We start from the raw sequence: 72,089 nt of genomic DNA, 5'->3' as shown, positions 1-72,089 counted from the left end.
ACTTCGTCCTTGAATTTTCCAGACCATTTATCCTCTATATGCTTCATGTCCATTGAATCTGTTGGGATTCACATAACTCCCAACTCACTTTTGTGTGAGGCATGCCATCCATGCAACATAGCTAATTCTTTGAAATGAAAGAGTCTTTGAATCCTTGGGATTATATGCATGTGCCTCGATATCTTATGAGGAGGACCATGTGATTTACCCACGTTTTTTGAATTACGGTACCTGTCATGCCCACATTTCAGACATATTTGTTTGTCTGCATATTCTCCTCTATATAGAATATAATTATTCAGACATGCATGATATGATATGTACTCAACACCCAACATTTTCAACAATTGATTTGCCTCTTTGCAACTACCCAACAAAACATTATCACTCGAAAGAACCTTATCTTTTAATATCTTGCGGTTGGTGGGGAATATAATTGTACAATGTCAATATTTAACATTCATAAAATCGACCAATATTTTTAAATTTGATTATGTGATAAAATATAAAGAACTTTATCAATCATGCAAGGCAATTACCTCAATATTGTTGAGAAACATGCATTTGACATGCCAAGCTTTGATTTCACGTTGTATAACAACATCATTATCCCCAACTGAGTAGACTTTGACTTGCCGCTAGGTTTAAAGAGGGGTGGTGGAAGCAGATTTCAAGATTTCGAATTAGGTATCAGTGATATGAGCATCATCCCCTAGGTCATCATTATGGAATGCATCTAACAACATTGCCTCCATGGTAGTCGTATCCTGTAAGCAATATCACCCATACCAACCTCAATTTGATTGCCTCCATTGCCAACTTGTGATGAAGAATTAGTATTGTTGTAGTCATTCCTAATTAGTGAATCTATACGTAGTGGGAATTGAATAGTTGGCCGATTCAGCCATTATTTGTATGCTTCCTCTCTGATTATTGCTCTTAATGCAGCCTTCTTTTGAGTTAACATTGTAGTGGGGTGATCTGAAAGATGATATGCGGGTTGCTCATTATCACTAGAATCCTAATTTCAAACAATATTGAACGCCATTAGTGCAATATTAGTGATATTAATAAGCACATTAATGCAATTAGCTTGTTGAAATTACATTATACCAAACAATTATTACCATCATTGATCTAGGATTGTGGCTCGAAGATGCCATGTTCCAATTGGAAGGGTGAAGAGGTTCTCCATTTTCATCTACCAATTGCTTGCGACGTGCTACTCCTAATAAGAGCTTCCGACATTTTTGGAAATATGGAGTAATATTTTCTGCATCTAAACTCGATTCTAAATCAGGTTCCCGCAAATTTGGATACATTTTTATTCAAATTTACATGGATTAAAAAAAATCAATTAGATAATCGAAATATAAATAAAATTTGAACTTACTAGAGATGGAAAGGGAGAACTTCATGAAGGAATTTGATCAGCAATATGGAACAAGATGGAATTTGAAGAATTGGCCATTTGCATATATTATTGAGATTTTGTCCCTACATTTGAGAAAAATCAGAAATGAAATTTTGTGTGCATATCCAAAATTAATCTCGACAACCATATAACCATAATCTGAATTTCAATATAATTTTTAAACCATTTTTCAAGAATAAGACAACTTTCAGCGGGAAATGTATACTACGAACTACTGTAATTCATGTGGATGCATTCTAAAGGATAATTTGAGATTAATATGCCATTTTATGTGAAATTAAAATTTCGTATAACTTTTAAACAAAATCAGTGTGCTTATTAGAACAAAGCACACGGTGTGTTTAAAATATTGACAGCATCGGGGCGTTCAAATAATACTCGCACCATTTCCGACATTCTAATAAAAAATGTTATCATATTGGTGATCATCTACAAAAATGCATTGATGGTTTCAAAAAAAAATCACCGCTGCACACTTGTTTCTCGATTTTAAAAAATAAAAACGAATTCAACCAACTCGGTGCTCTTATAACAATTAGAGCAACGATGCTTTAAATAGGAGTCACACCGTTGCTTTAAAAAAAATAATCGAACCGTTTCGGGATTTCGAAAAATAAAATAAAATTGTATCATGTCGGTGCATTGAGAAACTTTCTCGTCCCAAAAATGTCAATGTGCTTTGTTGATCAAAGTACCGGTGCGCTTTGTTGCTCAAAGCACTGGTGCACTATTGATCACATAGATAAGCCAAAAAAAAATCAATTAAAAAACGGCTGGTAATTTATTTTTTGAAATCCAATTTCATAAAGTCTTTCAAATAGTAAAAATTTATTCACCATTTCATTATTTTACCCAATATTTCAAGTGAGTGATCTATAAGAGAGACATACCTGGAACACTGTGCAGGAGCATAATACTTTGGAGCAGCGGAACTATTCAGAAGATCAAACGCTGAAAGGTATGGTGATTCAGTCAAAAACCTGCATAGTAAAATTTTTAAATTTTATTATTTATTTTACTAATAAAACATTTACAATTTTTATTAAGGTTTAATTAAAAGAGATATCATTTGCAAGAGAGACCTTCTGAGAGCACAATGGAATTGCAAAGTATTTTGAATCTGCCGAAAGATCAAAAGTTGAAAGGTATGTTGATTCACTCAAAACCCTAGAGAGCAAAAATCTTAAATTTTACTATTAAAATAATTTACAATTTCTGTTAGATTTATTCGAAATTCAGAGAAAAAAAAAAAAAAAGAAGAAGAAGAAAAAAGAAAAGAAAAGAAAAAGAAAAAAGAATAATATATATATATATATATATATATATATATATATATATATAGATATATATAATAATAATAATACTAGTAATAATAATAATAAATAAAATTAAAATTAAAAATTAAATAATAATAATAATAAATAAAGAAATTAAAAATACTATATAATAAAAAAAATTACTATAGATTTTACTAGTAATTTTTTTACGATGTGCTTTCCTATTTAAATTTAATTAAAACTCAGACAAAAAACAAAAAAAAATCCAATACTTACCTTAAACCCTTACTTCTTCATGCAAAATTTCACCTTAGGGTTTAACTTCCTTTACCACTTCACAACTAGAGTTTTTCAATTTGGAGATTTTAGATTTAGTGGGTTGGTGTACTTACTATATATAGGGCATTTGACATGTGAAGTAGGGGAATCGATTACTGAATTAGATCCAAACCCTATCGGTCATCTCCGCTTTTTAAAAAAATGGTTATATGTTTTGTGGTGCACCTTCTGTAATATAACACATTGATGCTCCGTGTGTAATACAACACACCGACATATTTGAACACTCTTTATTATGTCTATTCTGTTAATTGTTACACCCGATGTAACATAACACACCAACACGCCTCTTCCAAATAACTTCGTTAAATAATTTCGGTGTGTTTATTCTTACAAAACACATTTAAAATAATTTTAAAAATTTAATTTTCCATGACGGTGCACCTGAATAATTAAACGCCTGGTGCGTTTAATGTTTGGAACACACAAGTGCTTTTATTTAGATAAACGCATGGGTTATCAGAGCTTTTTTGGTTGAAAATTATTTGATTTATTTCTAAAATATATTTAATGACTTCTATAGTGAATGCTATGGGTTGTATATTGATAAAAAAATGTTTTAGCAGGTCACAAGTAACAAAAATACTGATCGACACAATGATAGCACATAAAAAAAATAAATAGAGAAGACAAGTTCTTTATAAATTCTTTACAAAATTAATATGTTTGAGTTATATGTAAGTTTAACTTATATGTATTGGTTGGTGCGTGTCATGCAGAACCACAAAATGAACAAGGTCGATAAGATTATTTTTAATATAAGTGCATAAAAACGTAAAAGTCTGATAGAAAAATTGCAGAATGATGAATCAAGTAAATGAAAAATTACTATTCAATATGAGTTTTTTTTTTAATTTTCATTAATAATATACTTTAAGACACAATCGCTCCCACTTATCAGCCCTAGCCGAATATGCGGAGAAATCGAAACACCATGTCTAAATTGAAGACTCAAATCGAAACACCATGTCTAAATTGAAGACTCCAAAGTCATCGCTAGGGTTGATCACTTCCACCATAGGAAGCTTAGGGAAGCAATTGAGATTGAGAGGCATGCCAGAAATCTTAATAGGGATGATGGTTGGAAATTGAGTAAGAGCTGGATTCTTGCTCTCTCTTCATGATTCCACCTCCCTTCCTTCTCCTTTTTCCCTGTTTATTTCTATCTTAATTTTATATTTTCACTATTATTTTATTTTGCTTTCATCATTTATAGACCCCTATTATTCTAATTAAGATTCTTTAACTTCGTTTGTTTATCATAGTAATTAATTTTCTAGCAACCTCTTTTTAAATTATATATATATATATATATATATATATATATATATTTATAACCCTCTAGAAATTAGTTATTATTTTGTTTCCGCTCTTGACCATTCATCTTTCTGAATATATATAAATGTTGAGTCCTCCACTACCATTTATTTTTTGAAATATTATTATTATTAAGTTAGTTAATATAACTAAAATATGTATACACCTAATAACTTTACATAATAATATGTAACCTCTTTTTAATCATCTTATATATTATGATAAATTATTAATATATTTCTAGAGCCAAATCTTAACCTATAACTCTAGTTTTATATAATTCAACATTGCTATATTTTTATTTAATTGGAATAAGTTAACCCCTAACAAATAATATTATATAAATTGATAATATCAATTCCCTCCCACTACATTAATAATTATTAAAATAAAATATTTTTTATTTATTTATTCCTAACAGCTATTTTTAAACTAAATATATAATATTTTAATAGATAACTCTTTACCACTGATTTTTAAATAATATTTTACTTACCTTATGAACTAATTTACCAACAACTAATTTTCAACAGCGAATTCTAGGGAATGATGCATCCATGCTATTTATTCCTAAAGATCGATTGATTTTTTCACCCTGTCCTAAGGACGGACCACATTAGTTAGTTCGAAATGTCGACCAAATCCTAATAATGTGATTAATCCGAAAGACTTTCATCTACATTATGGATCACAAAAGTCTTAAATCTAACTTACTTAAGAATATTAGATAACATGTTTCAAACAATCATTAATTCATATATGTTTAATATTCTACACGGAGCAACAACAAAGAAAAAGATCAATGTCCTTCTAAGAAAAGAAAAATTATAGAACATGTAAATGACAATGAATTGGTTCTTAGCTCATATGGAGTGGTGTTGGAGGTTAATGAAAGGGGAGGTTGGGATGGGGAGCGGGATTTTTTACAAAACTATGAGGGATCTAGGGGAACTAACGTATATTAGACTTTCTTTGCACTTACAATACAAAAAACAATCCAATGATTCTAAGAACCAAATTATATCTAAACTACAGGAAGCGCTTCTAGAGCAATGATCAATGAGACATGTAAGACTTGTAATAGCAAAAACATACAACAACAAAAAATAATCATTCAAATGGTAATATTCATAACTATATAAAATGATTTTCTAGAATTATATGTATATATTACTACAAACCATTCATTTATTAATATCGATTTTGTTATATTTATTTTTCATATATCATTATAAAAATAGTTTATTACTTTTTTAAGGAAGATTATCAAAATCCCAAATGATCAACGCGCTAATATGCGAAACATGTCAATATGAATGTCCAAAAAAGTGTATAAGGATATGGTCAAATAACTTGACATATTTGCATCACAGTAGGAGCCATCTCAACAACAACGTGCTTCAAATGTATGTAATCATGATTGACTTTGTACATATAAAAAAAATAGCATTAAATATTAATTTTCAAGTATCTTCTTGCAGAAAATAAAACAAGATGTAACTCATTCAACACATAAAATAGGACGACAAGGAAGAAAAAGGTTGGCTTCAAAGTTTGTGAATAATTGTTATTATTTCCGTATAACAACTCAATGTTTCATTTTTGTATATTTTAAGTTGTTTAATTTACAACGACCATCCCTGAATGTCTTGAAATAGGTGCTAACATACAAAGAAGAGTCATAGAAAGAATTGATTGACATTGGGTTAAATAAGGGTTGTGAGTATATGTTGGCATATCAAAAATTAATTGCGGAATTTGTAAGTATCTATGTTGTTTTACTTCTTTGAGTTTATAATTAATAAACACAAAAATCCTTTATATTAAATCTATGATTTATAATGGGGTTGAAAACATGCAGGAAACGAAGTATGGAACTACACTAATAGAAGACTTGTTGCAACAAGGCATGAGACTTGGTTTTGAAACCATATGTAAAATTTATGAGTCACTTCTTGCTCTCGTACATTGTTATTCGATATACATTGATGTATATTGTTTATTTCATTTTTCATTATTCTCACCAATGTAGATACACTCTTTACACTTTATTTTTATGCTTGTAGATGGAACAAGATCAAGAAGATTAAAACAATCGATGCAATCAACAAAACATTCCTCAAAATAACCCAACTCATGGAAGTAGCTCGAGCAGTGACAACAATTCCAAAGAAGAATGATGATCGATTTGGATATCAATGCAACCTGTTGTATTTTTTGAAATATTTGTTTGTGAAAATCAGACATTTTGTTTAATGTAATGGACATAGTGTCCCAATTGAAAGACAATGGGATACCAATAACAATCCCATTTTGTATGACAAAGAGTCTCTTATTGATATATGATAAAATACATTTTAATTTATTCTATTGTGTTATCCAATGTCACTATGAAATGTTACACCACTGATTAAATACATGGATGATTAAATATTATAATGAAAAGATGCAAAATCTAGTAATATAACAAATTAATCCAAACATCATATACAAATATGCTAGTCAAATTTTAATTTATATGAATATTGTTATAAGACATATGTTTATTTTTCAATGAATAACGGATTTTAAAAATTACAATAATTGCACTGTCATAGGTCGATCTTTCCAAAAAAGAGAAAATCTCATTAAAAAACGGGTGCGTCTATAACATAAAAAAACATCAGCGTGTTGTGTTATATAAAAGCACCCTAACGACATATTTTTGCATGTCAGGTGCCTTTTAAGAAAATGAGAGCATCGACACGTTTACCACTTCAAGCACTGACCCTGTATGAGATTATCGCGCTGGTGCATTGTAATTCTTAACGCATAGTGCTTTCATATAACTAAACCCTCGGTCTTACAAAATATTATTTCCAGCCCGTTGCTTGATGAAAACTAACAACATTGAGCCTTTCGTATAACCAACGCATTGAGGCCTTTGTACTAACGATATACATCGACGCTGCAAGTTTAATAAAAGCGCCGACACAACAATTATTTTTTGTGTGCCTCGGTGTCATTCCTTAGAAGAACGACCCGATGATTTTTTATCTCTTAGCATCAGTGTAGTTTATATTACGCATGAGTATTCTTTGCATTCAACATGTCAGTGCTTTTAGTTATGTATAAAACCCGATGCTTTTATGTATGTAGTGCATTAGTGTTATTAGTTCCATTAAGCGCACCAAAAAAAAAAAAAAAAACTGGTAGAGCCTCCGACCGCCCATATTTTTTCAGTTGTAATTAATTTCCATTAAAACCTACGTTATCCCAAATAGATGTTTTAGCGGATGTTTTTTTTTACAATTTTTTCCAATTTTATAACACTAAAAACCTCTGTTATAACCTTTGCTAGAAGGTATTTTCCTTGTAGTGCACGGGGAAAGATAATTGACGTGGACTGTTGCCAACCACCATCTCACGCTACAAGCACCATACAAAGACCGACTACAGGGGGTGACACAACTATAAGTAGCCAAACATAAAATAATGGCTATACCCTTGTAGAATTAGGTTGAAGGAGGAGTTCTAAACACATAAAAGACCCAAGGAACTTGAGAAGACCCAAAAAGTAGAGCAAAGGAGCTAACAGGAATGCTGACGAAACAACTTAATTGTGTCAGCTTGGACTTTCTGAGCACAAGAGGGAAACAATGAGCTTGGCATTCACGACAAGGAAATAACAAGAGAAATGACAAGACTAAAAATCATTCACCATCTAGAAAATTATTGAAAAGAAAAAAAATCTGGAAGAACCTCTAACCACCCAAATTTTTTTAGTTGTAATGAAGTTCCATTAAAACCTACACTTTCCTAAACAAATGTTTTAGCAGATGTTTTTTTGACATTTTTTGCCAATTTTATAACACTAAAAACCTCCGTTATAACCTCTGCTAGAAGGTATTTTCATTGTAGTGCATGGGGAAATCTAATTGACGTGGACTCTTACTAACCACCATCTCACGCTACAAGCACCAAGCAAAGACCAACTAGAGGGGGTGACACAACTATAAGTAGCTAAACATAAAATAATGGCTATGCCATTGTAGAATTAGGTTGAAGGAGGATTTGTGAACACATAAAAGACCCAAGGAACTTGAGAAAACCCAAAAAGTAGAGCAAAGGAGCTAACATGAAGGTTGGCGAAACAACTTAATTGTGTGAGCTTGAAGTTTGCGAGCACAAGAGGGAAACATCGAGCTTGGCATTCAAGACAACGAAATAATAGGAGAAATGACAAGACCAAAAATCATTCACCATCTAGAAAATTATTGCAAGTTAAAATTGGGTTGATGGATAAAGAGTTTCCTCCGACCCAAATTTAAAATGTCAAAGCAAATCCACTTGTAGAGCCTTATCATAATTTATCATGCATTGGGTGATAACTCTGATCGGATTCCTAAATAACCACCACTAAAAAATCCTAGTATAATGAGAAAATTCGTATTGGATTATTCATACCATGGTCGAGGATGATTCACCATGATTTCTGAATATTTGTTTGTTATGCCTCTAAAGTCTAGTATTAACTAAACGCTGCAAGAATTAACTATCGCCATCAAGTGTTGGTAAATTCCCATGCTCGGTTGTGTATGGACAAAGGCATTTTAATGACTTGGGGGGATGTGTTGCCACATCCCCTTGTTATATTAACTAGTGGGATAGCGACATCACACCTCCCACCAATTCCTTTACAAACACCCCATTCAAAAAAATTGTCATAGTAAATGTTGATTAACAAACATATATAAGATTTTCTTATAAATATATCTTTTGATATGTTGATTTTTATTAAGTGATAAATGATTTTAAAAAACATTGACTTGTCATTTATTAACACTAATTTTCCTATCACACTAGGGAAATTGGAGGCATCTCTAAAAAGTTTTGGCAAAGATAAGAGCCCAGGGCCGGATGGCTAGCCCATAGAATTTTATATCACCTTCGTTGAGCTAATCGGATAGGATCTCCTACTGACCATTGAAGACTGCAGAACAACGGGAAGAATGTCGGAGGCTTTCAACTCCACCTTCATTGCCCTCATTCCCAAGGTGGACAAGCCTCAATCTTTTGACGATTTCAGGCCCATCTCCCTCTGCAACTGTATTTACAAGATCATCTCAAAGATTATTGCACTCCGCATAAAGCCAATCCTCTCCAGGATGATCTCAAAGGAAATATTTTCCTTTCTTAGTCACCGCCATATTCATGAGGCCATAGGCACCACTCAAGAAATGCTTCACTCCATCAAAACCCACTCTAAAAAAGCAGCCATTCTCAAGATTGACTTATCCAAGGCTTTTGATAGAGTAAACTAGACGTTTCTACAGCTCATGCTCACCCAGATTAGGTTTCCTCACCAATTCATCAACTTGGTGGGAAGTTGTTTCACCACTGTTTCAATGGGGCAGCATCTAATTTCTTCCACGCCGAGAGAGGACTCAGACAGGGCTGCCCTCTCTCCCCAATGTTATTCCTACTGATTATGGAAGGACTCAGTAGACTTCTAAAATCAGCAAGAATAAATGGCACCCTGGGAGGAGTGGAAATCAATGACAGGACCATTATTTCTCACCTTTTATTTGTTGATGATGTTCTAATTTTCCTAAATGGCTCATATAGAGATACCTCTTGTTTCAAGTCAATTTTATCTCTGTTTTGTAAAGCAACAGGAATGGAGCCGAACTTCGACAAATCAACAATCATTTTCAGCTCCTGTCTCCCAAATGAACAAAGATATGCCTCCCAGCACTTCGGGTTCGTAAGGCAGGAGCTGGAAGCTGGACTGAAATATCTGGGTTTCAAGCTAAAGCCAAATGGGTACCGAATTGCAGATTGGTCGTGGATGCTTGCAAAAATTGAAGCCCGAATAAATATTTGGCAGCAGAAGTGGCTCTCTTGGGCTGGCAGGCTCACCCTCATAAAATCAGTCCTTGAGGCAATTCCAGTCTACTGGATGTCTCTGGCTTGGATCCCTAAAGGCATTCATCGTAGAATCAAGCAGATCTGCTGCAGATTCCTCTGGCGAGGCAAAATTCAAGCACACCATTCGCTTGGGTCAAATGAGAGAGGATAGCGAAACCTAAGAAATGGGGAGGTTGGGGCCTTAAGGAACCTCAGGACTTCACAAAGGCCCTAGGAGCAAAAATGGGTTGGCAAATCATCACCTTGAGCAGCCTTTGGAAGGAAGTAGTTTACAACAAGTATATACATCCCCTATCAATTTCAGAATGGATACGTAACCCCAGCCACAATCCCATGGGGGTCACAAACATCTGGAAGGCCATCACACACTCCATTGATATCATAAAACAAGGCCTAGCATGGAAAGTGGGGGATGGCTCCCAAATCAGAATTGGCTCTGATGCCTGGGCAAGAAGTGGAAATGCTCATATTATGCTAAGAGAGATGAGATAGGAACTCATGGCAGCGGGGATCTCATAATTGGCACACATATCGGTAGAAGGGCAGAGGGAGTGGCCAAACATGCAATGGCGAGATTTTGAGCATGTGGGAATAAACAAAAGATGGGGCAGGGAGTGGATGAGGTTCGTGGGGGCACTGGAGGAAGCAAACATCTGGATCTTAGCAAAAGAGGACAAGCTTATATGGGCCAAGGATCCCACCGACATCTACTCTCCAGAGGCTGGGTTCACTACAATAATGGAAACTCAAACAATGGGAGTTATCAAATGGTGGTGGAGGTTCATTTGGAAGCTGAAAGCCCCATAAAGCTAGCATACTCATATGGACTATCCTTTCAAAGAAAATTCCCACAGACCAAAACCTGAAAAAATGAAACATCCATGGCCCTTCTAGATGCAACCTATGCAAAGCTGCCATAGAAGATACAGATCACCTCTTTCTCCATTGCTCAGTATCGGCTGATATCTGGAATATTATCACCTCAGCACTCTCAATTCAACTTCGATGGTCAAGTCAAAATGTAAATGAGGCATGGCAGACTTGGTGGTCAAGTACTGCCAATCAGAAATTAGAAAACTTACGTCTCATTATATGCTGGGGAATATGGATTATCGAAACCATAGAATTTTCCAGGATAAAGATATTTTGGGAGCGGCAATCTGCAACCATATGATGGCCATTTTTAACTCAATCCCTGAGGTACCGATCTAGTGCCCATCTCGGGTAATAGTCCCAGAAGTAATTGACAGAAATCAGCCATGGGTGTATTTCGATGGTTCAGCCCAGCGAGAGGGCTATGGGGGAGGGGCAGTACTACATCTAAATGACTCGATGAGCTCCAAAATAAAAATGGGATTAGGGAAAGGCACAAACAACTATGCGGAGCTAAACAACCTTAGACATCTCCTCCTCTTTGCCAGGGAAAAACATTGCCATAACCTTCAGATTTTCGGAGACTCTTGGCTCATCATTAACTGGATAAATGGGAACTCTATCTGTCACTTACACACACTCAGAGACTTGGTGGAGGATGCTATTGTCTTAAAATCTCAGTTTGAGTCATTTGCATGCTCTCATATCTACAGGGAAAGGAATGAAGTCGCTGATCTTCTTTCCAAAGAGGCCGCGCAGCTGACCAGAGGGCAGTGGTTGATTAAGGAGATGGGGACTTTTTCCAGATCTACCATAGGCCTTTCATCGAAGGGGTAGTTCAGTCTCAGGACTGACCCTTGTGATCATCCTAGTTTTTTGCTTTTTGTTTATTTCTACTACATAGTTTCTACAATGCAATTACGGTTTAAATACAGACCTGGTTTTTTTGACCCTTCAAGTTTAATGAAGGAAGATATGTAAATATAATGCTCATAACATTTGGACTGACACTCTGCTGATAGTAGTGAAAGCATTTCTCACATGCTGGCTTATAACATGTAATTTTCTTAAATTTCTTAATGAAAATTACGCTTTTTCCTTTGGAAAAAAAAAAACACAAATTTATACATTACGGTGATAATGAATTAAATTTAAATCTAAACCTCATTTAAATAACTTTAAAGGTTATTTATTATTTTAAATTAAAAAGAAGAAGTTACATTGTTTAAATAATAATAATAATAAAATATATATTACTTTGATATTGATTTTGCTAAGTTTTGATCATGAATATTTATCTATTTGTTAATGCAGTTTTCTTGGTTATTTTGTTAAGTTTTGATCATAAATATTTATCTATTTGTTAACGGAGTTTTCTTGGTTAATGAATTTGCATCAACTATGCTTTGATTATAAATGTTTATTTTTTTATAAATGTAAAATATTACAAATTTTTATTTTTGTGATACATTAAAAGTTTGTTTTTTATCATTATATTGGTGAAGAGAATTGAAGTCTATGTTTTTATTTGTAAATTTAAATTTATTGATTTCAAAAAAACGTTTTACATCAGGATACTAGAGTTATAGCACAAAGACTCATTACGCTTATGGAGTTACATACCATATTGACTCATGGGTTTTTCCTTTTTACCCTTTCTCTTTCTTATATCAGTCCAACCTCCAGAGCTATCAATCATAACTGAAGGTGGAGCTATATCCTCGATATTTTGAAGGGACTCTATAGCTGATGGATCTACTCTAAATTGTTTGAGTGATTGAACTCATGCACACGCTTTTGTCCATTAATTGGCGGCACTATCATTATTGAATCCTTATCATTAACCTTTTTCGTTAGAGAACCCTCTACAGAGGGATGAGACGATGCGATTGGATGTTGAACTAGATCCATGGATGATGTGTTATCAGGGGATGGCTTCTGTTGCTGGTCATCAACCTTCCTATGCTCTGCAAAATTCCTGGGGCCTGAAGTAGCCTTCAGGCTCCTCCATCCTTTACCATATTTCTTTGGCCTTAGGTTCCATACACCCCTTTTTCTAAAGGACACAAACTCTAAAGGTGCCTAGGTTGTTGATAGGTTCTACACCTGAAAGCAACATTTTCGTAGTCTAATGGTTCGTAAAATTCTTTACTCTCACATATGAGGATAATTTTGTCTGGCAAACCTTCACTGAGATCCACTTCTATGCATATTTGGAAAAAAGTGATGATCCCTTGAGCCAATATATCACTATCCAGTTTAATGAAGCAACCAATCGAATATACGATATCTGCTAGGGTCTCTGACTAAATCTAGTGAAGAGGTAAGTTTGGGAGCCTTACCCGAACTAGAGTGGCCAAAGATTTCATAGTTTTTGGATTAAATTCTAGAAACCATGGCTAAACTGAAAGACTAGCTTAGCCTAAGAATCAGGGCCCTTGGTCAAAAACCTTATGTCGATCTTTAATATTTTTAAAGACAACCACGAATAATCCTTTCAAATAAAAAAATAACTCAACATTCTAGGACCAATTTTGGTGAACCCAATTTCAGAGAGCAGATGACCAGGGCCAAAACCCATTAGAACGACATATAATCGCTCTATGTTTATAGTTTTCTACCTTGATTTTCGAGAGAATAACGTTCATTGAAAGCTTTGGAATGTCCTTAGATTGCTCCACCACAAAATCTTGACCTGAGAGTTCTTTTGGAATCTGAGAACTGGAACCGGGGTTAAGGCCCTCCTTAAAGGATTTGGTCTTTGAATTTGAGGCTTCCTCCCTGCCCCTCACATCGCCATTTAGACATGCGACGAGAGATATGGAAGCATCTCTCTTGATGCCATAGTTTTTGTGACAATTCACCATTTTGAGTTGCCTCCCTTCGAAAAGGAGCCTCACGCCTCTATGGGAATTCTTGTTTGCTTCTAGATGTTAGCAACATGCATAATTACCAAACCCTCTTCTTCAACCATTATGCAAAGGGATTCCCTGGACAAGGATCTGACAAAAATTGGGAATTTCTGAGAAACCGGGTTCCCAAGACCTTTATTTGTCAGGATTAAACCTTGCATGAACTCCACAGGCAGAGGAGCAACCTCAACTGGCTGGGAGGTTTTGTCAAACATTTTACAAGTACTCTCATAACCCTGGTGGAGTTCTCATTTAGGAACACGAAATCTCTTGGAAGGATTCCAAACCATCCTTCCAAGAGAGGCTCTTATAAGGATTCCAAACTCCCCACCCTCGACTTCATCACTTACTAAGGACTTAAAAAATGCGTAGGTCTCTAGAGCAGCCAGGCTCTCCACAACCAACTTGGATAGGTCGACCACTTATGAGATCTCCTGTGCATCATTCATTATGGAAATTATTCTGAAACCATCCCTCTCGTGCAACCACTGTGCCAACACACGTGAGAAAGTCCATGGAAAAAACCATAGGGCGTCTACATAAATTCGAGAGAGTCCACATCCTTTGTAAATCTCTTGGCCTGCAACGACGCATTTCTAGGTGCTACAAAAGCTTTAAACCCTAACTTGTTGCGTGGTCTCCATTGTTACCAATAATTGAAGTTTGTACTTAGACAATAAAGCTCACAACCATTATCATAAATAGTCATTATGAGTTTAACACATCACATGTAAAATAACCACATTTTTCACAACCATTACCATAAATAGTCATTATGAGTTTAAAACATCACGTAAAATAACCACATTTCACCCAACCATTGGAGCTAAATACTACCTTCTTTCCGTTTCACTTCAAGGCTATTCAAAGTCAAGACATATCCATGGGTAATGATAAGAAGATTGTTGAGGACCAATCCCAATTATATATATATATATATATATATATATGAGAGATGGTATTAAAATATTTTGTTACTATGGTGTTAATATCTAATTTACAATTGATTTGTGGTCATATGAACTTTAAAAAGAAGAAGATTTAATTGTCTTTTTACTTTTAAGATAATTGGTTTAATCTTCCTTTACAAATTTTATGAATAAATAATGTTTTTCTCATTTTAGTTATATTCTCAGAAAACACAATGGATACTTCTATACGTAGTCCTGTTAAATTTAATTATTCATTTTATCTTTTATAAAATCTATAATAGTAATAGTAATAATAATAATAATAATAATCATATGATATATATTTACTTTAGGGATATTTTTATACTTAGTCATATTAAATTTAACTATTCATTATATCTTTTATAATAATAGTAATAATAAATGAGAAGCTAAATAGAGAAGAAAGGCTCTGTAATCTGGAACTTGGCAAGTGCCAACAGGGAGCATAGCTTCTGGGAAGTAAAAGGAGGGGATAAAGCAAATTTATGGGAAGAGGCGCGGCAATAGAGAGAGAAACTCAGCAACTAGCCTCTACTCCAAGAGATTCACCAGTTCACCAGCCACAAGGAAGGTGAAACAGTACGAAAATACTGGAGCTCGGAATCTGACGGATATTGGAGAAAGTGGAAACAAAATGAAAACTGGCTAGAAGCACCTGAAACAGCCCCCTGGGAAATATATGAAAAAGAAATGGCAACAAAGAAAGTAGCGATCAAAGAAGGGACAGACACTCTAAGATGGGGACATAGAATCAAAGGCATCTTCACAATAGCAGAAGGATATAATCTAAAAGCAGGATACAACAGACACCACACCTAAAAACAAAAAAATGGGAAAACATATGGAAAACAAAAACATGGCCGAAAGTAGCTTTCTTTACCTGGACCTTGAGCCACGGAAGAGCATTAACATGGGATTAGCGGAGGAAAAAAGGAACGCAAGGCCCTTCGAGATGTGCCCTTTGTAGAGAACAGGAAGAGACTATGGAGCATTTAACCAACGCTTGCAAAATCAGTGGCAACCTGTGGAGACAACATCAACAACTTTTTGAAATCAGTGACAGAGACATAAACAACATGACAACAACGATCGAGAACTGCAGGAAGAAACCTTACCAGAATACGATTCAGTAAAGGGCTTGGAGACTATCGATAGGATTTGTTTTATTGAACATCTGGAAAGAGCGGAATCACCTGATTTTCAAGGAGGCTGGTAGAGAAAATACATAGATATGGAACCAAATCATACAGAATATCAGAGAGACTATTCTCATAGAGAGGTGGTACGAGGAGGACTGGAAAACTAACCCAACAGAAACAAGAATAATGACACGCCTTCAACTAAAGCCAAGTATGACACACAAGACAGCTAGGAAACACCAAACTAATGAGATGGAGGAGGCCAATCACTACAGAAATCCTCAACAAGGGTTTATCAAGTTGAATTTTGACCGGGCTGCGAAAGGAAACCTAGGTGAGGCAGGCACTGGCTGAGTATTCAGAGACGACAGGGGAAGGACGATCAGAATATACGTGATGGACTGTGGCAATGCCACAAACAGCGAAGCAGAGCTTCATGCTCTGAAAAAAGGGCTGGAAATTGCCACAAGGGAGGAATACCAAAATCTACAGGTGGAAGGAGATGCGAAAATGGTAGTGGACATAGTCAAACAGCTACAACAAGGAACATAAGCGGAGAAAATCAGCCGTAGCTGGAGAACCGCCTAGTTGGTGAAAGAGATAAGAAAACTCATAAGACAGGTAGCCTACATCCTCCCCATCCATGTAAAAAGGAAGGGTAACGAACCAATAGACAACCTGGCAAACTGGGGTTGCAGAAATGGTGGAATAACTTTGGATGCAAGCGAGGCCGAGCTAGTTCAGATGGAGGAGATGGAAAACTTAGTGCAACTCCTCGAAAAAGACAAAGGAGGCGATAGGAGATCCAGAACCAGGAACATCATAGAAAATCTAGAGAGATCGGGGGAGACACGGCTGGGAGCAGGAAGGAAGAGGACAAATGGGGGAAAGGACAGACGCGGAGAATGAAGTGAGTAGACAGGTACTTTGGCAGGTGACGAAGTAGGGCAAAGAAGGTATTACCGAGAGTACGAGGGCGATGACGGAAGAGAATGACAGAGAGGAGGGTAGGACAAAGAGTAGGAGGGCGGGCAGAAGAATGACAACTAGTGGCAGGAAAAGGACAGCAGGAACACGGCAAGAGCAGCCAGGAGGAAGTGCAGATTAATGAGAGGAGATGGTAGAAAGGACAGAAGGGCAACATACTGAGAGGAGGGTGTAGGGATTAGTGAAAGTAATAAAGTTAGACAGGTGGCAGCAAAGGCCAGGGATTGGAGGGAGAAAGGAATCAAATGTAACGAAAATAAGTATATAGCAAAATGCATGCAGGGGAAGATAAGAAAAACTTGCGGGAGGGAAGGAGGCTGAAGAAAGAAGACGTAGGCAGTAGACGGAAGAGACAACAAATCAACAAGTTGGTATGTAGTCCTTTCGCTCCAAACCCCTACTAGGCTCAGAATTGTTTTCAGTAGGAAAATAGGAAGTTTGACAGGGAACATGCACATGACTGTAAAAAAGGATAACAAAACCTCCAGAGACAAGGGTCAAACCAATTTCGAAGGTCACTTGAATTTCCTGAGCAAGGAGACTGGGAGGGAGGGTGTCGAACCCAGGAAAGAAGAAAGCCATCGTAAGAGAGAAGGCTGTAGTACTCCCCGAAAGAACTTGACCCTAGCCAACCCGGTAGGAACTGATGGGAGCGAACGAGTAGGCAAAAAGGAAGGAACTTGGGGGGAAAAACCCTAAGGATCATAGTGAACCAGGAAATCATGCCACCCTGGGGGGAGAGAAGGAGATTCGGATCCAGGAGGAAACCTGTTAACAAGACAGGGAGACCCTGGTAAATGGGGAACAAAAATCCGACCTCATCCGGGGAGGAACCCAAGATGACCATAAGGAAAAGGCCTGGCGCAGCCTGCAGCCACGGGAGGAAAATGGGAAGAAGCCCAAGAAAACTCCAATACTCCAATCCCCCACCAAAAACAGGATCGGCTCGAAACCCATTCTGACTAAAACCTTGAAGGGAGCAAACAATGGAAAGGGAAAGAAAATGAGCAATTGGGAAATTGTTTTGGTTTATTATTATAAAGCCGATAAATGCAATGATTTTGTGATAGGTATATTAACATGTCAGGGAAAGTACAGTGAACAGAATAGAGAACACCAGGAAGAAGATGATTGCAGACAGGCAAGGAGAAGAATGGCCCCCAGGAAAGGCAAGAGAGTAGCCGAGACGGAAGAAGGAACAAGCCTCAATCTTTTGACGATTTCAGGCCCATCTCCCTCTGCAACTGTATTTACAAGATCATCTCAAAGATTATTGCACTCCGCATAAAGCTAATCCTCTCCAGGATGATCTCAAAGGAACAATTTTCCTTTCTTAGTCACCGCCATATTCATGAGGCCATAGGCACCACTCAAGAAATGCTTCACTCCATCAAAACCCACTCTAAAAAAGCAGCCATTCTCAAGATTGACTTATCCAAGGCTTTTGATAGAGTAAACTAGACGTTTCTACAACTCATGCTCACCCAGATTAGGTTTCCTCACCAATTCATCAACTTGGTGGGAAGTTGTTTCACCACTGTTTCAATGGGGCAACATCTAATTTCTTCCACGCCGAGAGAGGACTCAGACAGGGTTGCCCTCTCTCCCCAATGTTATTCCTACTGATTATGGAAGGACTCAGTAGTCTTCTAAAATCAGCAAGAATAAATGGCACCCTGGGAGGAGTGGAAATCAATGACAGGACCATTATTTCTCACCTTTTATTTTTTGATGATGTTCTAATTTTCCTAAATGGCTCATATATGGATACCTCTTGTTTCAAGTCAATTTTATCTCTGTTTTGTAAAGAAACAAGAATGGAGCTGAACTTCGACAAATCAACAATCATTTTCAGCTCCCGTCTCCCAAATGAACAAAGATATGCCTCCTAGCACTTCGGGTTCGTAAGGCAGGAGCTGGATGCTGGACTGAAATATCTAGGTTTCAGGCTAAAGCCAAATGGGTATCGAATTACAGATTGGTTGTGGATGTTTGCAAAAAATGAAGCCCGAATAAATATATGGCAACAAAAGTGGCTCTCTTGGGCTCCCAAGCTCACCCTCATAAAATCAGTCCTTGAGGCAATTCCAGTCTATTGGATGTCTTTGGCTTGGATCCCTAAAGGCATTCATCGTAGAATCAAGCAGATTTGCTGCAGATTCCTCTGGCGAGGCCAAAATTCAAGCACACCATTCGCTTGGGTCAAATGAGAGAGGATAGCGAAACCTAAGAAATGGGGAGGTTGGGGCCTTAAGGAAACTCAGGACTTCACAAAGGCCCTAGGAGCAAAAATGGGTTGGCAAATCATCACCTTGAGCAGCCTTTGGAAGGAAGTAGTTTACAACAAGTATATACATCCCCTATCAATTTCACAATGGATACGTAGCCCCAGCCACAATCCCATGGGGGTCACAAACATCTGGAAGGCCATCACACACTCCATTGATATCATAAAACAGGGCCTAGCATGGAAAGTGGGGGATGGATCCCAAATCAGAATTGGCTCCGATGCCTGGGCAAGAAGTGGAAATGCTCATATTTTGCCAAGAGAGATGAGACAGGAACTCATGGCAGTAGGGATCTCATAATTGGCACACATATCGGTAGAAGGGCAGAGGGAGTGGCCAAACATGCAATGGCGGGATTTTGAGCATGTGGGCATAAACGAAAGATGGGGCAGGGAGTGGATGAGGTTCGTGGGGGCACTGGAGGAAGCAAACATCTGGATCTCAGCAAAAGAGGACAAGCTTATATGGGCCAAGGATCCCACCGACATCTACTCTCCAAAGGCTGGGTTCACTGCAATAATGGAAACTCGAACAATGGGAGTTATCAACTGGTGGTGGAGATTCATTTGGAAGCTGAAAGCCCCCCATAAAGCTCGGCTACTCATATGGACTATCCTTTCAAATAAAATTCCCACAGACCAAAACCTGAAAAATCGAAACTTCCATGGCCCTTCCAGATGCAGCCTATGCAAAGCTGCCATTGAGGACACAGATCACCTCTTTCTCCATTGCTCAGTATCGGCTGATATCTGGAATATCATCACCACAGCACTCTCAATTCACCTTCGTTGGACAGGTCAAAATGTAAATGAGGCATGGCAGACATGGTGGTCAAGTACTGCCAACCAGAAATTAAAAAACTTACCTCTCATTATATGCTGGGGCATATGGATTATCGGAACCATAGAATTTTCCAGGATAAAGATATTTTGGGAGCGGCAGTCTGCAACCATATGATGGCCATTTATAACTCAATCCCTGAGGAACCGATCCAGTGCCCATCTCGGGTAATAGTCCCAGAAGTAATTGACAGAAGTCAGCCATGGGTGTATTTCGATGGTTCAGCCCAGCTAGAGGGCTATGGGGGAGGGGCAGTCCTACATCTAAATGACTCGGTGAGCTTCAAAATAAAAGTGGGATTAGGGAAAGGCACAAACAACTATGCGGAGCTAAACAACCTTAGACATCTCCTCCTCTTTGCCAGGGAAAAACATTGCCATAACCTTCAGATTTTCGGAGACTCTTGGCTCATCATTAACTGGATAAATGGGAACTCTATCTGTCACTTACACACACTCAGAGACTTGGTGGAGGATGCTATTGTCTTAAAATCTCAGTTTGAGTCATTTGCATGCTCTCATATCTACAGGGAAAGGAATGAAGTCACTGATCTTCTTTCCAAAGAGGCCGCGCAGCTGACCAGAGGGTAGTGGTTGATTAAGGAGATGGGGACTTTTTCCAGATCTACCATAGGCCTTTCATCGAAGGGGTAGTTCAGTCTCAGGACTGACCCATGTGATCATCCTAGTTTTTTGCTTTTTGTTTATTTCTACTACATAGTTTCTACAATGCAATTACGGTTTAAATACAGACTTGGTTTTTTTGACCCTTCAAGTTTAATGAAGGAAGATATGTAAATATAATGCTCATAACATTTGGGCTGACACTTTGCTGATAGTAGTGAAAGCATTTCTCACACGCTGGCTTATAACATGTAATTTTCTTAAATTTCTTAATGAAAATTACGCTTTTTCCTTTGGAAAAAAAAAAAAACACAAATTTATACATTATGGTGATAATGAATTAAATTTAAATCTAAACCTCATTTAAATAACTTTAAAGGTTATTTATTATTTTAAATTAAAAAGAAGAAGTTACATTGTTTAAATAATAATAATAATAAAATATATATTACTTTGATATTGATTTTGCTAAGTTTTGATCATGAATATTTATCTATTTGTTAATGCAGTTTTCTTGGTTATTTTGTTAAGTTTTGATCATAAATATTTATCTATTTGTTAACGGAGTTTTCTTGGTTATTGACTTTGCATCAACTATGCTTTGATTATAAATGTTTATTTTTTTATAAATGTAAAATATTACAAATTTTTATTTTTGTGATACATTAAAAGTTTGTTTTTTTATCATTATATTGGTGAAGAGAATTGAAGTCTATGTTTTTATTTGTAAATTTAAATTTATTGATTTCAAAAAAACGTTTTACATCAGGATACTAGAGTTATAGCACAAAGACTCATTACGCTTATGGAGTTACATACCATATTGACTCATGGGTTTTTCCTTTTTACCCTTTCTCTTTCTTATATCAGTCCAACCTCTAGAGCTATCAATCATAACTAAAGGTGGAGCTATATCCTCGATATTTTGAAGGGGCTCTATAGCTGATGGATCTACTCTAAATTGTTTGAGTGATTGAACTCATGGGCACGCTTTTGTCCATTAATTGGCGGCACTATCATTATTGAATCCTTATCATTAACCTTTTTCGTTAGAGAACCCTTTACAGAGGGATGAGACGATGCGATTGGATGTTGAACTAGATCCATGGATGATGTGTTATCAGGGGATGGCTTCTGTTGCTGGTCATCAACCTTCCTATGCTCTGCAAAATTTCTGGGGCCTGAAGTAGCCTTCAGGCTCCTCCATCCTTTACCATATTTCTTTGGCCTTAGGTTCCATACACCCCTTTTTCTAAAGGACACAAACTCTAAAGGTGCCTAGGTTGTTGATAGGTTCTACACCTGAAAGAAACGTTTTCGTAGTCTAATGGTTCGTAAAATTCTTTACTCTCACATATGAGGATAATTTTGTCTGGCAAACCTTCACTGAGATCCACTTTTATGCATATTTGGAAAAAAGTGATGATCCCTTGAGCCAATATATCACTATCCAGTTTAATGAAGCAACCAATCGAATATACGATATCTGTTAGGGTCTCTGACTAAATCTAGTGAAGAGGTAAGTTTGGGAGCCTTACCCGAACTAGAGTGGCCAAAGATTTCATAGTTTTTGGATTAAATTCCAGAAACCATGGCTGAACTGAAAGACTAGCTTAGCCTAAGAATCAGGGCCTTTGGTCAAAAACCTTATGTCGATCTTTAATATTTTTAAAGACAACCACGAATAATCCTTTCAAATAAAAAAATAACTCAACATTCTAGGACCAATTTTGGTGAACCCAATTTCAGAGAGCAGATGACGAGGGCCAAAACCCATTAAAACGGCATATAATCGCTCTATGTTTATAGTTTTCTACCTTGATTTTCGAGAGAATAACGTTCATTGAAAGCTTTGGAATGTCCTTAGATTGCTCCACCACAAAATCTTGACTTGAGAGTTCTTTTGGAATCTGAGAACTGGAACCGGGGTTAAGGCCCTCCTTAAAGGATTTGGTCTTTGAATTTGAGGCTTCCTCCCTGCCCCTCACATCGCCATTTAGACATGCGACGAGAGATATGGAAGCATCTCTCTTGATGCCATAATTTTTGTGACAATTCACCATTTTGAGTTGCCTCCCTTCGAAAAGGAGCCTCACGCCTCTATGGGAATTCTTGTTTGCTTCTAGATGTTAGCAACATGCATAATTACCAAACCCTCTTCTTCAACCATTATGCAAAGGGATTCCCTGGACAAGGATCTGACAAAAATTGGGAATTTCTGAGAAACCGAGTTCCCAAGTCCTTTATTTGTCAGGATTAAACCTTGCATGACCTCCACAGGCAGAGGAGCAACCTCAACTGGCTGGGAGGTTTTGTCAAACATTCTACAAGTACTCTCATAACCCTGGTGGAGTTCTCATTTAGGAACACGAAATCTCTTGGAAGGATTCCAAACCATCCTTCCAAGAGAGGCTCTTAGAAGGATTCCAAACTCCCCACCCTCGACTTCATCACTTACTAAGGACTTAAAAAATGCGTAGGTCTCTAGAGCAGCCAGGCTCTCCACAACCAACCTGGATAGGTCGACCACTTATGATATCTCCTGTGCATCATTCATTATGGAAATTATTCTGAAACCATCCCTCTCGTGCAACCACTGTGCCAACACACGTGAGAAAGTCCATGGAAAAAACCATAGGGCGTCTACATAAATTCGAGAGAGTCCCCATCCTTTGTAAATCTCTTGGCCTGCAACGACACATTTCTAGGTGCTACAAAAGCTTTAAACCCTAACTTGTTGCGTGGTCTCCATTGTTACCAATAATTGAAGTTTGTACTTAGACAATAAAGCTCACAACCATTATCATAAATAGTCATTATGAGTTTAACACATCACATGTAAAATAACCACATTTTTCACAGCCATTACCATAAATAGTCATTATGAGTTTAAAACATCACGTAAAATAACCACATTTCACCCAACCATTGGAGCTAAATACTATCTTCTTTCCGTTTCACTTCAAGGCTATTCAAAGTCAAGACATATCCATGGGTAATGATAAGAAGATTGTTGAGGACCAATCCCAATTATATATATATATATATATATATATATATATATATATATATATATATATATATACATATGAGATGGTATTAAAATATTTTGTTACTATGGTGTTAATATCTAATTTACAATTGTTTTGTGGTCATATGAACTTTAAAAAGAAGAAGATTTAATTGTCTTTTTACTTTTAAGATAATTGGTTTAATCTTCCTTTACAAATTTTATGAATAAATAATGTTTTTCTCATTTTAGTTATATTCTCAGAAAACACAATGGATACTTCTATACTTAGTCCTGTTAAATTTAACTATTCATTTTATCTTTTATAAAATCTATAATAATAATAGTAATAATAATAATAATAATAATTATATGATATATATTTACTTTAGGGATATTTTTATACTTAGTCATATTAAATTTAACTATTCATTATATCTTTTATAATAATAGTAATAATAAATGAGAAGCTAAATAGAGAAGAAAGGCTCTGTAATCTGGAACTTGGCAAGTGCCAACAGGGAGCATAGCTTCTGGGAAGTAAAAGGAGGGGATAAAGCAAATTTATGGGAAGAGGCGCGGCAATAGAGAGAGAAACTCAGCAACTAGCCTCTACTCCAAGAGATTCACCAATTCACCAGCCAAAAGGAAGGTGAAACAGTACGAAAATACTGGAGCTCGGAATCTGACGGATATTGGAGAAAGTGGAAACAAAATGAAAACTGGCTAGAAGCACCTGAAACAGCCCCCTGGGAAATATATGAAAAAGAAATGGCAACAAAGAAAGTAGCGATCAAAGAAGGGACAGACACTCTAAGATGGGGACATAGAATCAAAGGCATGTTCACAATAGTAGAAGGATATAATCTAAAAGCAGGATACAACAGACACCACACCTAAAAACAAAAAAATGGGAAAACATATGGAAAACAAAAACATGGCCGAAAGTAGCTTTCTTTACCTGGACCTTGAGCCACGGAAGAGCATTAACATGGGATTAGCGGAGGAAAAAAGGAACGCAAGGCCCTTCGAGATGTGCCCTTTGTAGAGAACAGGAAGAGACTATGGAGCATTTAACCAACGCTTGCAAAATCAGTGGCAACCTGTGGAGACAACATCAAAAACTTTTTGAAATCAGTGACAGAGACATAAACAACATGACAACAACGATCGAGAACTGCAGGAAGAAACCTTACCAGAATACGATTCAGTAAAGGGCTTGGAGACTATCGATAGGATTTGTTTTATTGAACATCTGGAAAGAGCGGAATCACCTGATTTTCAAGGAGGCTGGTAGAGAAAATACATAGATATGGAACCAAATCATACAGAATATCAGAGAGACTATTCTCATAGAGAGGTGGTACGAGGAGGACTGGAAAACTAACCCAACAGAAACAAGAATAATGACACGCCTTCAACTAAAGCCAAGTATGACACACAAGACAGCTAGGAAACACCAAACTAATGAGATGGAGGAGGCCAATCACTACAGAAATCCTCAACAAGGGTTTATCAAGTTGAATTTTGACCGGGCTGCGAAAGGAAACCTAGGTGAGGCAGGCACTCGCTGAGTATTCAGAGACGACAAGGGAAGGACGATCAGAATATACGCGATGGACTGTGGCAATGCCACAAACAGCGAAGCAGAGCTTCATGCTCTGAAAAAAGGGCTGGAAATTGCCACAAGGGAGGAATACCAAAATCTACAGGTGGAAGGAGATGCGAAAATGGTAGTGGACATAGTCAAACAGCTACAACAAGGAACATAAGCGGAGAAAATCAGCCGTAGCTGGAGAACCGCCTAGTTGGTGAAAGAGATAAGAAAACTCATAAGACAGGTAGCCTACATCCTCCCCATCCATGTAAAAAGGGAGGGTAACGAACCAATAGACAACCTGGCAAACTGGGGTTGCAGAAATGGTGGAATAACTTTGGATGCAAGCGAGGCCGAGCTAGTTCAGATGGAGGAGATGGAAAACTTAGTGCAACTCCTCGAAAAAGACAAAGGAGGCGAGAGGAGATCCAGAACAAGGAACATCATAGAAAATCTAGAGAGATCGGGGGAGACACGGCTGGGAGCAGGAAGGAAGAGGACAAATGGGGGAAAGGACAGACGTGGAGAATGAAGTGAGTAGACAGGTACTCTGGCAGGTGACGAAGTAGGGCAAAGAAGGTATTACCGAGAGTACGAGGGCGGTGACGGAAGAGAATGACAGAGAGGAGGGTAGGACAAAGAGTAGGAGGGCGGGCAGAAGAATGACAACTAGTGGCAGGAAAAGGACAGCAGGAACACGGCAAGAGCAGCCAGGAGGAAGTGCAGATTAATGAGAGGAGATGGTAGCAAGGACAGAAGGGCAACATACCGAGAGGAGGGTGTAGGGATTAGTGAAAGTAATAAAGTTAGACAGGTGGCAGCAAAGGCCAGGGATTGGAGGCAGAAAGGAATCAAATGTAATGAAAATAAGAATATAGCAAAATGCATGCAGGGGAAGATAAGAAAAACTCGCGGGAGGGAAGGAGGCTGAAGAAAGAAGACGTAGGCAGTAGACGAAAGAGACAACAAATCGACAAGTTGGTATGTAGTCCTTTCGCTCCAAACCCCTACTAGGCTCAGAATTGTTTTCAGTAGGAAAATAGGAAGTTTGACAGGGAACATGCACATGACTGTAAAAAAGGATAACAAAACCTCCAGAGACAAGGGTCAAACAAATTTCGAAGGTCACTTGAATTTCCTGAGCAAGGAGACTGGGAGGGAGGGTGTCGAACCCAGGAAAGAAGAAAGCCATCCTAAGAGAGAAGCCTGTAGTACTCCCCGAAAGAACTTGACCCTAGCCAACCCAGTAGGAACTGATGGGAGCGAACGAGTAGGAAAAAAGGAAGGAACTTGGGGGGAAAAACCCTAAGGATCATAGTGAACCAGGAAATCATGCCACCCTGGGGGGAGAGAAGGAGATTCGGATCCAGGAGGAAACCTGTTAACAAGACAGGGAGACCCTGGTAAATGGGGAACAAAAATCCGACCTCATCCGGGGAGGAACCCAAGATGACCATAAGGAAAAGGCCTGGCGCAGCCTGCAGCCACGGGAGGAAAATGGGAAGAAACCCAAGAAAACTCCAATACTCCAATCCCCCACCAAAAACAGGATCGGCTCGAAACCCATTCTGACTAAAACCTTGAAGGGAGCAAACAATGGAAAGGGAAAGAAAATGAGCAATTGGGAAATTGTTTTGGTTTATTATTATAAAGCTGATAAATGCAATGATTTTGTGATAGGTATATTAACATGTTAGGGAAAGTACAGTGAACAGAATAGAGAACACCAGGAAGAAGATGATTGCAGACAGGCAAGGAGAAGAATGGCCCCCAGGAAAGGCAAGAGAGTAGCCGAGACGGAAGAAGGAACAAGTGGAGTGAAAAGTAAAAGACTAAGGAAGCCAGGCAGTGAACATATGAAGACAATAATTGATGCATACATGGCAGGGAATTCACCAGAAATTAGAGCCCAAATTGCGAGTTGGGAGAGGGAACTGAACGACAATATCAAGCACCGGGACATCCCCATGGAGGAGTGGGAAAGCATGGTGCCTGATCCCGCGAATACTCGTGGAAGGCATTCCCTATTCAGGCAAACCATACAGAAGTACTGGGTAATGAAAAATGTGGTGGCACGGGCCATGACCCTTCACCGAAAGCAAACGGCGGGTGAAGGAGAAGAGGCACAGGAGAAGAACAAGGAAAAGGACTCAGTAAGGGCTGAGTTACTCAGGGAGATAGCGACAATTCAGATACAAACCTACAGAAATAACCTGGCCTTGGGAAGAATAGAACAGACTCTTAAAGAGCTGAAATGGAGAATTGAGTAGCGGAGCGAGATGCCAGGAACCAGTGCAAAGGTGCCAGCCCCAGTAATATCCTTGGATGAGGATTGACGCAGTGATCGAATCTGATCTCAAAAATTTTCTCTTGATGAAATGTAGTTATATGTTTAATTTGCGTTCTAGGAAAAGTAGTATAGACAGTCAAAACAATGATGCTATTTGGATAGCAATAAAACTCTTTAAATTTTGGACAGGGTTTAATGCTGACAGGTGACTATCTGGTTTCCTTCGAGCAGGTAAGCCATTTGAAGCAAATGCGTGTCAAAGTATTTGAAAAAAGTTTTTTGAAAAAGGAATATAAATAGAGGAAGAACTGTCAAGTTTACAAAAAAAAATAATAGTAATAATAATAATATATATTTAGAAGAAAGTCTTTCGGATTAATCACATTGTTAGGATTTGGTCGACGTTTCAAACCAACTAATGTGGTTCATCTTCAGGATTAAGTGAGAAATCCATTCATCACAAGGAATAAATAGTAAGGATGCAACATTGCCCAAAGTTAGCCGTTAAAAGCTAGTTGTTGGCGAATTGGTTAATAGGTAATGAAATTAATTATTAGGAAGTTAGTGGTAAGGAGAAAATAGTTGTTAAAAATAAAATATTGAGTATTAATATTATCGAATTATTGTAAAGTAGTTATTTATTAATAAATTATATCATTTTATTTGTTAGAAGTTGACTAATTAGAAAACTAGCTGTTATGAATTTAAAAATTATTAATTTATTAAAATCAAGTTTATATTATTCCAAATAGGGATTATTAAGTTATTAAAAAAGGAAGCGATGAAAAATAAATCAAATTAGAGTTAAAGGATAACAAGAAAAATAATACTAGAAATTTTATATTGTTATGCACATATAACAAAAAAAATAAAAAATAAAAAATAAATGACAATAATAATAACAATAATTAATAAATAAAAATAAAATAGGGTTCAACTCAAAAAAATAAAATAGTAAATAAATAAAAATAAAAATAGGGGATCAAGGAGGTAAAAAAAAGGAGGAGAGGGAAAAAGAAAGGAACGATCCCCAATATAAAAAATAAATGACAATAATAATAACAATAATTAATAAATAAAAATAAAATAGGGTTCAACTCAAAAAAATAAAATAGTAAATAAATAAAAATAAAAATAGGGGATCAAGGAGGTAAAAAAAAGGAGGAGAGGGAAAAAGAAAGGAACAATCCCCAATCTAACATTATGGATCACAAAAATCTTAGATCTAATAATATATTTACTTTATTTATTGTTATTAATTATCTAACATGCTTTACCTAGACCTCTTTAGGTCTAAGGAGGCATATATACTCTACCCCTTGGTTTTGAACCTGTGCCCTATACTCTACCTAGACCTCTTTAAATCTAAGGAGGGATATATACTGTATCCCTTGGTTTTGAACCCGTGCCCTGTTAGAAAGAAGCACACACTCTTAACCATTAAACCCATTTTGTTTAGTCAATACTATAGATAGAGTGTACTTTATTTACACTCTCTTTTAATCATTTTACTTTGTTCAGTTAGTGAGTATGATAGAATGTCCAGCCTCAATGTTAAACATAATCCTCATACCACATATATAATAAAAAAATTCTAAAAATATTACTATAATAATAAATTATTATTATGTAATGTAAAAATAAAGAATTATTATTATGTAATGTAAAAATAAAAAAATATTATTACAGTGGTCCACACAAAATATTATATAATTAAATTATTATTATGTAATCTAAACACAAGTATATATATTTACCGGGAATTATTATGTTACACCACCACAAAATAATAACCACAAGCATAATGACAGAACTAAAGCTCAATTTATCCACATTCAGATTTATATGTAATTGCTGCGTTTTACTTTATACCTTCCATTAAGCTTTGAATCGCTAAACACTTTTAGGTCTTTCTCTTTAGGCCTTCTCACGTTCATGGCTCCTAATTTCACATCAATCCGAAAGTTCGCAGCAAACAGTGAAATTCTTTAGGTTTTCTCACGTTCATGGCTCCCAAGTTCACATCAGTCCGCAAGTTTGCTGCAAACCGCTAAATACTTAGGTCTTCTCTCGTTCATGGCTCCCAATTTCACATCAGCCCGCAAGTTTGCTGCATTACTGACTGAAATCTAGCACAAGGTCAGTTGAACAGGGTTGGGTTATCTACTTTGCATTAGTAGATTCATACATTTGTTTGTTGCAGAAATTTAATTAATGCGTAGTATGCCCCAGTCGAAAACAAGATACCTGCAGAGGAAGGCAAATGACAACCTGTATAATAAGCTCTCATAGTGGTTATTCTACACTGAAAGTGAAAGGAGGGGTTAATAGAGTGATCAAATGCATATGCAGTTCCATTTGGCATTGGCCCATCTGCGTAGGACTAATATTAAATACCATCCCGCTCATCCTCACAGAAGCCTTTCATGGAGACCACTTAGTGCCTTGTTAGACTCTCTGCAATCAAATGCAAGCTTGGCTGGTGTAGGGTTTAGGGTTTATCATGATCACCCTGCTTCTCCTCCTTCTAGGGTTTCTATCACAGAGCGAAGCAATCCGGGTTTTAATTCAGAAGATATCTACTCATTGGCTAAAGAAGATGGTGTTAAGATATGCTCCAGTTTGTGGATCAACAGTTTCCGAGAACCGCAGAAGGTGATAACCAGCGTGGCTGGTTATCTCAAGAGGTTCGAATTATGGGTGTTGGCTTATCAGAAGGTATGCGCTGACGAGACTGGCTCGTTGCCGCACCGTAATGAGATTCACATGAGTGTTTTGGAACAGCTTCTGGCTCTGAGAAATGCAGTCCTGGACTCCAAGTTCCAATGGGGCGAGCGCCTCAATCATTATATCAAGTCTCCCACGGACAAGACTGCAACTAACCCCTTGTCCAACAGGAAATTGAAGATATTAATGTCAAGTACCCAGCCTTCTCCCTTCCAAGACAAGATTGTTCATGAAGTGTTGCTTATGATTATGGAACCGATATATGAAGCCCGTTTCTCCAATAAGTCTTTTGCCTTTAGGCCTGGGAGGACTGCACATACAGCACTCCGATACATCAGAAGCAATTTTGCAGGTTATCTCTGGTATTTGAAGGGCGACTTGAGTACTCTCTTGGATGGTGTCAGGGTTGGAATTGTGATGAATGCTCTTGTGAGAGATATAAGAGATAAGAAAGTGATTGACCTTATTAAGTCTGCTCTCGCAACACCTGTTATCACCAGTCGACCAGGGAGTGAAAAGGAGAAGAAGACAAAGAAAAGGAAATACCAGAAAAAGAAGGTGTTGCCAGAGGGGGAACCGAAGCCTGATCCTTATTGGCTACAGACATTTTTTGGGTTTGCACCTGAAGAAGCAGCGAAGGTTCCATCTTGGGGTCACTGTGGAGTCCTGAGCCCCTTCTTGGCTAACATATGTCTCGATGAACTCGATCATTGGATGGAAGATAGGATCAAGGAGTTCTTTCGGCCTTCAAGTACTGATGTTATAGGGAATGATCCTGAGGGTGAAGAGAAAGGCAATTGTGCATGGCCAGAATTTCTTCCAACCAGTGGTCCGGACAAGACCAGGAAGCTGGACTACATTCGATATGGTGGACACATCTTGATAGGAGTGAGGGGTCCTAGAGGGGATGCTGTGACAATTCGGAAACAGCTGATTGATTTTTGTGAACGAAGGTATGCATTGAAGCTTGATAACGATAGTCTGCCAATAGAGCATATAACTAAGGGAATTCTGTTCCTTGACCATGTTATCTGTCGGCGAGTTGTTTATCCAACTTTGAGGTACACTGCAACTGGTGGAAAAATAGTGAGTGAGAAAGGTGTTGGTACCTTGCTTTCGGTAACTGCTAGCTTGAAGCAGTGCATTCGTCAGTTTAGAAAACTGGAATTGGTAAAGGGTGACAGAGATCCTGACCCACAGCCTTGTTTCCGCATGTTTCATGCAACTCAAGCGTACACCAATGCACAGATGAACAAGCTTCTATCAGCAATGTCGGAATGGTTCAGGTATGCTGACAATCGTAAGAAGGTTGTCAATTTCTGCTCATACATTATACGCGGGTCTCTGGCAAAGCTTTATGCAGCAAAGTATAAACTACGCTCCCGAGCCAAAGTTTACAAGATTGCCTCGCATAATCTCAGCCGTCCTTTGAAGGACAAGAAAGGGGAATCACCACATTACAAAGAACTTCTTAGAATGGGACTATTGGATTCCATCGATGGCATTCAATACACAAGAATGGCTATGGCACCTGGAACAGATTATACACCTTTTCCGCGAGATTGGAGACCAGATCATGAGAAGATTCTGCATGAATATTTATTGCTAGAAAATCCCAAAACCTTACAGGAACATCAGGCCTCGTTGCGTGATCAAGGACTGATTGCACCTCAGGATTACATGTCAATATTGGTTTGGAACTACAAAAAGCATGGCATTTTATCTGATCAGTTGCAACAAGATAAGAATGGTCCATCTGGAGACGACACTGGAGAGGGAAAACCAGATCCTTCAGATGATGAAGAAATTGGAGTTGGCATAAACAGAGCTGCACTGATGTGAGGAATATGTGTAAGATATTCTCTTGACGATGTTAAGGGAATATCATTAAAAACATTGCTGGAGGTAATATTTTTTGGCCTAATTTCTACAGTGCTTTGATATTGATTCGGATGGTTGACTTTGTCACCCAAATCCTATGTATAATTTCATGTTGACATGTTTCTCCACAATTACTGGTGAATTGGCTTCCAATTCATTTTAATCGTATGCCACTTAAAGAGAAATGCTTGTCTTGTAACTTTGTAAGCTGTATCCGGCAAATTTGCATGGAATGTTATCTTTTTGAAATCCCATTTTGATGTTTGGCGTTCCTATACTTCGTCATTTGCCTTTGCTGATAGTCCTATCATGATGTTAAACCAGTGTGGAAAAAGTCTGCAAAAAATCCCGATTTAATCCTAAAAACGCGATTTTTTGAACTAAACGATTTAATCCCCCGACTTTTTGGCGACTTTTTCACAAACGAAAAAATCGCGATTTTTTCCTTATACTCCCGATTTAATCGGGATTCGACCCAAAAAGTCTTCCTCCCTTCCCAGGCTGCGGATAAAGGGGCCGCAAAGGTGAAAAAACTGTAAATTGAAGCTTTCATCCATGCATTTTCAAGTTATTGCATTGTATTGTTTGTCATACTTCTTGTGAGCATAGTAGTCTCATTTGTAATCTGTTAGTTTTGAGGTTAAGATATGATTTTGTTTTCCAAGGAAAAACAAATCTTTATACTTTATATTTCTAGTTAGAAAACAAAGTATACAGTGGCTAAGCTTCCAGGCTTTCAGTGATCCAAACTCTAACATCCACTGCCCCTTCAAAAGATTACAAAAGTACCAAAAGGACAGTCATACAACAGTCTTCTACAGAAAGAAGCCCACACCATCAAAAACATTGTTACAATTGTTGAATGCTTCCAGACAAAACAACAAAGAGGAGGTAATGAAGATCAAATAGCAACAACCTGTCCAAGAAAAACAAAACCAGTGCCTCAAAAAAGAACCCATTTTTCAGACAGGAACAAAGTACCTATGAAATCTTGTGACAGCAAAGATCCTTCCTGCAATGAGAGCAGGTTTTGAAAGGGAATCTTCTTTAGTGGTGAATTCCTTGTAAATGTGGGGAAAGGTTATGTATCAGAAGTGGATTTTACCTCCAAGAGTTTTTGAATAATAGATGCCAAGGCTAGGTTAATAATCTGACATCTACTATTTTCTCAGAAAATAAGTAGCTTGGATTCACCAAGCGTTAATTTTCACATCTATTGTGATACTCACTGTTAATTTTCATTGGACCTACCACCTAACACCTTATTACCCAAGAAGATTACAATCTACTGAATAAATGCATGACTTATTTCTTAATACAATTAGCGGAAACAAAAATTATCTTAGTGACTGATTACTTGATGACTTTTAGATGATTCATGATATACATTTATTATATTTTTTGTTGATGTTTTGACTCTTGAGAGTTGAGACTTGGACAGGACTCAAAATTCAGGAGTTGATTCACTATTTTGATATGTGATGTAGCATTAGATTTCATATACATATTATATATTAGCTTTCTTTACATGTTTATGTGGAAATGCATTTATTTGATGTTGTGGATACTCTAGATGTTAAAAAAAATGAATAATTTTGTGTTGTTTTAATTTTGTCGACTTTTTGTCGACTTTTTCAAAAAACTCCCGACTTTGACGAGTTTTTCAACTTTTGGACCCTTGCCGAATTAATCCCGACTTCGACTTTTTCCACATTGTGTTAAACCTTGTTACATATTTATCTCAGAAGTGAAGACAAGAACAATGAATACTATTGCAACTAGAGTAAGTTTAGGTCTGCAGCCTGTTATCTATCCAAGATAACATTATGACGTGGTGTCAAATCATGTATAACAGCTTTGTGTACTTGTAGTTGCTTTATAGCCATTCTGCGAGGTAGAGACTGAATCTTGTTGAGCTGCAATGTTTCAAAGCTGGTAAACACAATTAGCTTGGAGTAGTCTAACTGTTCAACTTGTTGGACCTATATACTACCAAAGTCAGGCAAATCACGACCAAAAAAGATCACTACATGATCAAAATGGGTCCATAAAGTAGAACAGTTGGACAATTCCCAATTAGATTATCTTAAATGTTGATTTTAATAATTATGAGTCATGACGCCTCTGATAAGATGTGCACAATTGCACCTGTCTGTCTAGGAAATAACCAATGTTTTTTAAATTTGTAAGCCATAGGTGTTCATCTATTCACCATAATACTGCGGAAATGCATCTTAAACATTGTATCTAATTGTAACCACAAGGGCACCTCGTAGAAAAGATGTTGGCATATGAGTTCAATTTTCCCAATTTCTGTTTTGACTCATATGATATGACTAGTTAGTACTTCACTGTTGTTAATATTAGTGATATTTTATTGTGGTTAATGACTTATGGAAATGGATATCACATGACTTCTGCCAGCAAAGTTAAGCAATCTACTTCTGATATGCTTGCTGCAGCTTTTTGCCAATTTGTGCTCCGTCACATGTACCATCGATGAAGGAGTAAAGGTTCTGTAGGCAATCTAGCATTTAAGAGTTCCAGTCAAGGAAAATTTTAGGGGTGAGATTTTGCTTTTGGGCTAAATTTGAGGTCTTGAAACTTAAAATGGGTGAATTTTACATACTATGAGATATTCTAAACTTTAGGCAAAAAAATATAATAAAGTGTGAAATTAAATAGTTTTTGGCTAATATATGTACATAGAAAAAAACTGGATGTCAACATTTTGCCCTCTGTTATTTAACTCTTCAACCAGCATTTGCCTGAAACTTTTAGGATATTTGGTAGAGTTTGATGGATTCATCCTACAATTTTTGGGATATTGATAGAGTTTACGCATTCGCTCTCAGAATTTCAGAGTTTTCTGGGTTTGCCTTGACTTGTGAGAGTATTTGTGGAGTATCTTTTCCCCCTTACATTTGTGTTAAATTTCTAGATTCCAACCCTCAAATTTCTTGGGTATTTTTTTTCTATTTTCTACACAGGTTTCATGGCGGATTCCACGGTAAGATTGTTTTTATTTTGTTATTTAGTGAATTATCGATTCTGTAGTTTTTTTTCCAATTATTTTCAGTTTTTTCTTTTTCTTTAAATCTACTTGTGGGTTTGGATATACCTCATGAGTATTTGTAATCCACATGATGCATACACATTCTCCCATTTTCCACATATGCTTGCAGGCAATGACCATCTTCAGTAAAATGTTCAGCAAGTATTTCGCCTCTTGTCCTCATCCTCACCACCTTCTCCGTGCAAAACTGCAATCACCATTTCCCAAAGCTTGTTGAATCTGTCATTGCTTTCCACACGGAGAGAACAATCACATACTTACCCAACAACAGTGCCATCTCATAAAGATTTCTTAATCACGAATTTTGGTTGTCTCAGTCTGAAGTATCAAATGCCATTGAAAAAATGGCAGTCTTGTTCAGATTAAAATCTACTTGTTACCCACCACTAGTGGGTGACACCCATAGGACAAATTTTCTCCTAGATTTGTCTTCAGCCGGCAGCCAGCAGTCCCTTGCAGCGACCAGATAGCTCGATTTGCCACCATTCTCTGCCATTTTAGCCAACCATTGCGTGCCCTCGCCCATCTGTTATGATTGTATGTTTGAAGGTGGGCCTTCCAACCCTGAAGGTATGGCTTTTCATTATGTAATTGGGTATTTTTGCTTACTTATCATGGACACATCTGGACATGGATTAGTGGGGGGATTCGGCAGAAAGAATGGGCTTGGTCTGTACTCTTGTCCCCTTGTCCAACTTGGTGGTTAGTCTTGTATCCTAGTCCCGTGGGATCTCCTTTATTGGCTACTAGCTTTAGGAGTGGCACTACATGGGAAACCCCGATTTTGGTTGTGTGGTCCTGCTTCCTGACACCACATACATCACTATGTAAATGCAAAAGATGACTAGAACATAAGAATTTCTCTCGTGGGCAAAAGCCAAACATGAACTCTACCCCCTATCATTGTGGCCATCACCTTGGTTCCTAGCCCCCCCATGTGAGCCCCTTACATCATTAAGGAACCCATGATTGTCCCAACCCTTGGTGGGCGATGAACTGCACAACCTAAAGGGGGTATTCACTGCTTTATCATACATCATGTTCTCATTCCCTAGAGCCTCGAGCAGTAATGTAGATTTTTACTTGTAGATTCAATAACTTATATGATATGCTAAAACACAAGACAAGAATTTACTCTTCAGCGGAAACCAAAAATTGATCGATGAAAACAATAAGCAGAAAAGGAAGAATATCAATCACACATAACACAATATTTTATCTGGGGAAAGCAACTGCTCAAAACCCCGACTATCTATATTGCATTAACCAGAAGGTCTGAGAAGAAAATACAATGCTTGTTCAACCCGAACAATTCTCGCACTATTACAATCTATCTCTCTGCTTCACAAACTAGCTCAAGCCAACACTTAGCCAATTCTGTTGCCTGCCAAGCCCCTACTTCCTTGTGTAATTCCTGAGAGAATTAGCCCGTATTTAATTGGAAAATCCTCACTCCATAATTGCGTAATCCATCCATAGGCCCTCAATTGATTGCATGCACCATCTGTACAACTCGAAAAATTATACAACTAATAGTACACTGTCCCTGGGGCCTGAATTCTAATCTCAACTGGGTCTTTTTTTGAACTGACATGCATGAGTTATTTATGAGTGAATCTTTAGTTAACTGGCGTGGCATTGAGGATGCACTGGTGCCCGTCCTTGTTGAAGAATCTAGGGCAGTTAACATTAGATAGATTCTTCTATACTTGATAACAATTTGTGAAATGCTTTTACTATTTATTTTATCTTGATCTTCTTCTTATTATGAGTGTGTGTGTTTACTTCATCAAACTGCTACCAAAACAAAGAGACAAGAACAGAAGAAGTTGGCATTCTGCCAGGGCCAAAACCTCTCCCTCTTGGAGAGGAAAACTCGCACATAATTCTTCTTATTGAGATTCTAATTGACGAACACCAAGACCATTATACTTGACCCTCTATGCCACTCCAAGACCAAGACACCAATCCTCTTCCTTTGTTACTACTGAGATCATCATCATAGCTACTTCAAGACTGCTCCTTTATCGAAATCTTCAACGAGGTTTCCACATATATGACTGATGTATGTCCTTAACTTCACCGAGATCATGACTGTCTCATGGTTGCACCCTTAATTGAGATTATAGTCTTATGACTATGTCTTCATTGAGATCATATTACTGCACTCTTGAGACAGAGTATCTTCCCATCATGTTTATGCCGAGACTGTTTATGCCACTGTGGTTTACTTCAACGAAATCTTCTCCTTCACCAAGACTGTGCCATCAAGGAGGAGGCTCTGTCATCATTTCCGAGATCCTTTGAGATATCTCAAATAAGTTCGAGATACTGTCTTCATGAGATATCTGAGATTTCCTGTCTTACTGTGCCATTCGAAGTCCTGAACTATACCTCTGAAAACTTCAGAGATATCCGAGATTTTTCCTATGTCTTTTGCGGATACCCCAGATGGGTATATATAGTGGTTATGTCTCCAGTTTGAGCTGACTTATCCAGGTGAACCGACATGTCATCCTTTAGTTACTTAATGTAGGAATTTATAGGGTAAGTTCCTCAGATAGAACACTAGAGGACACTGCTCACAAACAGATCACAGATCAATGCACCAATATTCTTGACGTGGTTAAAACCCTCAAAGAGGGAAACAGTCCACACCTTGAGCCAACGCGACCACTTCAAGCAATTTATTAATAAAAGAATGAAAATTTACATAAGCTTCTCTCTTGAACGGTCACCCTACAAATGACCCTCCATGCTCTTTAAATAGAGATCATGGACCAATCGGGTGTTATGCCACAGATCAAGTGTCGGTAATACTGAGGAGAGAATGAATTGTTAGATCACTTCATGTCTAGAACATATTGTGACTGTCGAATTGTAAGTTACAAAAATACATAGTAAAGAAACGCACTTTACCTAGCGCTATACTAGACCAAGTTATACTTAACTATTTTCTATGTGTTAGAATATCCTAACATTTAATATATTTTTGCATGCCGGCATGTTGTCTTTTCATCACTTTGTTTGCAAGCTTCTTCTTTGAAGGATGGTGCTTGTCTTGAAGGGTTGCTTGACACTAGGTTGACTCATGTTCATTACATAAATGCTCAAGAAGAGCTCTTCAATATAATTTTGACTCTTTGACTTTCCTAGACCTATAGAATGAGCAAGAAACTCATTCATATAAATTATAAAAATAATAATAATTTTTTTTGACAAGTACAAAGATCAAAGTTACATTGACAAATACCGAACCTAGTTACCCTTTTCTTCAACAGTCCCTACTAGTAGACCTCCTACTAGTTCCTCCAATAGTTAGAACTAGTTTAACAGTTAACTGACTATAACTTAGTTAGACTGAGTCAATTAATTACAACTCAAAAGAACTCAACCTGGGCCCCTAAAAGTTAGGTATCACTCTACATGACTCTAGATAGGCTTCCAACTCGAATTTCCTAAGCCAACTAAGTCAGTTTAACTTAGTTAACTATTACAAGCTGCTATGAGAATAAAATTTCGATTTAATTCACAATTTAATTCAAGGACAAATTAAATTAGGATTTCTTGTTGCTATTAAATTAATAAAAGGCAAAAGGCATATGAAGAAGGGTGGAAAAACAAAGGCCGGGGTAACTCATGTACCATGATTGCTCCCTCTTACATCTACACACCCATGTGTGGGCTTCTCTCGTTATAGCCACCCTTGTACTATGGCATGTGGCTTGGAGCATTCCCTATTGCCCCTCTCCGTTCCATCATTATTTCACATGGCACCTGCCATTTGATAGATGTACTATGGACCTGTCACTCCCTTTGAGGTCGAAACCATTTAATAGGGTCCTTTGTTAACCTCCTTCTTGAAATTGGGGACACCTGTACATTCTAAAGCCCATTATGAAAGGGCATGCCACTATGAAGTGTCCACTAGGTTCCCTGATTTGTAAGCTCATTTACTCAATTGCACTAATGAATTGTTGTACTGGAAGGCAATGAGACGCATTGGATCTTATACAGGATTGCAAGCGGGTCTTCATCTTGGGCGTGGCTCCCTATACAGGATCCAAGCTCTCCAGAGGGTCATGATGGCACTTGTAGGGTGAGTGTTGAGAGCCATGGGCCTCCTCCACAGCGGAGCATTGATTGCCTCACCATGGTGTTGAATTTCCATGACCCTGGTGACTAGGATAAAATCTTAAAATCTCTGACGCTACCAAACCAAGAATATTAACAAAGCTACTTTGCACACCGGAATATAAACAACAATAAATCGCACATGCACAAGTATAGACAACTTTTTACAAAATCTTGTACAAATATGTACAAAAACCCAATCTTCGTTATATACCAAGTAAGTAATACAATTGTCTAGGGCTCCCATACTGGGAATAGTGGTCCTCAAATATCCAATGGTACAAGAATACAAGATACAATGACAATCTTGCTGCTCTAGTGCACAATCACAAGCTCTATGTCGTATCTTGTCCTGTTGGTCCTTCGCTCCCGATCTGCAACAACGACTTTGCCTCTATCAATGAAACAAGCCCATCTACACATTGAACAAGGCCCCACTTGCCCTCACACTGATCGTAAGTGCATCTACACATCAATACATCAAGACTTCGTTTGAGTTGTTCACAACTCCGTTTGTGAACAACTCCTTCTGTCAACTGTTGCTCCTCAGCTACTCAAGGTCTTCTTCCCACTATAGCCTTCCACTGTTGCTATATGAAGGCTAACATAGGGCAGGAGGGCTACCACCTATCACTGTTACAAGTCTCTTCTCCAACAATGAACATGGGCTGTCATAAACTGCTCCTCTACGCTAGCCAATACTTGAGCTCTCAAACTACCTCCTTCTAGTAGCTTCTCTCGTCCATCAAAGAGCTACATAGGCTCAACACTTCACCCAACGCACAACTGTCCAAGTTTGCTGCTTGTAGGGCTACTCTTGGGTCACCTACACGTTACCCTCCAAAAGTCCACAAGGTACCCAATCCAAACTACATCCACATAGCAACAATTTCAACATAAAATCAACATTACCATACCTCAAATCTGGTGTCACTTTGCTGTAGGATAGGCTGACTGGTTAGGGCATGATAACAATCCACATCAACCCTTTCTACCTTCTCCAAATGACCTCCTAATAGTTGCAGATGCCTCTTTCTTAAGTGTTGTCCCATTGTCCTTGAATTCTAGGTTGTTATAGCCCTCTAAACAGGGTTGTGGCTCCTTCACAACTATGATCTAGCGATGCGTCCCTCCTCTGTTCTCAAGTACAAACTTTTGACACCCTGAAATGGAGACAACCCACCACAAAACACATCCACAACTAACCTAGATTTGCTGCTTGAGGTTGCGGCCTTCCTCTGCTCCAACTCGGCCCCCAGAAAACACAAGTTCAGACCCAAAACTCTCTTCTTTTCCAAACTTCAGCGTCCTTTCTTGAGCTATGGCTACCTCAAGTTGATTTACCATAAAATGATGCACTTGGATGGTGGAAATAACATCACATACACCTTCTATTTATATCCAAAAGAAAGGCTCCACGAATTCTCAAATAGACATTTCTTTTCGACATAACTATCTTCAAGCCTACATAACTTGAATGCCCAAAAATCAATTTATTAACTTCAAAAATTCATATCTCATCTTCTACAACTTGGATTTCGATGAATTTTGTTGCGTTGGATTCTCCTCAACGTCCTCTATCATCTCCATCCATCACATGTAGAAAATGCCTCATGTTTTTAGCCCAAACATCGGTGGGTGCTGCAAAACCCCAACCTTGGGTTCCAAGCCCACAAATGACTTTTGTGGCACTCCAAACTCCAAACCCCAAACCCTAGGGCTTGGAGTACCTCCCAAGCTATCAAAAATCAACACTCCCTCTTAGCGAGGGAGGTACTTCCAAGACTAGGAAGTAGCTCATCATCATCATCACTACTCGCAACACTTGCCCAACTCCTAGCGCTCACAACTGCAGCAATCCCTGTAGCGTGAACTACACCTCTCTCGGAAGTGTCACTGTCACTGGAAGCATCTTGCTTCTTCTTTTTCTTCTCCTAGAATGTCTTCCACTCTCTCCATGATTCCTTCTTGGCAGTTGTAGGAGCACCCTTGCTCCCCATTGACCACACGCTCTTCTTGGGCTACAAAGTCTCCCTCTAAATGTGCAAGCTCCCTCTAGAACTCAACTCTCCCCAAATCTTCGGAACCTGAACCTTTTTTTTCTAGAACCTGTACCTCTGAACCCTACACTTGCACCTACTTTTCTAGAACCTGCACGTGGTCCTCTTGCCTCTTCTTCCCATAATCTATAGGCTTGCCTGTCAGCCTGTATAGACCATGCTCTCTAATGCCAAGTACAATACTTGTGGAGCTAGAGCCTCCGAGCTTGAGTCTTCTCTTCCCATCTTGGAATGAGACCTCAAACCCCTTCTTCTTGATCACCGAGATTGATATCACGCTATATCTGAGTCCTAGTACAAATAATACATCCTAGACCCGCATCACTCGTCTTGACTCCATCCTGAATGGCACAACTCCTGATCCTCGGATCAACTTTTGACTCTTGTCGCCCAACACCATGTGCAACTTTGAGTCTCATTCAACTAGAGTCTTGAATACCTCTTGTGACCTTGTGATATGTTTCGACGCACCACTGCTCACGTACCATCCATCCTCATCGATAGTACTCTGCGAGAAATGAGAGATCATAACAAAGTCCTCCTTTTCCAATCTCTTGGTGAGAGCATCTATCTTTGTTAAATTATGGTTTGTTCTATGCTTAGATTAATTTACTTCTTTTCTTCTTATTAGCCACAGATTAGCAATCACATATACATTTAAGTAAAGTGCAGATAGAACATTAAACAATCAACAAAAAACAAGCCAAGACAAGAGACACAAGATGTGGCGGTTAGCCAGGGACGCAGGGAAACCCTTTGATCAAATCTTCTTTTATCTTCAACAGTTCAACTGAGAGAAATAATACAAATCAAAGTTTTGTAATTTTATATTAGCAGCAACAAACCCTAGATCAACAAAGTCAAACTTGGTCAAATGAGTTGAAATTGACCTCCAATATGCTTGGTCAATTTCCGGTCAACTAGCCCTCGAACAACTCGAAGAAACAACCCTTGAACAACCCAAAAAACACAGTCAAATTGCTTTTGACTGAAGTCAACCTACTGCCCAAAACTAGGGCAGTCAACGCTGGTCAAACTAGAGGTCAGATTGCCTCGGTTTCTGTGCCAAAATCTGCGGCCTGCCTAGGAGAGGTGAGTCGCCCTGTGGCTGCACCCTTGATGAGTCAACGCTTGGTCAACACAGGTCAAAGATGCCTTCTGCTGCCTCAGTCAAACTCGGTCAACGCAGTCAACAATTTTTGCGTCCTTTTTCTTGCGTCTTCTTGCTTCCCACGTGTGAGAGATCCTCTTCCTTGTGTATACCCAATCATATAAGGAGAGAGAGAAGAATGCGAGATGATGAGATGATTTGAAATGAATCAATCTCACTTGTATTTATATGATTTGTGCCACACATTTAGTTGCTGGCCGACCTTGACAATTTGTCAAGTGATTACAAATAAATTCATATCTCCATAAATACTTGTCGGAGTCAGATGATTTTTAGATCAATCCTACACCTCTCGACAAGAGGAATCTAGGAAAAATATTAGCTGCCATAAATGAGGTGACCCACATGGAGTTTGGCCCTAGTTGCCAATTTTAACACTCCCTTTCAACTAGGGAGAACTCCATCGGCAATCCGTCTGACTGTCGCTACTATCCCAGCCATCAAATGCACTGCCCTGCACTGCTTGGCTCTGCTTGAACTATGAAGAAGAAGAAATGATCGAGGATGTATCATACCATCCTCCACTAACCCGAAGTCAGTCTTAAAGTGTGTCATACCACTCTCACTAATCCTAGATCAGTATCATTGATCCCAGATCAATGGAGGTCATCCTAGCATAGGGAGTACGGTAGATACAACGATGCGTCCATCGATAGTACTGCTAATGGTCCCTAACCCCATTTCCCTACTCATTGATCAGATGAGAGGTACTTCCCATGAGTCCCAGGCTGCATGGGTAGGATGCCTCGACAGGAGAACTAATCATCCTGTCCATAGGAGAACTAATCATCTTGTTCCATAGTCGCCACAGGAGAACTAATCATCCTGGCCCATAGGAGAACTAATCATCCTGTCTTACAGTCGCCACAGAGAACTAATCATCCTGTCCTACATTCGCCACAGAGAACTAATCATCCTGGCCCACAAGAGAACTAATCATCCTGTCATACAGTCGCCACGAGGTGTCACAGGGGAAGGTTGAACCTTTCACCCTATACATAGTGCACCACCAGGAGATGGTGAGTCGCCCTGTGGTCGCATGTCACTCCAAGAAGTACCCCACGCCCCCTTGGAGCTCCCAGAGCTCAATACATCATACTCGACCCTCATAAGAGGGTCTTTGAATGACACCAAGTCGTTCTCGGAAAGTGAAGAATTTGACCTTTCCAAGGGGCTTCGTCAAAATGTCGACGACCTGTTCATCTGTACTGATATGTTGGAGCCTTATTGCTCCCCGCTGCACCATATCCCGAATATAGTGGTACCTAATATCGATATGCTTGGAGCGATCATGAAATACGAGATTCTCTGATAAACGAATCCCGCTCTGGTTGTACAAAGGTACACGGTGGTATCCAAGATTCCAATGTAAATCCAAACAACTCACTGAAGAGCTTTCACAACCAGACCGCCTCACAAGAGGCCATACTAGCAACAATATACTCTGCCTTGGCAGTGCTCAAAGCCACCGACTTCTGCTTCCTGCTCATCCAGGATATCGAGGTAGATCCCAAAGAGAAACAGCACCCGGAAGTGCTCTTTCGGTCCACCACACTGCCTACCCAATCAACATTGGTATATCCATGTAGTCTCACATCTATGGCAGTGTATCTCAACCCATGAGTGATTGTGCCACGAAGATATCTCAACAGATTCTTGGCACAAGTCCAATGTGAGTGGTGAGGCTCAACCATATGTTGACTGCAAAACATATATCCGGATGAGAGTTCACCAAGAACATCAATGCTCCGATGAGTTGACGATACTCGGTAGTATTTCGTAAAACGGGTACGACAGCACTACCACTTAACTTCTTGAAGTCAAGCTCCATCGTGGTAGTCACGGGCTTGCAGTCCACCATATCGAATCTCTCCAATATCTTCACCACATATTTTCCTTGAGATAGGAAAATCTCCCCTGGCTTCTGCCAGACTTCTAGTCCTAAGAAATAGTGCATTAGTCCTAGGTCCTTCATCTCAAATTCAGAAGCCAACTCCCTGGTGAATGAGAGGGTCTACACCTGTTAGAAAGAGGTCATCAACGTACAACACCAGTATGAGAGGATTGTCATCTTCAACCTTAAAGTAAAGGTTAGGATCGGCTTCACTCCTAGTGAATCCTAGCTTCATCAAGTAGCTATCGATACTCTCATACCATGCTCGGGGTGCTTGCTTCAGCCCATAGAGGGCCTTCTTCAACTTGCACACATGAGATTCTCGATCATGAATCTCAAATCCTTCGGGTTGCTCCACATAGACCTCCTCTTTGATTGAACCATGCAAGAACGCGGTCTTGACATCCATCTGATGTAGGTTCCATCCTTGCGAAGCAGCAAGGGCTATGATCGAGCGGATGGTGGTATATCGGGCAAGGGCTATGATATCTCGTCATAGTCTATACCTTCCTTCCGAGAGAAGCCACGAGCGACAAAATGAGCTTTATACTTTTCCGCATTTCCATCAACTGCATGATTTATCTTGTAAAGCCATTTCGAAGTGACAACTGTTTTGTCCTGGGGTCTGGGGACTACATCCCAGACATCGTTTTTCATGATGGACTCATATTCCTCAGTCATAGCATCCTTCCATACTTGATGCTTGACAGCTTTTGCAAATGACGAAGGCTCATTTTGGATGATCATGCTCATGATGGTCAAGTATCCCTGATACCTGGTCGGCTTCTTACTTTCCCAGAAGGTTCCCCTGGGTGCAACGTGCCCTTCAACATCATCAAGTGTCCCCCTAAGCCATGAAGGCCTCTTCCTAGAAGAGGAAGGCTCTTGCGGAGGGGGATCAATAGGATCCATAGGTTCTTCCACATCGAGCATCGTCTCATCTTCCTTTTCCTTTGGTTCCCTGGTGTCAGCTTCTTTAGATCCCCTTTGAGTAGGAAGATTGTCAACTTTGCTAAGAGCCATATCTTCGTCAAAGGTGACATCATGGCTAATCTCGATTTCCCTTTGACCAGCCACATAGATTCTATAGCCCTTAGTGTTTTCGCTATAGCCCACGAAGATTCCTTTCTTTCCAGATGCACCCAATTTATTCCTCTTCTCCTTCGGCACATGAAAATATACCGGACTTCCAAAAATTCTAAAATGAGATACGTTAGGTTTCTTACCAGTGAACATCTCTTCGGGAGTCTTGGAACCCAATGCTTGATGAGGGCATCGATTTTGCACATATACGACGGTATTCGCAACTTCGGCCCATAGAAACTTCGGAAGTCTTTGATTGTGAAGCATAGCACAGACAACTTCCACAATCGTATGATTCTTCCTTTCCGCCACACCATTCTGCTCAGGGGTATATGGTGTTGTAGTCTCCCTCTTAATGCCAACCTCTTTGCAAAAGTCATGGAACTCATTGGATTCATACTCAGTCCCATTATCAGTCCTTAAGATCTTGATCTTCTTTTTGGTTTGATTCTCGATCAAGGATTTGAAGTGACGAAACCAAGTGAACACTTCATCCTTATTTTTAAGAAGTATATCCAAGTCTTGCGAGAATAATCATTTCTAAAAGTGAGGTAATATAAATATCGTCCCAACGAGTTCACAGGCATCATACCAGATATGTCTGAGTGAACCAACTGCAATATATCGAAGGTCTTGCTTTGTCTTGAGGGGAATGGTCCCCTTTTGAGCTTGCCTTCGGCACATCCAGGACATACACGTTCTTGCTCTACTCGGAACTCGGGCATCCCTGTCACCATTTGTCTTGCGTTGGGTAGAGCTTTATAATGAAGGTGAGCAAATCTCCGATGCCATAGATTGGACTGAAGTGATGTGTCACAAGACATGACACCCAACAGACTTCCTCCAACCTGATATAATGAATCGACTCGAAACCCAAGAGTGAAAGCTTCCTTAAAATTCTTTTTCCATACACGTACCTTGCCATCGAAGAAGGTTACCTTGTAACCTTTGTCTTCCATTGCCGAAACAGACACCAGGTACTTTTTGAGATCAGGTACATATAGGACTTCTTGCAAGTGAATTGTATTACCCTGATTCAATTGAAGAGTGACATTCCCTACGCCTTTCACGCGATATTTTGCATTGTCCCCAGGACAATTTCCAGGTTGGTCTCCTTTTCTATCAGATTGGAGAGTGCTTCTTTGTAACCAGTGAAGTGCCTTGAGGCACCATTATCAATAATCCAATTTCCCAGTGAGTTTGGGGGAGCAGTAGTAGAGAGGGCCGCTGGTAGACAATATTCATCTTGCTTATTGTTAACAACATTAGATTCATACCTGGAGTTTCTTGCCTTCTTGAAGGGTTGTCCTCTTCCTTGATTTTTGACATTTCTTTTACCTCTGCCATTGGACCTGCCATTCCTTTGATTGCCTTGAGAGTGATTTTGGTCATCGTCATGGTGTGAGTCCCTTTTATCAGGGCACTCCCTCGCATAGTGGCCCATTTTGTTGCAATTGTAACATCAACCTTTTCTTCCACCCTTTGGTCCAACCTTTCCTTTGGATTTAGCCCCAGAATTGTTTCTTCTTTTAGCATGAGAAGAAAAGGCAGAGGGATGGCCTTTAAGTGCGGGCATTTCTTGCTCTTCCATCCTTGTCTCTTCTTGAATACATCTAGTCATCAATTCCTCAAATCTTGGGATGACATTATTGTTGAGAAAATGAGTCCTGAATATATACCATTCAGGTGGCAATCCTCCAAGAGTTGTGATAGTCATTTCCCTGTTAGGAACTACTTCCCCAATAGATAGGAGATCATTCTTGATCTCGGTGATCCTTAAGAAATATGCTTGCATACTCTCATCTTTGCCCTTCTTAATTTCCTCCAGCTTAGTTCTAAGGAACATAACTTGATTTGCATCATTAACTTTAAATAAACTCACCAGTCTATCTTACATTTCCTTGGAGGTTGTCAGCTCGGAAACATAAGCCACCAGGCGCTTGTCGATAGAGTCCCGGATAATCTTCCTTGCTTTGACTTCTCCCTTGGACCACTTGCTTTTGGTAGCATCAGATGCATTTGATGGAGGCGCAACAATATTGCCTCTCACATGGTCCAACACTTCCTGATCTTCTAAAGTCAGATCGAGAGACATCTTCCATCTGTAATAGTCAGACTTCTCATGGAGCTTGTCTTTGGCGGGGAAGAGTGTTGAGGACCCCATGAAATTTTTAGGATAGCCTTGCCAACCTTCTCTTCGGTGATTGCTCTTGCTCTTGCTTGGGCTTTGTCTTCACCTCAGCTTTAATACCATGTTAAATTATGGTATGTTCTATCCTTAGAGCAGTTTACTTCTTTTCTTCTTATTAGCCACAGATTAGCAATCACATATACATTTAAGTAAAGTGCAGATAGAACATTAAAGGATCAACAAAAAACAAGCCAAGACAAGATACACAAGATGTGGTGGCTAGCCAGGGACAAACCCTAATGCGGGGAAACCCTTTGATCAAATCTTCTGTTATCTTCAATAGTTCAGTAGAGAGAAATAGTACAAAATCAAGATTCTGTAATTTTATATCAGTAGCAACAAACCCTAGATCATCAAAGTCAAACTTGGTCAAACGAGTTGAAATTGACCTCCAATATGCTTGGTCAATTTCTGGTCAACTAGCCCTCGAACATCCTGAAGAAACAACCCTTGAACAGCCCCAAAAACACAGTCAAACTGCTGCCCAAAACTAGGGCAGTCAATGTTGGTCAAACCAGAGGTCAGATTGCCTTGGTTTTTGCGCCAAAATCTGCGGCCTGCCTAGGAGAGGCAGCCACACCAAAACCGCACCCTTGATGAGTCAACGCAGGTCAAAGATGCCTTCTGCTGCCTCAGTCAAACTCGGTCAATGCAGTCAACAATTTCTGCGTCCTCTTTCCTGCATCCTCTTTCAGCGTGCGTCTTCTTGCTTCCCACGTGTGAGAGATCCTCTTCCTTGTGTATACCCAATCATACAAGGAGAGAGAGAAGAATGAGAGACGATGAGATGATTTGAAATGAATTAATCTCACTTGTATTTATATGATTTGTGCCACATATTTAGTTGCTGGCCGACCTTGACAATTTGTCAAGTAATTTCAAATAAATTCATATCTCCATAAATACTTGTCGGAATTGGATGATCTTTAGATCAATCCTACACCTCTCGATAAGAGGAATCTAGGAAAATATCAGCTGCCATAAATGAGGTGACCCACATGGAGTTTTGGCCCTAGTTGTCAATTTTAACAATCTCAGCAGAAGTGGTAACACCGACGACCTGCTTCCCTTTCTTCTTCTCGTCATCTTCCGTCTTCTTGTTCATCGGACATCTCGACGAAAAATGGCCCATCTCACCACAGCTGAAACACTTGATCTTATTTGAGTCCTTTCTCTACTTACCCTTCACTTGTGCTGCAAGTGCCACATCATCATCTAAAGCCTTCTTCTTCGAATGAAGATCCTTGTCTCGCAATTATTCCTAAATGAAGTCGTCCCACAGCCTATTCTAGTCTGGCAACGATCCCCTTGATGAAGGGCTTCCATTCTTCGGTGAATCCTTTCAAAGCAATCCTCACCATATCCGAATCTGAAATAGTCACATCGACGACAACAAACTCATCTTTAACTCGAGACAGCCTTGTCATATACGGAGTCACTCCTTCACCCTTTATCATCTTGGTGGACTTCAACTTATCCTCCAATACCAGTACCTAGTTCTCGTTCTTATTCTGGAACAAATTTTGAAGAGCCATGCACATCTCATGAGCAGAGTTCACCCTGGACGAATGAGGTATTAGGGGATCTTTCACACCATCAAGGATGATCAATCTCGCCCTCGTATCCAATTCCTCGTACACTTCTAGATCCTTAGGGTCGGTTGGCTTCTTGATCTCTTTCTCAGCGAAATCCCAGATCTTGTTGACCTACAATACCAACTTGATCCTTTCCTTCCAAGGACTATAGTTGGACAACCCTTCTAACCTGTCCTCATACTAGAGACCAACCTGCAACTTCGACATTGTAGTGAGCCCTTCACCTACAATGTGACCAACTACCTCTTAAGCTGTACTTCGCTGTGCACTTCTTTGATTCACTGTCTCCCAAAGTAGCTCAAACACACTCTTATACCATGTTTAATTTCGACGACCCTGGTGACTAGGATAAAATCTTAAAATCTCTGATGTTACCAAACCAAGAATCGCAACAAAGCTACTTTGCACAACGGAATATAAATAACAATAAATCACATATGCACAAAAATAGACAACTTTTTACAAAATATTGTACAAATATGTACAACAACCCAATCTTCGTTATATTAAACCGAGTAATACAACTGTCTAGGGTTCTCGTACCAGGAATAGTGGCCCTCCAATATCCAATGGTACAAGAATACAAGATACAATGACAATCTCGCTGCTCTAGTGCACAATCACAACCTCTATGTCGTATTTCGTCTTGCTGTTCCTTCGCTCTTGATCTGCAGCAACAACTCTGCCACTATCAATGAAGCAAGTCCATCTGCACACTGAACATGACTCCACTTGCTCTCACGCTGATCGTAAGTCCATCTACACATCAACACATCGAGACTCTATTTGAGTTGTTCACAACTCCATTTGTGAACAACTCCCTCTGCCCACTACTGCTCCTCAGCTACTCAGGGTCTTCTTCCCACTATAGCCTTCCACTATGCTATATGAAGGCTAACATAGGGTAGGAGGGTTGCCACCTATCATTGTTGCAAGTCGCTTCTCCAACAATGAACATGGGCTGTCATAAACTGTTCCTCTAGGCTGGCCAATCCTTGAGCTCTCAAATTGCCTCCTTCTAGTAGTTTCTCTCATCCATCAAAGAGCTACATAGGCTCAACACTTCACCCAACACACAACTGTCCAAGTCTGCTGCATCTAGGGCTACTCCTGGGTCACCTACAATCTGCCCTCCAACAGTCCACAAGGTACCCAATCCAAACTACATCCACATAGCAACAATTTCAACATAAAATCAACATTACCATACCTCAAATATGGTGTCACTCTGATGTAGGATAGGCTGATTGGTTAGGGCATGATAACAGTCCACATCAACCCCTTCTACCTTCTCCAAATGACCTAACAACTGTGGTTGCCTCTTTCTGAAGTGTTTTTCCAATGTCCTTGAATTCTGGGCTATTCTAGCGCTCCAAATAGGGTTGCGGCTCCACAACTGTGATCTAAGGTTGTGACCCTCCTCTGTTCTCAAGTATAGACTTGCGACACCCTAAAATGGAGACAATCTGCCACAAAACACATCCACAACCAATCCAAATTTGCTCCTTGAGGCTGCATCCTTCCTCTGCTCCAACTCTGCTCGTGGAAAACACAAGTTTAGACCCAAAACTCTCCTCTTTTCCAAACTTCGGCCTTCTTTCTTGAGCTGCAGCTACTTCAGGTTTATTTACCATGAAATAATGCACTTGGATGGTGAAAATAACATCACATACACCTTCTATTTCTATCCAAGAGAAGGGCTCCACGAATTCTCCAATAGACATGTCTTTTGGACATAACTATCTTCAAGCCTACATGACTTGAATGCCCAAAAATCAATTATTAACTTCAAAAATTCACATCTCATTTTCTACAACTTCGATTTTGATGATTTTGGTTGTGTTGGATTCTCCTCAACGCCTTCTATCATCTCCATCCATCACATGTAGAAAATGCCTCATGGTTTTGACCCAAACATCGATGGGTGCAAAAACCCAACCTTGGGTTCAAAGCCCACAAATGACTTTTGTGGCGCTCCAACGTTCAAACCCCGAACCCTAGCGCTTGGAGTACCTCCCAAGCTATCAAAGATCAACACATGGGATTCTTCAGCACCATGTTTTGACTTGCTTGTGCCCCACTCATGCAGAAATGATGATGCACTTGGACCACATTGCCTAACTGGCTACATACTCACCAGACACTTAGCATCTGATCCAGGGCCCAGATGGGGTTTTGTCTCACTTATGGAGACATGGGAGGGCTTGTATCGTCATTCTTGCCCTTATGGATGGAGTATTGACATATTGATCCAGTTGGAGACCCATGAGATCATTCATTTTGTCCCCACAGCCACTTGGGAGCACCGTAGATGTTTTGCTTGGAAAGAAAAGGGCTAACCCCTTGGTTATCATCATGAGAGCCCTCCTTTTCGATTTGGCACATGGAGGACTTGTCTAGGCCTCCCAACGACCCATTTGTACCATTTTCTATCATTTCGACCTCATTAGGAAGGCTTATTGAACAATCTTGAGCTATTTGGTGGGATTGTCACCAATTTTATTGTTATTTTGCACATTATAGTTATTCTTAGGGGCCCATTAGGCCAATTTGACCAATTCGAATTGTTAGAGGCTTATATAAATACAAGTGAGGCCTCATTTGTAAATTATCATCACTTGACTTGGGATTAGTTCTCTCCTGAGAGAGTTTCACACGTTTTCTTGGTTTGTCTATTGGAGATCTCTTGAAGCATTTCGATATCTTTGGAGCTGAAATTTTCGTTCTCTTGGAGCCATTTTCTTGATTTTGGATTTGGATACATCTCTTTTTCTCTTGTAAGTATTCTTTTGAAAGATATTTGTGTAATAACCTGCGCATGAACTCATCCATTTTGTTAAGAATGGCTACCGGGGCGAGAATTCTAGCAAAACGGAATAAGGGGAGGCTGGAGAGCACGGATTTTATGAGGACAGACTTTCCAGTAGCGTTGAGCCAGCGATAGCCTCAGGTTTGGATCCTGGACTTGAATTTTTCAAGCTGAGGGTGCCATTCTTTGGTTGTAAGTCTCTTATGAAAAACAAGTAGACCCAAATATTTGAATGAGGTCCAGGAGGAGGAGGCTGCAAAGGCCAGACATCTAGATATGGTAGAGAGAATCCTGGGCGAGGTGTTCCAGCTGTAAATATGACATTTGTTCTTGTTAACAACGCTGCCTGAGGCCTCGCTGAAATCATCCAGAACAACGTTAAACTTAGAGGCTGAGGAAAGTGTGGCATTGCCTAACAGCAGAGTGTCATCCGCAAATAAGGCATGGTTAATGCTTTTGACCCTCTAGCAATACACAGTCCATTAATTTCTTGATCTTGCATCTTTTTGTCTAACGGAAAGCTGAGGACAGAGGCTTGGATGACAAAAAGCAGAGGGGATAGGGGGCATCCCTGCCTAAGTCCTCTCGAGGCTCTAAAAAATTCAGTGGCTCTTTCGTTTACAAGGGGGGCAATCCATGGCTCTGAGATGCATGCCCGGATCCAATTTATGAAATTTGTTCCAAAGCCAAACTTGCACATGACTTTTAAAAGAAATCTATGATTTACTCGATCAAAGGCATTTGCTAAATCGAGTTTGATCACCATACCTTGTTCCTTTTGGAGAAGACTTGAATGTATTACCTCTTAAACGAGAGTGAAGTTGTCCACGATCTGCCTTCCCTGAATGAAGCCTCCTTGATTTTCCGGAATTATTCTAGGCAGAATGGGCTTCAGTCTATTTGCAATGACCTTGGTGATTAATTTGTACCCAGTGTTGCATAATGAGATCGGACGGAATCTGCTGAAGTTGTTGGCTCCTTTTTCCTTTGGTATGAAAGCTAAGAAAGCGGAGTTTGTGCTGCCTCCTATTTTCTGTGTAATTTGGGACTTTTGTATCATTTTGAGAAGGTCTTTTTCAACAATCGGCCAACAGACTTGGAGGAACCGGGTGGAGAAGCCATCTGGTCCCGGGGCCTTGTCCGGATCCATGTCAAAGAGAACCTTTTTAACTTCTTCTTTAGTGATTTTTTCCTCTAGGATCCCGTTCATACGAGGAGAGATAGCTTGAGGGATGATGTCTAGCAGCTCTTGGTGATGAAGTGACTCCTGATCATCACTGTACAAGTTTTGGAAATGAGAGAAGGCTGCTTTCTTAATGTCTGCAAATTCCTTGTGCGTGTCATTATCTTCCTTGATCTCAGAAATGGTGTTGAAGCATTTCCTGGCCTGGGCCTGCTTGTGAAAGAAACCCGTGTTCCTGTCCCCTGCTTTGAGCCAAAGATTTCGAGACTTTAATCTCCAATATTCTTCTTCAGCTAAGCAGGCCTTATGATATCTCTGTTGCAGCTGAGTTTCTTGATCTATCATCTCCTCTGTGACTATAGCGCTCTCCATGTGGATTTGATGAGAGGCAAGAGAGGCTTTGATGGCTTTCCTTTCTGTTGCAGGATTGGACAGGGTTTTGGCCCAGCGTTTCAGAACTCCTTTAACCCTTCTGAGCTTTTCCTCCCAGATGAAGAAGGGTGAGCCTTTGACAGGTTGGCTCTAACAATCTTTGACAGTTTGCATGAAAAGAGGCTCCTTAATCCAAAGGGGGCTAAATCGAAAGGGGATAGGGCCCAGATCTAGATGGGCAAGGAGCTCTAACTTTACAGGCTTATGATCCGAGATGCTGCTAGCAAGAATGTGCATTTTGGGTTCTAAGCCAAGTAACAGGAAAGATTTTTGAATGAAAAATCTCAGTGTTGTTAAAATCGCGATAAAATCGCGATTTTTTCGCAAAACCGATTTTATCGCGATTTTTATCCATAAAAATCGGCACTTTTTTTTATACGCGATTTTTTCGGTTTCGAAAAAATCGCGAGTTTTTCAAAAAATCGCGATTTTTTTCGAAAAAATCGCGATTTTTTGGGTAAAAATCGCAGGGCACGGGGGCAGTGGGCTTTTTATATGGAAAATCGATTTTTTTTTTATTTCATTGAGCAGTCCGCGCGGAGGAGGAGGAGAAGAAGTGAGGGAGAGGAGCTGAAGGGTTGCCGTCGGATTTGGGAGCGAATCCAAGCGTTTTTAGGAGGAATCCAAGCCAAGATCACCAATTTGTCCATAAACCAGGTATGTAGATTAATTTTTTTTTGTTTTGCTTCTATAAAAACTTTGTTTTTCATTGTTTTTAAAGAATTTTTGGAAATTTTTCATTGATTTGGGATGGGTTATTTGTTATGACTATGAGAACCAATTTTTTATTTTTATTTTCTCATTTTTTTTAAACATTGTTTATTTTTTTTGAATTTTCATTGTTTTTTGGCATTTGCCATTGGCATTTGGTTGGGTAACTTGGGTTTGGAAATTGGGATTTTGGAAATAATTAACTTGTAATTTTGTAAATGCTAAATTGTAATTTGTATTATGTAATCCTAAATTCTTATTTCCTAATCCTTATTTTTCCATAGGTTTGCAAATTCAAAATTCAAAAACAAACATGCCAAGGAAATTGGATCCTTTCTGGGAATATGGTGACCCTAAAACTCCGAATGATAGACAAAACTTGTATTGCAAGTTGTGTGGAAAGGAGATATTCGGGGGGGTGTACAGGTTGAAGTTCCACCTTGCACAAATCCCTGGACGTGATGTGGTGCCCTGTCCTAATACAAATGCTGAAATTATCCGAAAAGCCATGAGAGCATTGGGAGAATTAGAGCACTCTAAAGAGGCCAAAGAAGAACTCAAAAGGCAACTAAAAAGGTCAGATGAAGGAAGTGGGCCAAGTGGCACTGGTTCTACTGCAGCGTCAGTCAATCCGGTAGCTGCATCATCATTTTTTGTTCCTCGAACCACACCTGGTGCACAACCAACTATCGGTTCAATGATGAAAAGAACTGAAAAAGAACAAGCTGACAAGTTGATGACAAAATTTCTCCTCTGGAGTGATATTCCTTTCAGCATTGTAAGGAATAATCCATTTTTCCAACCTACTGTTGATGCTATTGCCAGTGTTGGCTCGGGGTACAAAATCCCTTCTCTTCATGATTTCAGAGGCCGGCTTCTTCAAGATGAAAAGCGTGACTGCACCCAAAGATTGGAGGATTTTAGGGAATCCTGGGCACAAACAGGATGCACTGTTATGTCAGATGGTTGGACTGACCAAAAGGGGAGAACCCTTATAAACTTCTTGGTTAGTTGTCCCAGGGGGACTATGTTTATCAAATCTATTGATGCAACTCATCAAATCAAAGATGCAAAAAATTTATGTGATTTGCTGGATGTGTTTATTTTGGAGGTGGGTGCAGAAAATGTTGTCCAAGTCATAACGGACAACGCTGCAAATTATGTTGCTGCTGGTAGAATGCTTATGGACAGGCATCCTACTTTATTTTGGACACCTTGTGCTGCCCATTGTATTGATTTGATGTTAGAGGACATAGGGAAAATTCCCTTTGTCAAAGAGACTGTTGACTCATCAAAAAGCATCACAAAATTTATTTACAATCACACATCTGTGCTTAGCTTGATGAGAAAATGCACCAACAACAAAGAGTTGGTGCGCCCCGCCATTACACGGTTTGCGACGAGTTTCATATCTCTTCAATCCCTCTTGAAATCTATGTGGGATTTGAAGAGAATGTTTGTTTCAGAGGAGTGGCGTTCTTCGCCAATGAGCCGCAAACCAGAAGGAGAGGCCGTCTGCAGACTTGTTTCATACCAAGAAGACTTCTGGGCGAGAGTGCAGGAGGTGTGCGCTGTCACTGAACCTTTGGTAAAGGTTCTTCGGTTGGTAGATGGTGAGAAGCCCGCAATGGGCTATTTGTATGAAGCCATGGACAGGGCCAAAGAAGCCATTCGGTCCTACTATGATGACAAGGGAGATGATGGGTTCCAGAGACAACTCCTTCTATGGAACGTCATTGATGAGCGATGGAACAACACACTCCATCGTCCCATTCATGCTGCTGGGCTTTTCCTGAACCCTACATTTTCTTATGCATGTGGGTTTGATTTTGATGCTGAGATCATGGATGGATTATTAACCTGTGTCCAAAAGATGGTGAGAACTCCAGAACAACGTATGGAGATCTCTAAACAAATTGAGACGTATAAGATGTCAGGTGGCACATTTGGCTTTGATATGGCTATCTTTGATAGGACGGCCAAAATGCCAGGTATTTTTTAGTTTGTAACTTTGTTTCAAATTTCATTGTCTCTTCAAATTCCATTTTTTTCTTATGTTTATTTGTAATTTTGTTGTAGCCGCATGGTGGAAGATGTATGGTGGCAGAGTACACCTTTTGCAAAAGCTTGCCATACGCATCCTCAGCCAAACATGCAGCTCCTCGGGATGTGAGCGCAATTGGAGTGTATTTGAAAAAATACACAACAAGAAGCGCAATAGGTTAACAACTTAACACTTAAACATTTAAAATATTGCAAATTTCCAAATAAATTTTTGAATTCATTAAACAATATTTTTTTTTATAATATTAATTATTAATTATTATTTCATGAACTTTGTACAGGTTGGAGTCCCGTAGACTTAATGACATGGTCTATGTCTACTACAATCTTCGATTGTGGGTGAGGCAACTAGACAAGACACCTGATATGGATGCCATCTCATTGGATGAGATTGACACCACTGCTGAATGGAGGGTTGAGATCGAGAGGCCTCTCATGGATCCCACTGAGGATTGGTTAGTGCAGGATGAGGGGGAGGAGGAGGGGGGGGGGAGGAGGAGGAGGAGGAGCAGGAGCAGGAGGAGGAGGAGGAGGAGTTGGAGGAGCAGGAGGAGGAGGTGACACTGCCTACCCGGGCTACCACTAGAGGACGTGGTCTCTGTCTACCTACAGTAGCTGCTACTTCTACAGCTACTTCTTCAGCTTCTAGAGCACGTCAGACTCCACTGCCATTTCCACCACCACAGGCACCAGCATCTTCATCTAGGGGAAAAGGGAAAGCAGTGACATTTTCTCGCAAGAGGGGCAGAGGAAATCAATAGGATTAGAGTCTTAGACTTTCATTTTATTGTATATGACATTATGACATGATGAGATACATTATCATATTTTTTGTTGATATTTTGAGGCTGAGTTGGGACTCAGGACTTACTATTCAGGACATGATTCAATGTTATGTGTGATTTTAGCGCTAGAAATGATATTAAACATCTTATATATTAGTTTTTTTATCATATTTATGTGTCAATGTATTTATTTTATGTTGTAGATGGTTTAGATATTAAAAAAATTGAAAAAAATTGAAAAAAAATGAATATTTTTGTGCCAAACGATTTTTTCCCGATTTTTTCCGATTTTTTCCCGATTTTAACGATTTTTTCCGCTTTTTTCCTGGCGCCGATTAAATCCCGATCGCGCTTTTAACAACATTGAAAAATCTATCTAGCCTGGCAGCAATATGTACAGGACCTACTCTTTTATTAGACCAAGAGAACTTACTGGATGAGGGCTTGATGTCCAGTAAGTCCCAATCTTGCAAAAGATCCTCCGCCCATTCTCTTGCCGGATCTCGGACTGCACTTCCTCCCCTTTTTTCAGTCGAGTGAAGAGTGAGATTGAGGTCTCCAGCAATGATTTTATTTTCCAGATTTGTCAAGTTTGCCTGTCGTCTTATAGTGTCCCAGCAGTCTTTTTTCTCCCGGATATTAACTGGAGAGTATACATTGAAAAGGCTGAAGGTTTCCTTTGTGTCCAGATTTTGCATTTTTAGCAACAACCAGTGAATGTTGCTCACTTCAAAAATGACTGCATATCTATTGGAGTTCCATAGTGTACCAATCGCTCCCGAGGCACCCTTAGCCGAGATTGCTCTTGCTTCACTTTTGGACCATAGATTTTTGCTTGCTTGCAGGAAGACTTTGTCTTCCAGCTTGGTCTCCTAGACGAGAAGTATGTCTGGGGCTTCTGTTCTTATTAAGTTTCTTATTGCTTCTTCCTTAACTTTACTCCCCATACCTCTGCAATTCCAGGAGATGACCTTCATTATTTATATTTTTGGTAGGCTCCCTTGGAGCCTTGGGGCTGATTTTTCGACATCTTGGGCTTTGAGGCTAGCAGTTTTTCCAAAGTTGGTTGGCTGCCCTATAGCTTGCCTTTGTAGGTGTGCTGCTTTCTTTTTTCTTTGTCTGTTTTACGGCCTCTTGTAGATCTTCTTACCGAGGTTTGGGACTCTCCTATTTCTCCTTCTTCTTCTGACTCATCAGTTTCCTGCTCTTCTTCCTCATCCTCTAAGGCCGTGCCTTTGGGGCTTCCAGCTTCTTTGGGGGAAGCTGATGGAGTGCCTTTACTTGGAGAGACTGGTTTTTGGGTTTCTACCTCCGGTCTGTCTTCTGTCGGCTGGCTTAGAGGGTCAAATTTGTTTTCTTGCATCTTTTTGGGAGGGGGGCGCTGGACATTAGCCTGGAGATTTCCTTTGCCAGAGGGTCCACCCTGTTTCTGCCCCTTGTGGTTGGCTCTTGCTCGCTTGACTTGGTTCCAACCCTCTTCATTCCCTTTCTCTGGCTCTGCATTGGTCGGACAATTTCGGGCGAAATGCTCATACACGTGACATTTCCTGCATTTGAATGGCAGCTGTTCATAATCCAAGATCTGCACATGAGACTAGCTGCCGACTTTGATTTTGATTGCCTCTGGTAGACCCACCTCTAGATCTACCTCTACACAGATCCTGGCACAGTCGTACTGATCCTTGTTGCTTGCCCGATCTATGAATTTCCCGAGGGAGTTGCCAATGTGTTTCAAGGAGTCCCAGTTCCAACAATGAACTGGCAGATTTGGGAGACGAACCCATACTGGAACAGCTTTGGGAACATCGACCGCCGGGTCAAAGTCCGAAGTCCATTTGTTCAGATAGAGTCCCTGAGGACCCATGAAATACGACCCATTTTGAAAGATTAGGTCTTTGTCTTCTTTGGAGGTAAATTCGAAAAGAAAATACCCTCGCCCTAGAAAGTATGAGGTTACACTTTGATTAATTAGAGGCGCCCAATTCCTATTAACCCATTGCTCAGTAGTTTTCGGAGAGGGCCAAAGTCCCGTGAATTGGCCAATGAGTCCACGATCCGCCAGAGACAAAGCTACTTGAATGGGGGTCTCCGGAGGCAAAGAGATCTCAGGAATTTCATCGAGTTTCTTAATGAATTTTGAAGCATCACTTCTTTTCTTCGGAGGCAAGCCGGCCAGGAGCTGATTGAAAGCATCAAAGGCAGGATCAGAGGGCGGATCCGTGTGTTGGCCCTGCGACTCCATAAGATCTGGCCTGATGCCGGCTGCCACAGGGGCAGCCACGCAGCAACGACCAAACTCTAGCCAGATAATCTGCTGATTGTCTCAGATCGGAATCAGGACATCTGCAGGCAGGCTCGCAGAAAGGAGGTGTCGTAGGGAGCGGGCAGAGCCGCGGGCTTCAAAGCCCGTAGAGTGCGGTTCTCACAGAGTGGAGCCGAGGCTCTCAGGTTGCAAAGCTCTTCTTAGTCTTCGAGCAATCAATATCATGGCTAAAATATTATTTACATAAGATAATCACATTTAACACATGAAGGGGGAACACCCGTTCGTTATAGACTCTCAATTATTTACCCAATTCTGTGACACAAAGATGATCTAGTAGACCTAGTGATTTGTAATAAAATGATTTAAGCAATTAGTTAAAATTATCCCCAAATCAATTTACAAAAGACTCGACTAGAACACTAGGAGTTACTTAAGATCTTGACGACAACGTCCACCCTAGTTTTGGGGTGAGGTTGGAGGGGAAAAACTTTGTCGATCATTTGTGTTTAGAGACACAGATGAATCAGTGAGACGAAAAACCTCCTAGAATGAAAATTGTCATCAAAATAATAGGCTTACCTAGGTTGTTACATACATTATGGTCTTACTAAGATCATTTACATTATAAACATGCAGAATGGGTTTACAACTTTAATAAACTGAAGACTGATGATGAATCCTGGATGATCTGAACATTGGAACATGATGAAATCCCTTTTGCGAAAAAGGGGTGTACTGCTATAGGGTAGTTGACATGGAGTGGTCAACAAAGCACAAAGTCAGGGCGACATTGATTTGCCACATTAATTTGATTCATTGTCCTATGTATCATGATTGCACATATGTATGATGGCTCTTGGCATGGGACAAGAAAATATGGCCTTAATGAGGATGGGCCAAAAGAGAACTTACCCATGAGTCTTATTGGAAGCAAATGTGATTCGAAATTGCTTGTACTGATGATGATTAGAAAGAGTTTGTTCTATGTAACTCTTCTTTGCAGTGTTGATTTCTGGTAGTATTGTATGTGCTCTAAGTCTCAAAATTTGTAGGGAGGCTTAGACACATGCATTCTCCAATACCCAAAAACTGTTTTGGGAAATTCCACTCGGAGACAGATTTATTAAAATAATTAATTATTTTTAATGGGACCTTAAGTCTAAACTTAAGAAATTAAAATAATTAATGGGTATTAATCTAAACTGTGGTTGTAACTTCTAGAAGAAGACGACGATTAAGCCAAAATGATCTAAGCCATTGATTAAAAGTTAATCTGGGTAGTTGGTTGTCCAATAGAAAGATATAATAAGAGGGTTGAGGGGCACTTGGAGAACACACACAATGGGGAGATCAAAAGTTTGATTTTCTGAAGCAGAGCAGTTGTGGGAGAGATTTTCAATAGTGATCTTTTGTAGCGAGGGGTAGGGATAATATCCAAAATGAAATCTTTCCTAGTCGGAGAATACTCAGTAGAGAAGGTAGAGAGAGATCCAGCAGAGGCAACACAAAGCCTTGAAGAAGTCCGAAAATTTGCTGGGGAGATCAATTTTTGAGTTGGAAGCCAGGGTGTGATATCGGGAGAGTAGAACTTAAAATCTCAGAGGCAAATCAATCAGTTGAAGGGGTGATGCTGTCCCCAGAGGGTGTGACGTTGGGTTGACACAATGACTGCGCAGAGGTAGGCAAGGGCAACTCATTCAGTGGCTGGATCAGCCAGGATTTCCAGTGATAGTGTGAGGTAACCTCACTTATCTTTCTGTTAGTGATATTCTCTGTAACTGGATTGTCAGGAAGGCATCCAAAGATTGTATTCAGAAATTACTACTGCATAATAATAAAACCCTCAGATGCTGCACCGGTTTTACCGCATTGGGTTTTTCCAGGGACATGTCAAAAAATAACTATGTAGATGTGTTGTATCTCTTTCCTGTTCAGTTTCTTGTTTCCGCTTAAATTTAAATGGTGTAGGATGAAATGTATTCGTTTCAGTGTTTACTATAGGAACAATCAATAATTTGCTTCAGTAATTAACAAATAGGAGAAATGTAATCAGTTGATGCACTAGTGATTCGGGATTCCAAATTTTCACATGGTATCAGAGTTGTAGGTGAAGCAAGAGAGCAGAGCCGGAAGAACCCAACGCTGAAGAGAAGGAGGGTCGAAGAGCTGCATAGGCAGTAAATCGAATCCCCAGAGGGATTGCACAGTCCAGACTAGGAGGGAAAAATTTTCGAGGAAGGGCTCTCTCTGGGTGAGTCGATAGAGAGGTAAGACTTCCAGATCGAAGTTTGCCAGTGTCAGAGGGAGCAACGCAAAAGATTCAGTGAAGAGGAGGTTTTTTGGTGAGACACAGTTTTCTGCAGGCAGTTGCTGGGCAGAAAGACATCAGAGGGAAGAGAGAGACACGATTGAGGGAATTCTTCCTCAGAGGACTTCTAGCCAAGGAGTCTGAATTCTCATTTGCTGAGCAACAACGGAGGGGCAGATCTACAAGCTCTAGCAGGGAGTGCGTAGACCAGTCTAGTGCTATGCAGAGGAGAGAGGAGGCTATTCGACTTTTTCGTTTGGCAAGGATGGCAGCCAGTGGGTTGAGAGATCAGGATCGGTTGGATGGTGCATCCAACTATGTGATCTGGAAGGCAAGGATGTCGTGCCTTCTGGATGAGCATTTTCTCAAAACCTACGTCGACAACGTGGTAGTTGTGCCCGCGGATCCAGATCCGCTCAAGAAATACAAGGGAGAGATGGCGAAAACAAAGAGAATGATCCTCGACAGAGTGAAGGATCATGTGGTCTGTCACATCGCTGGCAGAGGGACTGCCAAGGAGATGTGGGATGCATTGTCGACGCTGTATCAAGGATCTTCCGAGCAACGAAAGATGTATTTAGAGCAGAAGATGAGATCTCTGCAGATGCAAAAGGGGGAGCGCATTGATCTGTTCCTCACTAAGCTTCAGGAGACCCGAGATGAGCTAACAACTATGGGGTCAACAGCTCAAGGTTCCAAGATGGTAAAACTAGCCCTAAATTCAGTATTTGAGGAGTGGCAAGTCTTTGTCCAGAGCCATCTTGGCGAGGGTGACTTTGCCAAACTGGGATGAAATTTGGGTAGCTCTTAAGCAAGAGGAGTTGAGGAGAGACTTGGTCAAGTGTAAACTTGACGGAAGCAGCAGCAGTGGGTCGAAGCCCAAAGAGGAGGAAGATAATGTAACCCTCATATCCGAGGGATAGCAGGAGCAACAAAAAAAGAAGAAAGATGTTTCAAAGATCAAATGCTTTAGGTGTGATGAATTCAGTCACTACGCAACACAGTGTCCTCTCAGGAAGAATGACAAAGATGAGAAGCATGATCCGAAGGTTGTAGCCGCGAAGATCAAGGAGGAGTTTGCCATGACAACCGAGATACCTCCAGGAGGGAGGTGCGCTGATTTAGAGTTGTAGTTCGAAAGAGTTACATATGGGCATGATCCTTGAGGAGCCCACCTCTCGGATCAATTTCTTGCTACGAGAGCCCAGATAAGTAGTAGTAGGATGGACCAGTGTCAGTTGGTGCAGAGGAGTGTCGGAGTGACAATTGTAGTGGCTAGTAATGCCAGAGACTGAGCAGCGCATAGCAGAGTTGGCAACAGTGCAGATGGCACAGAGCAGAGGTTAGCAACAATGAAGAGGCTTTAGAGGGTCAGTATAGAGACTATCAACAGTCAGACTCCAGCAACGAGATGCATCATACTGATCACCATTTTAGTAATTTTGGATGCTTTTCCGTTGCTGATGCAGTAGCAGCATCAGTTGGAGAAGGTTGCAGTGTAGATGCAGTTGGCAGTGGCAATGCCAGAAGCAACACGAATGCAGAATTGAGAGGGAGTTGCAGTACAGACGCAGTGTTGACAGTGGTAGGGTCAACAATAGTACAAATGCAACATTTGCGCAGTAGTTGATGGACAGGATGCCAGACATCAGCAACACAAAAGGGGATGGTAAAGAACATCATGATGCTTCAGCAGAATGCATTGCTAGAGCACATTCCTCGCTAAGAGGGAGTGTTGATTTATGGTAGCATTAGATGTGATCTAAGTCTCAAAATTTGCAGGGAGGCTTAGACACATGCATTCTCCAATACCCAAAAACGGTTTTGGGAAATTCCACACAGAGATAGTTTTATTAAAATAATTAATTATTTTTAATGGACCCTACGTCTAAACTTAGGGAATTAAAATAATTAATGGGTATTAATCTAAACTGTGGGTGTAACTTCTAGAAGAAGACGAGGATCAAGCCAAAATGATCTAAGCCATTGATTAGAAGTTAATCTGGGCCATTGGTTGTCCAACAGAAAGATATAAGAAGAGGCTTGAGGGGCACTTGGAGAACACACACAGAGGGGAGATTAGAAGTTCGATTTTCTGAAGCTGAGCAGCTGCCGAAGATATTTTCGATAGTGATCTTTTGTAGTGAGGGGTAGGGATAGTATCCGAAGGAAAATCTTTCCCAGTTGGAGAATACTTAGCAAAGAAGGCAGAGAGAGATCTAGCAAAGGTAGCGCAGAGCAAGAAGAGGCTGACGTAGGGCCACGCAGAGGTAGCGCAGAGCCTTGAGCAAGTCTGAAAATTTTCTGGGGAGATCAATTTCTGAGCTAAAAGCCATGGTGTGAGACTGGGAGAGTAGAAGTCAGAATCTCAGAGGCAAATCGATCAGCTGAAGGGGTGACGCTGACCCCAGAGGGTGTGACGCTGGGCTGATGCAGTGATTGCGTAGAGGCAGCACATTCAGTGGCTGGATCAGCCAAGATTTGCAGTGATAGTGTGAGGTAACCTCACTTATCTTTCTGTCAGTGATATTCTCTGTAACTGGATTGTCAGGAAGGCATCCAGAGATTGTATTTAGAAATTACTACTGCATAATAATAAAACCCTCAGCTGCTGCACCGGTTTTCCCACAGTGGGTTTTCCTGGGGACATTTGTCCAAAAATAACTGTGTAGATGTGTTCTATCTCTTTCCTGTTCAGTGTCTTGTTTCCGCTTATAATTTAAACAGTGTAGGCTCCAGTGTATTCGTTTCAGTGTTTATTGTAGGAAACAATAAATAATTTGCTTCAGTAATTAACAAATAGGAGAAACGCAATCAGTTGCTGCAGTTGTGATTCGGGATTCCGTATTTTCACATGCAGGTCTGAGGAGCATAATGAAATTGATGGCAGTACTTAAAGTCTCACTGCACAGAAATTATGACATATTCCAGCGAAAAGAATTGACTCAGTTGCATCCTCTACTGGCTACAGAACTGTAGATGGTCATATTTTTGTCTGTGGCCATTCCAAGCACACACCTCATCATGTGGTTTTTGTTATTGACAAGTCTGGTTCAATGTTCAGTTTTGATAGAAAATCAACCATGGCCAAATATATGCCTCGACACAGTTGTAGGCAGGGTTCTGTGTATATGAGGCTATTGTTTGATTCATTGCTATGCAGCATAGAACTACTAGTGATGATTCTTTATGTGTGATTCTGTTTGACAATACAGCAAATTTTGCTTTAGAACCGCAACAGTTGAAGGAAGAGATAGTGGGCAGGCTTCTTCAATATGCTCTATTATTTTTTATGGCAACTGGTGAAATTTTTATTATAAAAAGACAACAGTGAGATTGCATAATTTTCCAGCCTCAGATTTCAAACAAAATTGCCAGTGCCTTATCTACCAAATACAGATAGTACTTATGCTTATCCCAGAGTTTCTTACATGAGTAAATTCTGACAAATTGCTTACATAACAAAAGACAGAAGCAATACATGGGTAAACTGGATTATGTGCCCTGCTTCTTCCCACCATTGGCTCTGTTACTGAAGGAGGTTTTTTCTGCTTTTTCACTGTCATGCAAATTTCTTCTGCATTTGATGATGTCCTTACTGATCCCTCTAATCCCGTTCTGTCTTATTCTCGAGGTTTGGAATGTTCGACAGTTTCATCTTCTTCAGCCTGACCCCCCCAGCTTACCTTAGGCTGAGGGATAAGCAGGAGCTCTACTTCCCGACCCAGAATGGGAGTAAAAGCAGATTACTTTTCAACCATACCTTGTGGTACCGTTACCTGCTTGTAATGGATGGTCTTCTTTGGATGATGTTTTTCTGATTTTCTCTTGAACCAATTTTGGCTCCTCGTTCGGTGGTTCTAGGTCAGGTGGATATTCCCTTCTAATCAATTGGATGTTCTTTCTTAGTGCCAGCCCAACGGGTTAATTTACATTGGTGCTTCCTAATTTGCTTTGGCCCTTTTGGGCAATGCACTGCAAGATGCCCTGTTTCAAAACATGCTCTGCAATGGAATGATACATTTTCAAATCTAGCTTGTTTTCAGGAGCAATTTTCACTTGTCATCATTGTAAAATTTATTTCTGTTGAGAGTCGAGACCCTTTGTGAAAGTCCATTTCAACACATATTCAAGCATAAGTTGTGGTGTTGCAATTCTTAGTTTTGAACTTCTGAAGTAGAACCTTCCAAAAGGTTTGCCAATGGCTCGAAGAGAAGCTAAATCTGAAAATGGCAAAGGTAGATTTGAAAGTCATGCAGGAGCCGAGGATAGAGTGTATGTAATTGGATCAAACTTCAAAGAATGGAGTCCAAGGTTTCATGCATGATCCTGAGTTTCCCTAGAACTAGGATCCTGAGTATAAGATCAAATCCTTGTCTTTTGCAAGATTGAACTTGACAATGGAGAATCCCTTTATATAGGGGTAAATGAAAGCCTCTCCTTTTATCTTAGGTTTCCAGGAATCCACTAATTGAGGCAAGAGATCACTGAGGCAGCACACAAGACCATTATTACTGTAGAAAGAACCCTGAATTTCAACATCTTGCACCCTATGTCACATGGTTAGGGTTCGGCAATGGTTAAGTTTGATTCAAATTTTCTGATAAGGTTCGGATGAGGTTAAAAATAAGGATATGTATAATGGAATTCATTATATATTACTCATTATATATGAAAATAAATATACATTAATATATATATATATTTTTGAAATAAAATATTATTTTATGTAAAATGATATATAAATATATGCTCATCTAAAGGTTTCAAGTAATAAATTTTATATTATATAATATAATTTATAGAGTATAACCAAGAACAATTGAGCCCTCATTGGAAACTATGAGTGATCTCTTGTTGATACCCCTTTCGATGGTTGCTTGCCGCACCCACACACTCTTCGCTATGGTACTCTCTATTTGTTCAGGTTTGATGCTTTGTTCAGCTAAAAGTGGGTTCTGTGCTGTGCCAACTGTTTGGGGCCGGGTCTGATTTGTTCAGTGAATGAAACAGGGATCACGAGCAGAGGCCCTGAAGCAGGCGCTTTAATAGTAATAAGAATTGTTGACGTTGAAACCAAATCCGAAATCAGCTAGTGGGGAGTGGGTCTTAATATATTGCTGGTTGAAAATAATTTTAATTATTAAACGGCAACGAGTTTGGACTGAACCTGAACTGAACCATACACAAATTTGAACCTTGTTTTGAAGTTCACCGAACTTCGAACCTCGATGTTCAAGTTCAGCGAACCCTGTGACTCAGTTTGCACCATCAGAATAGATAAAGCCCAGCCTCTTAAACCAAAAGTTGATTTGAGGGAGAATGAGAGGCATTCTTCACTATATCACTGAAAGAAACCCCACTCAGATTGCCATGAGAAGGAAGAGGGCCAAATCTCTTGTTAGCTTCCATATATGGCTCGAGCTTAGCCTCCTTGCAAGAACAAGGGTCATTCTGTACACCATTACTGAAGGAGACCCCTCCTAGAATGTCGTGAGAAAGGAGAGGGCCAGATCTGCAACCATCATCCATGTTGGTTCCCATGGATGGCCCAAATTTAGTCTCCATGCAAACACCAGCAATGCCGAGAGAGGACGAAGAACAAGCTGGAGTTCAGAGTTCTGCTGCCGCTGCCATAGAGGTTCTAGAGGCACTCAATGGGAGTGAATACTGAACCAGAAGAATGAGGACTGGCCATACAAGGATGGCCTATGCCCTAAACAGACAAGGAACGTCATGCGTGAGCTACTAGGGCAGAACCTTAGCCATAGCTGCCTCGCATGCTCCATATCGTTGATAAAAAAATCATCCAGGCTTCTTCAATGTGTTGCAACAGGGGGCACTAGTTATATTTTTCTTGTCTAAAATTGGCAGAAGAGGTAATTTATTGGGGATCCAATTATCCCGATGTGGATAAGAAGCACCCAACAACTATTTTCCTGAGTGATGGTGGAAATGATTATGGAAAAGAACCAGGGATGATATTTCATATGGTCATGCATTGAATATATCCTATTGTCACAATTTTGGAGAAAATGGCAGGAGTTGGGAATGGTCTTTCCAACATGGTCTTGATGAAATGCAGTTGGCATGAAGCTTTGAGAATATAGCCACTAGTCTCCAGTCCAATGTTGCAGCTTTAATCTGATGATGTTTCTTCCCAATTTAGAGGTCAATTATAAACTTAGTTTAGTATAATCTTTTGCCATTCTAAAATCTAGTTTCTTAAAGTAATATGCAGAGGCCTTTGCAAGTTCAATTTTATCCTTTGCTAGGCTGTGGTCTGGTAAAGCCATTGACATTTGCATGTAAGTTGTTGTGGTCTATGGAGAGTGTATCTGTTTAGGAACTAGTGCAAATTGATCTTATATTTTCTTAGATGAAACAGACAGTCTTGTTCATTATCCCAGGGGTGAAGTGTGATGAGTAGAAGACAGATATAATGCATTTGAATAAGCACGGAAGGTAATAGTGGTTTGTATTTATTCATTAGATGCAGATGATACGAGCATGCATTTTCTTGAAAATGGGAAATTCTTGCTGGGAGTTATGTCAGATTATCTTTTCTTTCCACGAGTTTTATGATAGCCTTGAGATGGTCTGTTGAGGTTTTTCTCTCCTAGCAGATATCTGCTGCTAGGTTTAAAATGACGTTGACCTTTAGATCTACAGTCTAGACTTTTATCCACTCAACTTTTATATCATCTGTTATGGAATTGAGAGAAGCAAGGTGCACTCTACATCCCAGGTGAATGAGATGTGTCATGTCCATCTATGCTTATAAACTGAAAGGACTGCACCTTTATTTCTTTTTATCCTTTTCAGTGTTAATAGATCTGGCATATAGATAGATCTATACCAGTTATATGTTGGAAATAGCGATGTACCAACTTCCAATTGTTGCAAGTATTGCCCCATATATCAATTTAATTCATTATATCTTCAGTAAAGGGCAGGTTCACAATTAGTGTGTTCAGATATTGTCGTGCTGCAACAGTGTCTACTAAGAGGATGATGCATTCATGAGATGATAGCTGGGAGTGTATCTGTTTAGGAACTAGTGCAAATTGATCTTATATTTTTCTATATTTGTGCTGTACTAAATACTTGCATATCAAATGCTGATCAGCCTGACACCAGTCACTGATCACTGTTAACATCCTGCTGGTACATGATTAGAACACAACAGAGTAGACATAGAGCAGATCTTTATATTTGAGTTGATATAATTTATGAAAAGTTTCAGGGTATGTTCCCTACTAATATGCAGGTTTAGAGATCCCCAGAAGTTAGTGTTAGGAACACATATAACTTATACACATATTAGAACTACTGCCATTGTCTGTTGGGGGATTGAAGGGTCTTATGACTATCTGCATGATAAAACCAAGAATGTAATGTGCAAATATGAACATTACTGTGTAGCATGCAAGATGGACTTGACAGGTTGATTATATTTGCTGTGGTTACAAGCAAATATTTTTTGTGTCATGATGTGAATATCCTCGGGATCCTGCGTGATGTGAATTGAATGCAATCATGGAGATGACAACTTGTGTTTGGCCCAACTTTTTGGACAGTTTACTTTTTGCATGCCAAGATCAAGCTACGTCTTATCTGGCTAGAAATAGACTTTCATAAAAAAGTCTTAATAAACAAATAGCTTTTATTTCAGAGATTTGTTAAGTTCTCAGTGTACGTTTTCTTTTGCAGGAAATATTCACAGATTTTAAAGAGCTTTGTGGCATCATTGGGTGGTCAATTGTCCTTTGTTAAAATTGACAACTAGGGCCAAATTCCACCTTGGGTCAGCTCATTTGATGGAGATGATGGTTGCATTAAATTCCTCTTTTCGAGAGGGCCAAAATTGATATAAAGAACATCTCATTTGGACAAACAGAAGTGTGATTTTGAATTTATGCCCACAGGTGCAAATTGTCGAGGTCAGCCACATCATCATGTAGGCTCAGAAAGCCCAATGGATGTGTCACTTCACCCTCAACGACTTATATAAATATAAGTGACCTCTCACCTCATTTGACATCATCATCAACACTTGTATTTTTCTCTCTTTCTCTCATTGGTTCGTACAACTATTGGGGTTTTCTTGCTCTCACATGAGTGGCACAAGGAGGACGAATTTCAGAGCTAAATTATAGGGCCGAAATTACAGAGTTGATTGCTGTTTGACCAACGTTGGCTTTGACCTTCCAAGGAGAGTTTGACTTTGATTTTTTGGGAGATTATTTGTTTGGGCAGGCTGCATCTTTTGGCATGGAAACCAAGGTATTTTGAGCACTTTGACGCAAACCAAAATTGCAGATTGACTGCAAATTTCAGGACAAACAGTTTGACCAAGTTTGATTGTTGATTTTGTCACTGTTTTAGGTTGACTTTGACCTCCTAATTAGGCCGAGTTTCACTGGAGAAGATTGAGCTGTTTTGAGGACATTCTATTGTTGCTTTGACCAACGTTGACTTTCTGGTTAGTGCTGTTGACTGCTGCAGAACATTGCAGATTTGTTTTCACAGTGATTTGGCAAGCCAATTTTGACTTTGACTCTTGTATTTATGCTCTCTCTCTCTACTGAACATTTGATGTAATAATAAGAAGATTTGATCAAACGGTTTTCTCCATCTTGGGCTTTTTCCCTGGCATCCACCAAATCTGGGGTTCTCTTGTCTGAGCTTGTCTTCTGTATATTGTTTCATGTTCTATCTACTTCTACTGTCAATGTGATTATTGGTTAATGTGATTGCTATTAGAAATCTAAATTGGAAATTGACATTGGACTGCTAAAGGAACATTGAAGTAATTATACTAAGCATAGAACATACCATTGTTCACTAAAATTAACATGGTATTATAGCACAAAGCCCAAGCAAGAGAGAGAAAAGCAATCACTAAGAGAGTTCAACATGAACCATGAAGGATTTTTTCACGGTTGTGAAGGTGGGAAACTTATAAGCAGACCATTCCCTTCAAGTGAAAGTCAAACTTCCGATATTCTTCAATTGGTCCATTCTGACCTATCTGGTATGTTGCACATAACATCATTGGAAGGATACTTATACAATGCAATTTTTGTAGATGACTTCACCTGCAAAACATGGATCCACTTCTTGAAGAAGAAGGACGAAGTATTCAAATGGTTTAGTTCTTTCAAAGCCTTGGTGGAAAATCAAACAAGAAGATCAAGATATTGAGGACCGACAATGGAACCAAATATGAATCAAATGAATTCAATGACTTTTGCACAGAGGCTGACATTAAGAGGGAGGCAACCGTTCCATACACTCCTGAGCAAAATGGTGTTGCTGAAAGGAAGAATCAAACAATCATGGAAGCCACCCGTGCCATGCTCCATGATCAAGCTCTACCGAAGTTCTTATGGGGAGAAGCTGCCAACACTGCCATGTATGTTTCTCAATTTAGAATATTTGGTTGTCCTATGTATTTTCATGTGCCTAAAGAGAAAAAAAACAAGTTGGAAGCATCTGGGAAGAAAGGTATATTTGTGGGCTACAATGAAAATTCAAAGGCATATAATATCTATGTGCTTGGTCAAAGAGACGTGGAAATAAGCTATGATATCTCCTTCAGATGATCATATGCCTGATGTTGAAGGCCCGATGGATCCCATTGATCCACCACCTAGTGATCCCTCTACCTCAAGGAAAAGACCTTTGTGGCTCGAAGATACTCTCGAAGATGCTGAAAGACATCTTGCTCCAAGAGGGACATTCCGTGAAAGTAAGATGTCAAATTGTATCAAGGGTATTTAGTTGCTATGAGTACTATTATTTAATCTGAGCCATGTACGTTTGAAGAAGTCGTAAAGCACCAAGTCTGGAAGGATGTGATGAATGAAGAATATGAATATATCGTGAAGAATGATGTCTGGGACGTGGTTCCTAGGCCCATGGAC

General features: G+C 39.6%; 1 protein-coding gene across 3 annotated transcripts; it reads left to right on the top strand.

Annotated features, from left to right (window-relative positions):
* The first annotated feature begins 29,668 nt into the window (after positions 1-29,668).
* Positions 29,669-70,809, top strand: LOC149266366 (nuclear intron maturase 2, mitochondrial-like). Of its 3 annotated transcripts, XM_089430457.1 has the most exons (3): positions 29,669-32,422; positions 69,874-70,446; positions 70,549-70,809. In XM_089430457.1, the coding sequence occupies exon 1, from the start codon at positions 30,131-30,133 to the stop codon at positions 32,357-32,359; it is 2,229 nt and encodes a 742-aa protein (XP_089286583.1). In that variant the 5' UTR covers positions 29,669-30,130; the 3' UTR covers positions 32,360-32,422; positions 69,874-70,446; positions 70,549-70,809. The 3 variants fall into 3 exon arrangements, with proteins under 3 accessions (XP_089286583.1, XP_089286579.1, XP_089286588.1); XM_089430453.1 differs by having other exon boundaries at positions 69,874-70,809; XM_089430462.1 differs by lacking the exons at positions 69,874-70,446; positions 70,549-70,809 and adding an exon at positions 65,021-65,280.
* The last annotated feature ends 1,280 nt before the right edge of the window (positions 70,810-72,089 follow it).

This window comes from Pinus tabuliformis, chromosome 6, assembly GCF_031772625.1.
Source record: "Pinus tabuliformis cultivar Carrire ecotype Pingquan chromosome 6, CPIR1, whole genome shotgun sequence".
In the NCBI taxonomy this organism is placed as follows: domain Eukaryota; kingdom Viridiplantae; phylum Streptophyta; class Pinopsida; order Pinales; family Pinaceae; genus Pinus; species Pinus tabuliformis.
This window is presented reverse-complemented; position numbering and strand designations above follow the sequence as displayed.

Coding starts and splice junctions, on each gene's coding strand:
- LOC149266366 (XM_089430457.1), top strand. CDS start 30,131: ATGCATATGCAGTTCCATTTGGCATTGGCCCATCTGCGTAGGACTAAT.